Source organism: Rhinopithecus roxellana, chromosome 11, assembly GCF_007565055.1.
Source record: "Rhinopithecus roxellana isolate Shanxi Qingling chromosome 11, ASM756505v1, whole genome shotgun sequence".
Lineage (NCBI taxonomy): Eukaryota > Metazoa > Chordata > Mammalia > Primates > Cercopithecidae > Rhinopithecus > Rhinopithecus roxellana.
In genome coordinates this window covers 84,771,907-84,843,995 of record NC_044559.1, presented here as the reverse complement: position 1 = coordinate 84,843,995, position 72,089 = coordinate 84,771,907, and the positions used below count along the sequence as shown (strand labels likewise).

Below are 72,089 nucleotides of genomic sequence, written 5' to 3'. Positions count from 1 at the left end.
TCCACTGAAACCTATTCCATCTCATTAACAGGGCACTATCCATCCAGTTGCTTGAGCAAAATCTGGGAAATAATGTTGATTTCTCCTTTTGTCTTTTACCTATATTCCCCAATCCCTTCATCTACATCAGAGTTTATCCACAAAATGTACCCAAAAATCAAATTTCCTCTTCATCTAGTCAAAATCTATTTGGAATTTTCATCACCATCTTTCTTAGACTTCTACAATAACTTCCTTACTTGTCTCCCCCTAATGTTTCTATTACTTTCCTTGTTTTTACTTTTGACCTAGCAGAAAAAGTACACTTATTGAAACAGCAAAAAGATCATTTTAATCCCCTGTTAAAGTGAAAGAGAAAAGACCTACTTGGTGATGAAATTCAGTCACAGAAGAGGCAAATAGAGAAGAATGCCAAAAGGCCAGCATCATGTGTACCTGCAGGAGGTAACAAAAGAAGAGAGCCCTATTAGCATTTTCAGTTAAAAGTATTTGATAAGAAAAAGAGTTACAAACATTGAGCAGGATAAATAAACACTATGACTATTTTCAGAAATATACTATACCTGGAAAATTTAAGAGGAATAACTAAAAAGTAATTTCAGATAACATTGCGATTCAATAAACATAAGGCCATAAAATTAATATAGAAAAATCAGTAGTATTTCCTATCCCCTTTAAGAAAAGGCAAGAAACCAAACCAACCATCAGTTAGAAGGTTTTAAGGAAGCAATCATTAACTAAAGCAAAACATAAAATAAAACAAAACAAAATAAAATAAACCATGTTGGGGTGGGATACACAGAAATCTATTTGAAGGGAATGATTGGCCTTGAACAAATGAAAAGTGATACTATTCTTTTAGGGGGAGAAATTCAACATCCTAAAGATGGTTGGTTTCTTTAAGTCAATTCAACCTGCTTTTACTACAATACTAACTGCTTTTTAAATTGATTATGTGTCACATTTTTCTTCCTTATTCCTATGTCTAGTAACTTTTTGTTATATGCTTGCATTTGTGGATGATAAATTAGGGACGCTGGATTGTTATTTTCCCTAAAAGGTGGTAGGTTTTGATATGACAACAGTTAAATAACTGCTAGAATGTTTGGTCCTGTTAGATTTGATTTTATTATTTGCTAAGATGAATTAAATTTTGTTTAGTCCCTAGTCTTAATGAGGAACCCTCTCTAGAGTATGGTGCTGACCCATAAAGAATGGCTTCTCTGAGATCTCAACTGAATGTGAAATATCTAGTAAGTTAGCTCCTTTCCATCTGAACTCATCTCTAACCTCTCCCTGTATCATGCAATACCTCATACCTCAGTGAAGCTGAGGATCACAGTAGACATCCCTGCTTGGCCTCATGGGAATTACCTTACATTGAGCCCTCAGAGAAGAGCCTGTGGGGAACACTCACCCAGATTTCTCCCCCTACACACAGTTCCTCAACTAAGGGAGACCACTTCTCTGTTTGGACTCCACCTCCCTAGCTCAAAGTCTGCAGTGACTCTGGACTCATCTTAATATTTTCCTTCTCTCAAGGATCATAGTTCTGCTCAGCCTATTGTACAATCTTTAAAAAGAATTGCCTCCTATATTTCTTTGTTCTTTGTTGTTTATTGCAAAAATTCCAGTACAAGATGCGTTGCCATGGCCCATGGAGGTCACTACCTAAATATCTCTTTAATAGTATTTAAAAAAATGATAGTTATAGAATACCTTTTAAAATTTAAGCTGGAAACTATGTCTATGCAGTGCCATTTTAATTTTAAAAAGTACCTATTTTCTTCTCCCTTCATTTCATATATCAAAAATAAATCTATTATGCTTTCCCAAGGATAACAATAATTGCTTCTGAAATTTTCATAATAAGCAAGTATTACATAAAAACCTAACAATAAGTTCAAACCAATAAAAACAATAAAGAGTAAGCAAGACAAAAAGATAAGGGGAAATGTTCTTACATTTCAGTTTACATGACTGCCTCTTTCTAGGCTAAGGGTAGATAAACAAGCACTATTTTTTGTATTGCTAAATTCTTCTCAATGCCAAGTACAACTTCAACCTAATAAATAAAAATGGCAATTCCATGATATATCTGCACAAGGCCTCTAGTTGAAAAAAGAATATAACACAGAAGATATATTGAACTACTAAATGTCATGATTTGTAATATTTTTGTGGTATTTAATGTTGCCTGAACATATTTTTAAAATTAGACCTTTTAAGATAATTGTGGGTTCACATGCAATTGTAAGAAATAGCACAGAGAGAGTTCTTGTATACTCTAGCCAGGTCCCCAGCAATGTTAACATTGTCAGGTGTTTCTATTTAAACAAACATGTTACCAGCAACATTTATTTCTTTCTGACTTGTACGCATTTTAGTTTTTTTCTTGCCTTATTGCACTGGCTAGCACTTCTGTCACAATTTTGACTAAGAATGGTGGGAGCAAACATTCTTGTTTTGTTCCCAATCTTGAGAGAAGTCTTCAGTTTTTCACCATTATATATCATGTTTGCTGCAATTTTGTTTGTTTTTGCAATGTTTCTTACCAAGTTGAGGAAGTTTTCCTCTATTCCCATTTCTCTAGAAGTTTTAAAAATTATATATGGGTAAATTTCTGAGGCCAAACATGGTGGTTCACACCTGTATTCCCAGCACTGTAGGAGGCTGAAGTGGGAGAATTACTTGAGACCAGGAGTTCAAGACCAGCCTGGGCAACATGGTGTGATCCTGTCTCTACAAAAGATTAACAACAACACATTATCTGGGCATGGTGGCTTGCACCTGTGGTCTAAGCTACTATGGAGGCTGAGGTGGGAGGATTGCTTGAGCTTGGGAGGTCAAGGCTGCAATTGAGAATATCCTGTGATTTTATCTGTTTTAGCCTGTTAATAAGATTGATTAATTTTCAAATACTAATCTGGCCCTATATTCCTGGAATAAACCCCACTTGGTTATGGTGTAAATTATTTATATATATTGCTCAATTCTATCTGCTAATGATAAGGATGTTTGCATCTATGTTTGTGAGAGATATTTGTCTTTGATTTTCTTTTTATTTCTGTACTAGCTTTGTCTGGTTTTAGTATTGGGGGAACACAACTTCATAACATGAATGCCAATGTATTACCTTCTCCTCTCTATTTTCTGAAAGAGGTGTGAAAAATTAATATTAACTGCTTAATGTAATTATCCAATGTAACCATCTGGGAATTGAGATTTCCCTTTTAGGAGTTATGAATTACAAATTACTCATGCAAATTACAAATGCAAATTTCATGATAGTTATGAGGCATTTAATTGATATATTTTGTGTTTGATGAGTTGTAGTAGTTTATGTTTTATTGATGAATCAATCTATTTCATATAAGTTGTCAAGTTTATGTGTGCAAAATTGTTTTAGTATTTCCTCATGATTATTTTTATGTTTTCAGGGTCTGTAGTGATATCCTTGACTCATTCCAGGTATTAGAAATGTGTGTCTTTTCTCTCTTCTTTTCTCTGTCAGTCTTACTAAATTACAAAATTGGGGTTTGTCAATTGTATTGACATTTTTAAAAAACAAATATTTTTTCACCAATTTTCTCTATTGTTTTTGTGTTTTCAATTTCATTGAGTTTTGCTCTTCCTTTTATCATTCTTTTGGCTTGATTTGGGTTCAAGGTACTCTTCTTTTTTTTCTGTTTTCTTCAGATGAGAACTGTGATTATGGATTTGAGACTTTTCTTCTTTTCTAATACAGGCACTTAGTGATATAAGTTTTCTTCTCAGCACTGCTTGAGTTTTGTCCACAAATTTTGATATGTTGAACTGTAATTTTCATTCTTCTCTGTCTTTGTTTATCTTGAGGATTTCTTTTTGATCCATGGATTATTTAGAAATAGGATGTTTCATTTCCAAGGGTTTGGAGATTTTCCTGTAATTTTCTTGTCATTAATTTCTAGTTTAATTTGATCATGGTCAGAAAACATGCTTTGAATGATTTCAAATTTTAAATGACTTTCATTGAAAAGCCAAAAAAATAGCAGATAATGGTGTGAAGTTGCAAAGAAAAGTGAACACTTCTACATTGTTGCTTGGAATGTAAATTAATTCAACCACTGTGGAAAGCAGTTTGGAAATTTCTCAAAGAATGAAGAGTTGAAGTAGCATTTAAGCCGACAATCCTGTTATTAAATATGTAGCCAAACGAAAATAAATTGTTCTACCAAAAGGACACATACACTTGTATGCTCATTGCATCACTGTTCACAATAGCAAAGACATGGAATTAACCTAGGAGCCCATCAATTGTGGGTTAAATAAAGAAAATGTGGTACATACATGCCATGGAATAGTATGCAGCCATAAAAAAGAATAAAGTCATGTCATTTACAGCAACACAGATACAGTCGAGGCCATTATCCTAAGTGAACTAATACAGAAACAGGAAAGCAAATACTGCATGTTCTCACTTATAGATTGGAGCTAAACATTGGGTGTTCATGAATATAAAGATGGGAACAATAGGTACTGGAGACTAATAGAGGAAGGAGAGAGGGAGGGGTCAAGGACTGAAGAACTTCCTACTGAGTACTATGCTCACTATCTGGGTGACAGGTTCAGTCATACCCAAAACCTCAGCATCAAGTAATATAACTTTGTAACAAACCTGCACATGTACCCCTTGAATCTAAAATAAAAGCTGAAAAATAAAATAATAAAATAAAACAAAACAAAATTATTGAGGTTTATTCTACGGCAAGAATGTGGTCTATCTTGGTATACATTCCATGGTTGCTTAAAAAAAGTATATTCTGCTATTGTTGCACAGTGTTCTAAAAATGTTGATTATATCTGTTGTTGAATGGTATTATTGAGGTCCATATCCTCCTGAATTATTTGTCTAATTCCATCAATTTTTCAGAGAAGGATGTTGAAATCTCTAACTATGAATGTGGATGTGTCTATTTCTCATTTCATTTCTGTCAGTTTTTGCTTCACATATTTTGCTTGCCATATGTGTTGTTTGGTGCTTGTACATTTAGGATTGCTATATCTTATTGGTGGATTGGTCTGTTTTATCACAATGTCTGTCTCTGATAATACTCTTTGCTCTGAAGTTTATTGTATCTAATATTAATATAGCCATCCTTCTTTTATTTTATTAACGTGTGCATGATATATATTTTTCCATCCTTTACTTTTGACAAGCTCATATCATTATATACTAAGTGGGTTTCTAACATTCAGTATATAGTTGGATCATGTTTATTAATCCACTCTGCTGATCTCAGTCTTATTGGTCCATTTAGATTACTTACATTTAATATATTTGTTTCTATGATGGGGTTAAATTTGCATTTTATTTTTTGTCTGTTCTGGTTTTCTCATTTCTGCTTCATTTTTCCTGTCTTCCTATGACTTACTCAAACATTTTTAGTAGTTTTAAATTTATTTATAGTGTTTTTATGTATAGCATTATTATGTTACTTGTTCAAGTGAAGTATAGAACAAATGTCTCCCTTTATATGCCTTTATCTTACCCTGTTTATGATGTAATTGTCTTAGATATTTTCTCTAATTAATTTAGAATCACATCAGTATTATAATTTTTGCTTTAACTGTTAAACATAATTTAGAAGACTCAAAACGAGAAGAAAAATATCTTGTGTATTGTGTTTACTCATAATTTTGATTATCTTCTTTCTTCTTTCCTAATGTCACAAGATTCCTTCGTTTATCATTTTCTTTGTTAAGAGTACTGACTTTAGGCCAGGCATGGTGGCTCATGCCTGTAATCCCAGCACTTTGGTAGGCTGAGGTGGACAGATCACAAGGTCAGGAGATCAAGACCATCCTAGCTGACCAGGTGAAACTCCATCTGTACCAAAAATACAAAAAATTAGCCGGGTGTGGTGGCGGGCGCCTGTAGTCCCAGCTACTCGGGAGGCTGAGGCAGGAGAATGGTGTGAACCTGGGAGGCGGAGCTTGCAGTGAGCTGAGACCACGCCGCTGCACTCCAGCCTGGGCGACAGAGCAAGATTCCATCTCAAAAAAAAAAAAAAAAAAAAAAAGTACTGACTTTAGCAATTCTTTTAGGATAGATGACAAATTCTTTAGGTTTCTGGTTGCAAATTATCTTACTTTGTTTTCATCTGAGTCTTGATTTTGCATTCATCCCTGAAGGGTCTTTTCACTCAGATATACTGACTTAACAGTCCCTCTTTAGATACTTGAATTATGTTCTGTAACTTCCTTCTGGCTTCTATGGTTTTTTTAATGAGAAATCCATTGTCATTTAAATTGGTTTTCTCTATGTGCAATGTGTTGTTTCTCTCTTGCTGTTTTCAAAATTTTTTTCTTTGCAGTTAAAAATTTTTGACTATGATGTTTCTTGTGGTGGATTTCTTTGGGTTTATCTTGCTTGAGATACACCCAGCTTCTTCCTTTTGAATCTGTGAGTTTATGTTTCTTTACAAATTTGGGAAGATTTTAGTAACTCATTCTTGAAATACATGTTAATCCTTGCCCTTTATTCTCTCATTGCAGGTCTCCAATGAAATGAGTGGTAGAATTTTGTTATAAGCCCACAGATCCCTAAAGCTTTGTTAATTTTTTTCTCAGTCTATTTTCTCTCTGCTTTTCTGATTGGGTAAGTCCTCTTGTTCTATTTTCAAGTCCACTAATTCTTCATTCTGCTCCATCCATTCTGCTATTAAGCCCATCTACTGAATATTTCATTTTGGTCATTATATTTTTCAAAATGTTCCTTTGGTTCTTCTTTATATCTTCAATTTCATTTTCAGACTTTCTTTTTTAAAATCTTTTTCTTTTTGCTGAGACTCTCTCTTTTATTATTTATGTTGTATGTTTGTAATTTCTCATTAAAGAATTTTTATGATCATTGCTATAACATCCTTGCAAGTAATTCTAACATATCTTGTCATTTTGCTGTTGGTATTTAATGATTATCTTTTTTACTCTATTTGAAATTTTCTTGGTTCTTGATATGATGAATGGTTTTATATTGGAATCTGAGGATTTTGACTATCATGTTATGAGACTCTGGGTCTTATTTAAACCTTCTGTTTTTGCTCTCCTCCTTTCATAACTCCTCACCTGGATAAGGAGGACAGCATTTCATTATTACCAGCTGTAGGTATGAGTACAGGTCTCCTCACACCTTCTGCTGATGCCTTATTACCACCAGGCAGAGTAGAAGTTCTGGTTTCTCTAAATTCAGCTGAATCTGTAAACTTAAAATACTTATAATGCTGTTGACAATATATAATGAAATAATGCATGTAATATATCAATCCACTGTCTGATGTAGAATATCATTACTGACATTTATGATTTTGAAAATTAGTAACAAAGTTGGAAGAAATACACTACCAACTTCAAATGCTAATATGAAGTTAGAATGATCAAGATAGTGTAGCATCGGTGTAAAAATAGACATGCTTATCAATGGCACAGAATTAAAAGAGTAGAAATTAACTTCTGCTCTGATAGGCAATGGAGTTTCCAAAAAGCACTAACTAAATTCGTTGGGGGGAAAGATGGTTTTTTTTTGTTTTTTTTTTTTTTTTAACAAATAGTGTTAGAAGAATTGGATCTATAAAAAATAGACTTGAACCCTACCTCACACTACACACAAACATTGACTGGAAAATGGATCAGAGACTTAAATGTAAGAGCTAAAACTATAAAACTTTTAGAAGAAAATAAAATAGAAATCAAGCACACTATATACAAAAGAAAAAATGATAAGTTAAACTTCAAGGAAATTATAAACTCTTATGCTTTATTGATTTAATTTCTTTTTCCTGTTGCATGTCTGGAAAAACTCTTATGCTTTAAAAGACACTGATAAGGCAACGAAAAGGTAAGTCACAGACTGGGATTTAAAAAAAGTTTTTTTACATCTAATTTAAAAATAAATCAAAAAACAGCATCTAGAACATGTAGAGAAATTTTATGACTAACAAATAAGGCAAGTAACACCATTCAAAAATGACCAAAGGAGTTGTGTAGCCGTTTAGCCAAATAAGTTATGCAAATGGCTAATAAGCATGTGAAAAGATGCTCAACATCATTAGAAACTACAGGAGCACAAATTAAAATCACAAAGTACTAGCGTACATCCACTGAAATAACTATAATTAAAAAGTCTAATAATAGCAAGTACCTGTGGGTATGTGATGAAATGAATTCTCATACATTGTTGGTTGGATTGTAAAATCTTAAAAACAACATGACAATTTCTTTAAAATTTAGAAATGTAGTTACATACAATCTCAAAATTCTACTCCTGAAAATCAACTCAAGATAAATGAAGCATACACCTAAACTTTATTTGTGAGTATTCACCGCAGAATCATTGATTATGATCCCAAACTGAAAATAATCCAAATCTCAATCACTAATGAACAGACAAGATGTGGAATATTCGTAGTGTGGAATGATACTCATCAATAAAAAGGAACAAACTATTAAAACAGTCTACAACATGGATAATCCAGCCAAAAAATAATCCAGCCAAAAAGACTACATATTTTGTGATCCTATTTATTCCAAATTTCTAGGAAAGACATATCTATAGGGACAGAAAGCAGATCAATGGCTTCCAGGGGTGGAAGATGAGAGTGGGATAAACTAAAAGGCAGATGAACAGAAATTTGTGGAGTGATGGAAATCTTCCAAAATTGTATTGTGGGGATGGCTATGAAATGTAAATTTGCCAGAAATCATTGAACTGTATATAGTATTCCTTCCTTGTCTGTGGTTTTACTTTCCATGGTTTCAGTTACCCACGGTATATATCATAAGACATTTTGAGAGAGAAAGAGAGAGAGGCCACATTCACATAATTTTTTAAAAATAAGTTGTTATACATGTTCTATTTTACTAGTAGTTACTGTTAACTTCTTACTGCACTTAATGTACAAATAAATTTTTTTCATAAGTACATATGTATGGGAAAATCATAGTATACCTAGGGTTCAATACTATGCATGATTTCAGTCATCCTCCCCTGGGGTTCTTCAACTATATCCTTCCAGGATAAGGGGAAACTACCATCCTTATAAATGGATGAATTTTATACTATGTAAGTTTTATCTCAGTGAAGCCGTAAAAAGAAGCAAATTTCTGTAAGAAACAACAACAAAAAACAAGCTGGGCGCGGTAGCTCAGACCTGTAATCCCAGCACTTTGAGAGGCAGAGATGGGCAGATCACGAGGTCAGGAGATTGAGACCATCCTGGCCAACATGGTGAAATCCCGTCTCTACTAAAAATACAAAAGTTAGTAGCCGGGCATGGTGGTGCACGCCTGTAATACCAGCTACTTGGTAGGCTGAGGCAGGAGAATCACTTGAACCCGGGAGGCAGAGGTTGCAGTGAGCTGAGATCTCACCACTGCAATCCAGCCTGGGTGACAGAATGAGACTCTGGAAAAAAAAAAAAAGAAAGAAAGAAGGACAGAAAGAAAGACGGAATCAGTTTTGCTTTGACTGTCAGGGAGGAAACTGTAACGGCAGATATTTTTCAAAATTGTCTCTGGTGCTAGCTTTCATGCTTGTACTCCTACGGTGTGCAGTTTCTAATGAGATTCTCTAGAAACGATCAAAGTGTTTGTCACTATGGCATCCAACCATTTTGAACAAACTTTCACTGGACATGCAGCCACCTGCCCAGGAGAGGGGGAGCTAATCCTTACCGTTTTCTAATTTTGGGTGCCAGAGCCTTTTTCCAGAGGGCAATGGATCAATGAATTAATTTGGAAGAGCTTATCTCTAGTTTTTCTACACTAGAGCATAAGAAAAACCTACATTAAATATATAGACATATGCAAATGGAGTGTGGTGAGGATTCAATCATACAGTGACCTTCTAAATTTTAAAGCAGTATGAAAATATACAATGTTATTATTCTGGTATTTTCATTTATTTCTTACAGGCTTTCCAAGAAAAAAATACATAATGAAAAATATAATCATATATATAGACATATGTATATAGGTATACACATATATGTACACACATTTGCATGTATATGCATACATGCTCATACCCACATACATATCCATATACATAGGCCTACATAGATTTGTTTTTATTTTATTTTATTTTATTTTATTTTATGATGGAGTCTCGCTCTTGTCCTCCAGGCTGGAATGCAATGGCCCAATCTCAGCTCACTGCAACCTCCGCCTCCCGGTGTTCAAGTGATTCTCCTGCCTCAGGCTCCCAAGTAGCTGGGATTACAGGCACCTGCCACCATGCCTGGCTAATTTTTGTATTTTTAGTAGAGATGGGGTTTCACTATGTTGGCCAGACTGGTCTCAAACTCCTGAAGTCAACCGACCCAGCCACCTTGGCCTCCCAAAATGCTGGGATTACAGACTTGAGCCACCGTGCTTGTCCCCTGGATGTTATAAATTGAGTTGTATCTTCCTAAAACTTGTATGTTTAAGTCTTAATTTCCAGTACCTCAGAACATGACCTGATTTGGAGATAAGGTTTTTATGGATATGATCAAAATGGGGTCATCTGGCTTGACCCTAATCCAATGTGACTGGCACCCTCATTAAAAGGGAAATTTTGAATACTGAGACACATATGGGGGAAGACAATGTGGAAAGACACAGGGAGAAGACAGCTGACTACCAGCCATGGAAAGAGGCCTGGAACAGGCCCTACCTCACAGCCCTTGAAGGGAACCAATCCTTCCCTCACAAGGAATCAGGACCCTTTGATTTTGGACTTCTGACCTCCAGAACCATGAGACACAGTAAATTTCTATTGTTTAGCTCCTGTGTTGCTTAAGCTGATTTAGAAAACTAATACATTGGCTCATAAGTTCCTTACTATATTTTAAGATCCTGATACATTTAAATTACTTTGGACATACTAATAGATGAAACTACTATACTAGAATATCTAGCATCACACTTAAATCCAAAAGTTCAACTTGATTAGTCACCAATCTTCAAAATAGAGTTTCTGCATATATATGCACATATATGTGTATTGATCATCATCCTTTATGCACTCAATTCCTATTGAGTGTTGACTATATGAGTAAAAGTGCTGTGGCATTATAGATAAAACAGGTATAATGTTATCTATCTGCCTACCTACCTACCTACCTACCTATCTGCCTACCTAGCTATCTATCCATCTATCTAGCTGTCAGCTATCAGTCCTGCCTCCTTATTCTGTATGTAACCTGAATAAGTGGCCTCATGCTTGATTACTTTATTATCCTGACATATCGCAGCCTTCCTTATTTGAGAAAAGAGGTACTTTATGAACATTATTGAATTATTGATCCACCCTCATTTTGAGAAGATCCCATATTCGATGCTCTCTTGTCACATGAATATATCGTCTATCATGTCTTGGTATCTCTTACCAAAGTGTCTTTAAAGACCTCTTTTTAAAGGTCTCATAGATGCTTTAAAAAAAGCATATTGAAAGCGAGCTTATAGACACCTCCACATATCCCTATCTTATCACCATCCATCCAGCAGTTACCATCCATCCATCCATTTCTGAAGCAGAATCTGAAAGTTAAGCTTGGACCCCGTATCTAATGTGTTGTTACATCCAGCAGTTACCTTTCTAAGAAATTCATTTCTTTCTTTCTCTCCTACCAATCCCGACCTTCATTCGAATCCAAGTTAGGCATCACCTTCCCTTTGGACTATTGTGATTTTCTCCTAAATGACCTACTGATAGTCTTTCTCAATCCTTCCAATCTGTTCTTTACATTGCATTCGAAAGGATCTTCTCAAAATCTGATCATGAAACATCCCTGATGGAAACATTCAAAGCTTTCTCTTGCTTTTAGAATAAATATGTAAGTCCCATCACATCCTCTATAGCCTAGATATCTAGTCTGATATCTCTTCCACATCAGTGGACTCAGCTCTCACGAATTGCCCTTGCTCTTCTCAACCAAGTTACGTTGACTTTTCTTTATCTTTCTGTTCTCCGTCCTGTCTAATAAATTCCCACTCATCAGTAATCTTTGGGTCAATTGTCTTCTTTGGGATGTCTTTCCTGATGTTCTTAAATAGATCAAATTCTTCTATTTTAGGCTTTTATATTACCATGGATTTGTTTGTTATGCCACATAACAAATTTAATATTTCATATTTACTTATATAATTATTTTGTGAATATATGTCTCCCTACCAGCATCTAAGCTTCCAGATTTTAGAGATAGTGCATGTTCTCTGTTCAAAACTGATTTATCTGTATCCACTTTCAGTATAGTATGTATTTATATAATGAATAAATGAACACAACAGCTCTCACAATCTCAACCCTTGGAGATCATGACTTGCCAAATTTGAAAAGGAAGTATTCATGTCAGTTTTAATGAATGTCTTTTGCATTAAATTTGAATTGGGGAAAAACATAATCGCAAATGAGATGCCAGGGGTAAACACAGGTATAATACAAATAGACCTCTATGTTTACAAAAATTGGTCATATATTTGAAAAGAATAATTTATAGATCAGTTTATCTTTATTCACAGCTTTTTAAATTGAGAAAGGTCATTTTAGAAGGCAAACATCTTACAGATTTAATGATTTAAAATATGTTTTTATAGATATGATTCAGTCTGCACAAACCAAGCGAATTCCATGAGCTTTTCTCTATGAAATTGTTGCTGTTGATAGCTGTTTGCTTGAAGAAAAAAAATTAAAGAATTAAAACAAAAAGCAACGTATTTGAATTACCACTGTACATCCTTCTAATAAAGCTTCCCTCACTAGACTCAGAGCTTCTTACGAGAATGACTCTTTTCTGTTCATTGTGTTTTACTACTAGCACCATGTCAAAAACTCATCATTAGAGATGGGCGCTTTTTTTGTTTGTTTTGTTTTTTACGGGGTCTCCCTCCGTCTTCCAGGCTGGGGCGCGGTGGTGTGATCTCGGTTCGCTGCAAGCTCCGCCTCCCGGGTTCACGCCATTCTCCTGCCTCAGCCTCCCCAGTAGCTGGGACTACAGGTGCCCGCCACCACGCCCGGCTAATTTTCTGTATTTTTAGTAGAGACGAGGTTTCACCGTGTTAGCCAGGATGGTCTCGATCTCCTGACCTTGTGATCCGCCCACTTGAGATGGGTTTTTTAAGACATTATGTGTATTTAAAACCTCATCATACTCAGTCATAGTGAGAATATACAAGATATAGCTTTGTCGACTACTGCTAATAAAATATAAATGCACCTAATATTTTCGCAGAAAAATTGGCCAATATTTCAAAAACCTTTAAGGTTGGAGTATACTAAGACCCATGATTTCCACTTCTAGAAATAATTATTTGAAGATCTCAGAAAGTAAACAAAGCTACAAGTACATGAGATTACATTGTACCATATTTTATAAAAGCTTAGCATTTAAAATATTCCTGAGGCAAAGGGCTGTTAATACAAATTACATTACATCTATTTAACTGAATACTAATAAGCTCTTAAATAGGTTCAACTGTTAACTCTCAACTCTATATGGATATCTAACATGCATCACAAACCTCTTAGGATTAAAATAAAATTATTGATCCCAGCCTCTACAATTCTGTTCTTCTTCTACTTTTCTTCTATTTCAGGAACAGATATCACTGTTCTTCCAATCAATCATGAGACCAAATATCTACAGTGATGTTATTTAATATGATAACCACTAGGCACACGTGGCTCTTGAGCCCTTGAAATGTGTGTGGTTCACCCAAATTAAGATGTATTGTAAGTATAAAACACAAACCAGGTTTCAAAGGGTTAGCACAAAAAAATTTTAAATAATGTAGCATAGCTTATTAATTTTGTATTAATTACATATTGAAATAATATTTTGAGTACGATGAATAAAATGCATCATTAAAATTAATTTCTCTTGTTCCTTTTGCTTTTTTAAACCGGCTACTAGAAAACAAATTACATATGTGCCTTACACCTTTTTCGATTGGACTGTGTTGATCTAGAGCTGATATTAATTCTTCTTATTTCCTTGGATACCACCCCAATTCCCAGCCATTGGCAGACCCTGTTTCATCATTCTCCGACACCTACTGTAAGCCTCCCTGTCTCCCTGACAGTTTTCACAGTCCGGAAACCTATGATCTCTGCCCTGGCCACTGCGAGAGCCTGCTACCTGATCTCTGTGCTTCTCCTCCAGCCTCTGTCTGGTAAAATCTGCACCCAGAAGCCAGAATGATCTTTCTTTAAAAATATTAATCAAAACATAGCACTGTGGCTCATGTCTGTAATGCCAGCATTTCAGCTGAGGCTGAGGCAGGAGGATCACTTGAGGCCCAGAGTTTGAGACCCGCTTGAGTAACACAGCAAGACTTCAGCCTCTGCAATTTTCATTATTATTATTATTAGCCAGACGTGGTGGTACTTACCTGCAGGCCTAGCTACTTGGGAGGCTGAGGCGGGAGGATCATTTGAGCCCAGGAGTTCAAGGCTGTAGTGAGCCATGATCGTGCCACTGCACTCCAGCCTGGGCAACAGACAGAGATCCTGTCTCTAAATAAATAAATAAATAAATAAATAAATAAATAAATAAATAATTTAAACAAACAGGTAAAGGGCATGGCACTTGTATAACTTCCTATAATACTGAAGATAAACTCTGAATTTGTTTACTTGGGATTCAAAACCTTACAAATTTTGGCACCTAAAAATCTCTCATCCCTTTGTATGTAATACTCTCTCCACCCACCCCACACCCTTTTTCCTGTTACGCCAACATTCCAAGGCCTTGGGACATTTCACCTCAATGTTTTCTCTGTCTGGAATTCTATCTGCATTTCACAAATAGGATCTGCCAACATAACTCTTTCTTCTTGTCATTCAAAACTTACAATTCAAATATTATGGATTCAGATTTTTTTTTTTTTTGACAACTCAAACCAATCGTTCTCTATTCCATCACTGTAAATTATTTTTCTGCCTTACATGAATCAACATCTGATATTTTCTTATTTGTGCGTGTATTTATTGTGTTTAATTTATCACTAGAATGCAAGCTCCCTGGGAACAATTACCTGCTGCCTATCTAGGTATCTGCTGTGTCTAGAACAACACCCGACACACAACAGGAGTATTATAGACAGTGCTTGGGAAAGAAATGAATACACTAATTAGTTAAGAATATTGTGGCTAATTAATGTTTATTGGCACAAAGTTGACGTTAAATGTAAAAAGGTTTATAAAATCTATTGCACTGGGTTCCTTCATGTTTGAAAATAATACATACGTATGTGTGTGCATGTATGAGAAAAAAATAGGAAGAGAGGAAAGGAAGAAGAAATACAGGAAAATTATACATACATCAAAGTGGGGGCAAAAGTGGTTATCCCTGAATGGTGAGTTAACACGATCTTTATTTTCTTTTTTAAACGCTACTGGTCTTTCTCATTTCAGGAGGGTAGGAGCTTTTAAGAAAATGTATACATTGCTTTTATAGTTACAAGAACAAAATTTTAACAAAAAAAATACTTACAGATAAATTATCTCTAGTCTCAACTTCACAATTTCTTCCCAGAACTTAATAATATAATTACTCACTAGATCATAAGGCCTCTGTTTAGTAAACACACATGCACGTGCGCGCGCGCACGCACACACACACACACACACACACCCCCCAGAGTCTTACTTTTCAATAAAAATTTAGAAAAGTAAGTTGTAACATACCTTTTATTTCATTTGCACTGTATCAATTTAACATATTGTACAAAGGACTCCAAGAAATAGGGTAGGATCTCACAAAATAATCCCTGATCAGAGATAATTTAATTCTGATTTGATCTTTTCTCAATTAGCAACATACTCATTTTAGACATTTTAGATATTATCCATTAATCCAAATATTATTGTGTAGAAAAGCACCATATCTAATGGGTCAGATCAAGCTTGGCTTCCATCAGTCCTGGTGTTACATAATTTGTTATGATTATGAGAAACAGATAAATGGTTTTAAAAAGTTATGCTGTCATTGTTAAACAATGTATCATTCTATTATTATAGTCATAAGAAAAGCATGTGAAAGTCAACACAAAAATAATATAATAATGGAAAAAAGAACATAATATTAAACAGCAACTAGGATATTTTGAACTCAAAGTAAGCTAAAATTCTTTGCCTCACAAATAAGCTATTGGTCCAAAACTCATAACATGAAACAATTTTTCAAATGAGAAATAACAGTGAATATTCATTTGAAAATAAAGACAGAATTTAAGCAGGTAGGATTTAATTAACCAAACTGGAACATAGCCAGACCTCTTCAGCTAACATCTCTGCTCATTAATAGATAACATTATTCCTGCCCTGCTAAACCCAATGTCAGGAACAGAAAACATCCTTGCTTCTCTTCCTCATTGGTAAATATCCAAAATTAAATAGGATATTAAAATGCAAGCATTTCAATTAAAAAAATGTGTTTCCCTGTAAAAGGGGTATAGCCACTTTTCCACTATTAAACTGTTACAATTGGGAAGAATTTGTGTCTAGGCAATAATATCATCCTCCACCGTACTTTAAAATATAAAATTGGGCCGGGCGCGGTGGCTCAAACCTGTAATCCCAGCACTTTGGGAGGCCGAGACGGGCGGATCACGAGGTCAGGAGATGGAGACCATCCTGGCTAACACGGTGAAACCCCGTCTCTACTTAAAAATACAAAAAACTAGCGGGGCGAGGTGGCGGCGCCTGTAGTCCCAGCTACTCGGGAGGCTGAGGCAGGAGAATGGCGGGAACCCGGGAGGCGGAGCTTGCAGTGAGCTGAGATCCGGCCACTGCACTCCAGCCTGGGCGGCAGAGCAAGACTCCGTCTCAAAAAAAAAAAAAAAAAAAATTGAGTGATTAGATCTTTAATGCATGCTACAGTGGACTTGTCATGTTTTGGCTAACCGCCTCCTGTTCCTTTCCTTTCCCCAAGTTGCACTCCATATTTCAGGAACTACTTCAGCCCTGGTCCTTCGAATAAAGTGTTTATTGTGGGAATGGTGGTATCCTGGTCCACCATGATGATGCAGTGATAGATGCACAATTCAAGCCAGCTTATTTTCCAGGATTTTTCAAATTTCACGTAGAGGAGTGACCTTTTTCTCTCCAATAGGGAATCTGAAGCTATGGTCCCCATAGAATGCTGGCCCCTATTCTGGCCTCACCTAAGGGTGAGGCAAATTGAAATTCAGATTGTGAAATAGATGCCTTGGGCATCCATCAGAAATGTTTTTAAAGAGAAAGTGTGAATAAGGAAGACTTGAGACTAGAGGACGCTTCATTTGCGTCAGACTCCTTTGGCAAGAGGTGTTACATATTCCAAAAATCAAGTCATGGGAGTTGGCAGTGGTTTCTCATATAGAATAAAGTTTGGGAGATACAGTCCCCTCAGAAACAGGAAGAATATTTATAGACTTAATTAGAACTAATAGCTTGATCTGGGCTTGATAAATTACCTTTCGTCAAAGAGTTCAAATATCCATCATAATAATGATATTTTTTTACTCACAATATTCTTGGGAAGTAAAGGAAGACTCAATATTATTATATATAACAACAATATTGTTATACAGCAATATTATATACTAATATTATATTATATTATAATATCTTTATTACATAATGTTATATATTGTTAATAATAATAATGTTTCTGTGAAAGCAGAAACATCAGCTGGGACCAAGCTGGAGAGACAGGGCCAGGGTGGGTACTTGAAGGTGCAATTCTAATGCCTCTTCAGAGCCACATTTATATCCACCTGCCCAGATCCTGGTGGTTTAATCTATTCCTATAATGCCGTTAAGTGTTCCTGTATCTACTGCATCCCCTTCCTAAAAAGCTACTCTGGGTTTAAATTAACTTGATGTTGTTGATTGCAATAAAAAATTTGTATATCACCTACAAAGGACACAAGAGATGTATAAATAGGTAACAATACACTCATTTCTGTTTTTCAACATATATGGCATCGTGCCTCAGGAGGGAGGCTGGGCAATTGCACTACAGTATTTCATGGGGAAAACATGTGGTACACACAAATAACTGCTTGACTTTTACTTCACTGAAGTTTTGCCCCACGTAACCCTATTTGAGTTACATTAAAGGCCTTGCAAAGGATGCAAACATGTCTTTATTCAGCAATTTTCCCAAATGTAAACAAATCCAACCAAGACTTTTGAGAAATTTGTGCAAGTTTTACATGCACACATACTATGTGAACATGGAACTTACCTTAATATACTTCAGTGAAAGGGTGATTGGATGATCTTAAAATCTTTCTAAAAATTGGCCAGGCATGTTGACTCACGCCTGTAATCCCAGCACTTTGGGAGGCCAAGGTGGGTGGATCACCTGAGGTCAGGAGTTCGAGACTAGCCTGGCCAACATGGTGAAACCCTGTCTCTACTAAAAACACAGAAAATCAGCGGGGCATGGTGGTGTGCGCCTGTACTTCCAGCTACTTGAGAGGTGAGGCAGGAGAATTGCTTGAACCTGGGAGGCAGAGGTTGCAATGAACCAAGCTTGCGCCATTGCACTCCAGCCTGGGCAATAGAGCAAGACTCCATCTCAAATTTATTTTTAATTTAGCATTTGCAAATAGATTTATATCCTGGGAATTATCAAATAATCATGGATTATCTATGAGTAGACTCAATGTGTACGAACTCGTCACACAAAAGTATTTAAGAAGGTTAGGGAAACATTACTAATACGAGAAAAACCTAATTTGGAAGTAGACAAGCATTGTTCATTTATTCAACAAATGTTTATTTTGCCACTGCTAGGTACATACCCAAAAGAAAGGAAATCAGTACATCAAAGAGATATCTATACTCCCTAGTTTGTTGCAACACTATTCACAGTAGCCAAGATTTGGAAGCAAGCTAAGTGTCCATCAACAGAGGAATCGATTAAGAAAACATGGTACTTAGACACAGTGGAGTAGTGTTCAGCCATAAAAAAGAATAAAACCCTGTCATTTGCAACAACATGGATGAAAGTGGAGGTCATTATGTTACATAAAATAAGCCAGGCACAGAAAGACAAACTTTGCGTGTTCTCATGTATTTGTGGGAGCTAAAAGTTAAAAGAACTGGACTCATGGGGATAGAGAGTAGGATGACAGTTACGAGGGGCTGGAAAGGATAGTGGGGGTTGGAGGAGTGGGTATGGTTAGGATAAAAAATAATTTAGAAGAATGAATAAGATCTAGGATTTGGTAGCAAAGCAGGATATTCATAGTCAATGATAACTTAATTGTACATGTTTAACTAACTAAAAGAGTGTAATTGGATGATTTGTAAGACAAAGGATAAATGCTTGAGGGGATGGAGATCCCATTTACCCTGATTTGATCATTACACATTGTATGTCTGTATCAAAATATCTCATGCACCACATAAATATATATACCTAAAAAGTGTATATATGTATATATATTCTGCACCTTCTATATGGCAGATGCTTTCAGAGGCACTAAGTTTTTAGAGGCACAAAGTCTTGCTCTAATGCTATCGTTATCCTGAAGCAGTGCAATGGAAATAAAATGAGACCACACATGCAAGCCACGTTTGTAGTTTTAAATTTGCCTAGTGAGGACATTTCAAGGAGGAAAACGAAGGATTGTACTAAAATGCTGTATTTAACTTGCTATATTTAAGGTACTATAATTTTAATATGTAAACACAATTAAAAAATTTTAATGTAATATTTTACACTCTTTTTCTCACTAAGTATGTAAATTCATTGTATATTTTGTTTGTTCTCGTGTTTTTAAAAATATTTTACTTTTAATTTCTGTGGGTACATAGTAGCTGTATATATTGATGGGGTACATGAGATATTTTGATAGAGGCATACAATGTGTAATAATCATATCATGGAAAATGGAGTAATCATCCCTTTACATGTTTATCCTTGGTGTTACAAACCACCCAATTATATTCCTTTAGGTTATTTTAAGACATACAATTAAATTATTCTTAGTATAGTCACTCTATGATAATATCAAATACCAGGTATTGTTCATTCTTTCTAACAATATTTTGTACCCATTAACCATCCCCACCTTCCTGCCATCCCCTCCTACCCTTTCTAGCCCCTGGGAGCCCATCCTTCTACAATCTATCGTTGTGTATTTTATACTTATTGCACCCTCAGCTGAGACTAGCCACCTTTCATATGTCCACTAGCACAGGTGGCCAGTGGCTGCCATATTGAACAGTGCAGATCCACAGGGTAGTAAAAGCTAAGGCCTTATTAAAGTCCAGGCACCACAAGCCTAGGAGATATCGACTGTGCCCATCTTCTCAATAAAGTGAATTAGGTAAATGGAAATTAACTTCGTTACACTCACACAGTGTCTAAGTGTTCTAAGGGTCTATTCCTATCCAATAAATCACCCCCAAAATGTGATTACCTAAAACAAAAATTTACAATTCTCCCATGCAGTTGTGTGACTTGACCTGACCCGACTAAGAGGTGGATTGAACTCACCCGACTAAGAGGCTCTTTCCTGTGACTGTAGTCCTGTCACTCCAGAACTCGAGTCAGCTGAAGGCCTAATTGGGATGGACAGAGATGCTGGCTGCTTCCCTCCCGTGTCAGGGGTTTCCGCTGGGTCGGTTAGCACAGCTGGGGCCTTGGTAGACACATCTCTCTGTGTGGCTTTCCATTTGGCTAAGTCCAGGCTTCCACACAGCAAGGCAGTGTCATAGTGATTGACCATGTTAGAGATACCTGGATTTCCCAGAGAAAATGTCCCAAGAAGTCCCAGGTGGAACCTGCAAGACTTTTATGACCTAGCCCAAGAAGTCACTGTCATTTTTTATTGCCCAGAGCCAGTCTGCTTTGCTAACAAGACGGAGAATGTGTACTAAGAAGCATGGTTTGTTGAGAATCTGTCTTAGGAGATTAGTTTCCAAAATAAGCAGGAGAGTAAGAATTTAAAGCCAATTAGCCAGGCATCAGAAATTATATGCTTAATAACTGTGGTTATCAAATACTATACAATAACCACTGTATATGTAGAATTTACCATATGATACGGTTTGGCTGCATCCCCACCCAATCTCATCTTGAATTGTAGCTCCCATAATTCCCATGTGTTGTGGGAAGGACCCAGCGGGAGATCACTGAATCATGGAGGCGGTTTCCCCCATACTGTTCTCATAGTAGTGAACAAGTCTCGTGAGATCTGATGGTTTGATAAGAGGTTTCCCCTTTACTTGGTTCTCATTGTCTCTTGCCTGCCACCATGTAAGACATGCCTTTCACCTTCTGCCATGATTGTGAGGCCTCCCCAACCCCGTGGAACTATGAGTCCATTAAACCTCTTTTTCTTTATAAATTTCCCAGTCTCAGTTATGTCTTTATCAGCAGCATGAAAACAGACTAATGCACCACATATCCCACATACATTTTTATTCCCCAATACCTAGTATCGTAGCTGGAACGTGACATGGACTCAGAGGATACTGCCAAATGAATTAAATAGATGTTGATCTACATATTCTGTTTATCTAGCCTCTGGGAACCATCCTTCTACAATCCATCATTGTGTGTTTTATACTTATAGCACCGTCAGCCGAGACTAGCCACCTTTAATATGTCCACTAGCACAGGTGGCCAGTGGCTGCCATATTGAACAGTGCAGGTCTACAGGGTAGTAGAAGCTAGAGTTTATGGGATCATCATTGTGAGATCAGTGTAACAAGAATTCCTAAGGTTTTAATGCATTCAGATCATGACGTTATGTGCCATAAGGAGTATTATAAGGTTTTACGTCCCTTGAAATCAACAACTGGGTCTCATTCTTTTTTGATTTCCCCATACTGAATAGTGCAGTGCTAATCATTTAGTATGCACTTGATAATTATGTTGGATTTAAAAGAGTATAATAGGAAATCTAAACCAGAATCCTACAGGCAAGGAAAGCTGTGGAATATTGATTCAGGCTTCCAGACAAATATATAGGGAGAGCTTAGATTGACAGGAATGGCATTGAATAACAACAGATATTAGCACACCATGTCACCTTTTCTACTGTGTATACACGTTTCGAAATTCATTCTAGCTGCCTAGCTAGAACTAACTGGAAAGATGGTATGATTTACAAAGCTAATAACCTTTTTGCCACGTAGTGTGTGATATGGCACCAGGATTCTAAACACCTATATGATTTGTGCTGCCAAAGGTGACTCAGTGGCCGGGAACTTTTTATTCATTTTACAGTAAACAGGAGGAATTTGTAGATTTATTATTTTCTTCCAAAGATTGACTAAAAACTTACTGCCACTCATCTTAAATAATTATCACCATAAAATATTTATAGGCTAAGACATGTGGATATGCCTTGAGGACTTTCACATGAGGAAAACCTAATAATGTTTAATAGATGCAAATGGTAACATTATATCAACTGAGTATAGCAATAAGGAAAAACTTTAGTGAAAAATTCCCATTTTCCTAGTTATCATCATTATATACAGACTGGATGATTTTTAGACTAATTTCCCCTTTGGAGTTTCATGCTGGAGTGATACATGAAATCCTGATTTGCTTCCTCTTTCTTCCTAATATCTGGATGTTTTCATATTGATTTTCGGTAAAGCACTAGCTAATTCACACAGAAGTTTTTGTGTAGGACCTGAATAACCTTATGCATAGTGCAACGCTGTTACTCATCTTTCACAGACAACTTAATAAGCAACACATGAAAGCACAGAATCTATTCTCACAGAAAACTTTCAACAATTCAAAACAATCACAGCATCTATGCATATTAGGGTATTCCTCATGGTGTTGAGAAACACCGAGTTTACACTTCAAAACATCAGGAACATGCCTGGCATAGAAACCGTAACAAATGTTAGACGTTATTATCATTTTCACCTATATCATTATAATCATGTCTTTAACAAGGTTTCGATTTTTTTCAGTAAAACCGTCATTTGTTTTAATATAGGCATGTTAGTATTTATTACGCTTTCCTTCTTAAAGTACTGTCTGTAGGGTAACACTACTGAATTAGCAAGATGAAGATATCCTATAAGCTTTCATTTTCTAAAGTGTAAATAAGTATGGCTTCAATCATGGTCATTCTTAGTTTGCACTACTGTCTGGAAATGGGCTTTATAGCTAAAGCATATTGGCTCGACATAAGAAAAAAAATCGTAAATGGTTTTTGATGGCTCTTTGCAAAATATAACCAATTATTGATTTGAAATCCTGCTTAGCCACAACAGAATACTCTATAATCAATTACGTATGGGGGTTTAACCTATAGATAGAAGACATGAAAAAGCTGAGTTAATGATTTTTTCAACTGGCCCAATGATATCCCTGGGGGGCAAAATGTAATCTTCAGGACTGTCAGTAATTTCCAATTGTTGCTGCACACTTGCTGTTGGGGGCAGAGCTTCCCAAGGCTGCGCCAACAAGCTGCTCTAGACCGTCACTTATGTTTCTGCAATAAAAGACCAATGCAAGCCATTTTTTTCCTCTCTTTTCCAAATACTACTGATCTTCCTATTTCCATGGTAACCGACTCCTGCTGGCATGATCAAGAAAAAACTGATTTGGGATTTTAATTAATTGCTTAGAAATGGAAATGTAACAGGGACTGGCAGTTCAGCTAAGCACATTTTGCAAAGTGAATAAAAATAGAGTTTCTGAAATACTTGAAATTGTTTCAGTGGCTGTAGCACATCTTTTGCTAGACACCTTAATTTATTCCATTCTCCAAAATAAATCTGCCAAAAGTACTAAGCCATTTTGTCAACACAAATCATTTTGGCAAATGCTTTAATCCCTCTTCTAAACAAAATGCATTGTAATTTTAAAAATCTAACCCATCGGTGTGAACCCACTGGGTCCCATCTAAAAATACCCCTGAGACTTTAGTAGATCATGTTTAAAGGAGTTGTCATCTCCTATTTGTACGGGATAGTCCCTGTTCTTGTTGCCTGCTTAGGAATAAATTTCTTGAACCTCACCATAGCAGTGGCTCCTACCTATTAGAGAAATGAAAGCTTTAAGGTTACATTTTTTTTTTTTTTTTTTTTTTGCAGACGGATTAAGAGCATGGGCTCTGGAGCCAGACTGATAGGTTAAAATCTCGGTGCCTTTATTTACTAGTTGTATTACCTGGAGTAAGTTTCATAACCAATCAGAACTCAAGTTCCTCACAAGTAAAATGGGTCAGCATTTATAAGGTTGCAGTGAGGATTATACATGTTAATAGATGGAAAATCCTACAACAATGCCTAGTGATAGTAACAGATTTAGTAAATATGCTATTATTCTTAAATTTGGATCTTAGCCTATCCGTATGCATACTCTATTTTGAATTTCTTATAATGCTTGGTTTTAAATATTCCTTTTAAAACTACAACACATCAAGAATTTTTTAAAAATCGGTTTTCGTTATGAAGTGTGACCTGTCATTTCTTTAGAGAAATATTAGCTCTTGCTATAAGGTACATAAAACATTGCCATCTAGGGAAAAATAGATTTTTCTTTAATATTTAAAAGTAAAAATTTCTACAATAACAAGAAGAGGAGTGATGCAATTTCAAGGTGTTTCTGGAATAAGCAAAACCCTTGCTTGATTTGCAAGTATTTTAGTTATTCAAAGATAACAAATTCTCATAGGCACAAAGGACGATAATAGTAATTAAATATTATTTATTGATGTAGTTGAAATAATCTGATTCAGCATTCTTTACATACGGTGGCAGGCGCCCGTAATCTCAGCTACTTGGGAGGCTGAGGCATGAGAATCACTTCAACCCAGAAGGCGGAGGTTGCAGTGAGCCGAGATCACACTACCTCTTCCAGCCTGGGAGATAGAGCAAGGCTCTGTCTCAAAAAAAAGAAAAAAATTGCCATGGATTGTATGCATATATATATGTATATGTGTGTGTGTGTGTGTGTGTGTTTGTGTGTGTGTATAAACACATACATATTCTACCATAGGTTTAGATATTTACATAATAAGCCATAAAAGGAAAGATAATATATTCAAAATTACTTGGAAAAATAACTCTAATTAAATACAGCCTTTCTCACTTATTAACTGAGATCCTTGATCAACACTTTTGAGTATGAGTTATTTCACCTTTGCTATCATCACCATTGTTAAACAATAATAAGAACAAACTTATATGGAGCCAGATGCTATAAGGAATAAAACAGGAGAGTGAATATGATGTTGTGCTCACCATAGAAAGGAACCTGAGATCTCTTACTGTAGAAAATAACGTTCACAAACATTACAGGCAACGGAAGCAAGGGAAACAAGATCGGAAAGTATTCAGTGTGAGTCAGGTATGGAACTAACTATTGTTCAAGCATTGGTTTCATTTTTAAAGCCATTTCTCAGAGTAAATTCCCTTCACCAGTGAGCATATTTCTGACCTCAAAGATCAGGGAACTCCTCTGGCTGTACATTCCCACAGCATCCTGTCCTTGCAACTGTGGCGCATTCATCACACTTGTCATTGCCTGTCCAATGTGGCTTTCTCACTAAATTATCTCCACAAGGCTCAAGACAATCTTGTCTAGTTCATTTTGCAACCTGAACATAGTGTCTGGAAGAGAATAGAGATAGAATAAATGTTTATGTAAAATTGAAATTAAATGATTAACTGGTCTCCAAAATCTGTATTAGAGCATAGTCAATCATACAATGCCTCATGAGAAGACACTCTCCCTATAGACCAGCTTCTAGAATAGTGCCTGGTGCATAATAGGCCCTTAAAATACTTGGTGAATGAAGGAATAAATGAATGAACATGAGACATAGAAAAACGTTGTCAGTATTAGAAAACGTAATGCAGGCTATGAAGGGAGAAATAATACATGACAGCCTAGATAAAAAGTAAATTTCTTATTTTCTCCATCCTATCAGTATTGCACTTAATTCTTTTTACCTATAAACATGTGGATTGAGGACATATTCTCGGGCATTAATGGTGACTTGGAAACCATATCACTCTTACGATTGTCCCCTGAGCAATACTTCTTCCCATACACAAGATAACAATAGGGTCAAGAAATTCCATGATTGACTTGTCCTGCCACCTTTGTCTTCCACCACAGCAACTGAATTCGGACTTCTCCTTCACATTATTTATGGATGTCTGTTCCTTTTCTAAAACTATAAACTACTGCTTGAGATGCAACTGCCAACAGCCTCAGTCATGGCAATTTTTTGTTTTGTTTTATTCTTTAATTTTTTTTTTTTTTTTTTTTTTTTTTTTTTTTTTTTTTTTGAGACGGAGTCTTGCTCTGCCGCCCAGGCTGGAGTACAGTGGCCGGCTCTCAGCTCACTGCAAGCTCCGCCTCCCGAGTTCACGCCATTCTCCTGCCTCAGCCTCCCGAGTAGCTGGGACTACAGGCGCCTGCCACCTTGCCCGGCTTAGTTTTTTGTATTTTTTAGTAGAGACGGGGTTTCACCGTATTAGCCAGGATGGTCTCGATCTCCTGACCTCATGATCCGCCCGTCTCGGCCTCCCAAAGTGCTGGGATTACAGGCTTGATGCCCAAGTCTGTGACTAGAGCAGGCATGAAATATGTCATGGGAACAAAGAACAATTTATCTTTATCATAGTAGTAATAATAATGACTAGTGTCTACTCAATGTTACTATGCATTCTCTTATTTAATTCCTAAGACCTTATTCATTCTATTATTCTTTTACACATGAAGTAACTAAGACTTAACAGAGTAATGAGATTCTCCCAACGTCCATAACTAACAAACTGCAGATCTGGAAATTAAACACAACGAAACTGGGTTCAGTCAGGCTCATTGGCTCATACTTGTAATCCCAGCCCTTTGGGAGACCAAGGCAGGCAGGTTGCTCGAGCCCAGGAGTTCAAGACCAGCCCGGGCAACATGGCGAAACCCTGTCTCTATAAAAAGCACAAAAACTAGCCAGGAGTGGTGGCACAGTTTTGTAGCCCTAGCTACTTGGGAGGCTGAGGTGGGATAATTGCTTGACCCCAGGAGGTTGAGGCTGCAGTGAGCCATGATCATGCCACTGCACTCCAGTCTGGGTGACAGAGTCAGACCCTGTCTCAAAAAACAAAACAAAATGAAACAAACAAAACAAAATACACACACAGAGAGAGAGACTTGCTTCAAAGTCCACTCATAACTAATAGACTATGTATTAGTCTGTCCTCATGCTACTGATAAAGATGTACCTGAGACTGTGTAATTTATAAAAGAAAGAGGTTAAATGGACTCATAGTTCCACATGGCTAAAGAGGCCTCACAATCATGGCAAAAGGTGAACGAGAAGCAAAGTTACATCCTATACGGCAGCAGGCAGGGAAGAACTTGTGTAGGGGACTCCCATTTATGAAACCATCAGATCTCATGATACTTATTCACTACCACAAGAACAGTACAGGGGAAAGTGCCCCCATGGTTCAATTATCTCCACCTGGCCCCACCCTTGACATGTAGGGATTATTACAATTTAAGGTGAGATTTGCGTAGGGACACAGCCAAACCATATCAGGCTACATTGCCAGATACAAATGGTAGTTTCCTCTACCTCTCTGCATTTGATTTTCTGTATTTAAGCAGACAATGATGCTAAGTAATAATAATATGCTATGTTATCTTGTATATCATGGAGAAGATGCAGTACATGCATTTTATATAAAAATATAACTGACGCTTCCTGAGCTCCCCATCCTGACTGGTTCTGAGTTCTTCCTAACTAGGTAAAATCACTAAATATAGGCGTTCACATCATACTGAAGCTCTCCTGAATAACTTTTGTTACAATTGTAACCATGAATTCATTTGAGCACTTGATAATATCTTTCTCCCCTATCTATAATATAAGTGCCATGAGGAAGGCATCTGTTTTCGTTTCATTTCCAGCCCTAATGAGAATACAATATTTGGCCCACCGTTGGCACCTGACAAACACTTGGTTGCATGAATGAGTAAACAAGTGAATGGTTGAACCCACAAGATCAACACAAGTGGAATTTTGGATCTTATCCGTATTTTCCCCTATAAGAGTATTTCTCAGAATTTGAGTGCCTTTGCCCTCCCCGCACGTGATGAAGGAAGGGTTGCAATGAGAAATCTTCAGACAATTTTGGCATTAAAGAAGGCATCAACTCTCCCATTTCACAGTCATGATGGGTCTTCTCATCTCAATTTCTCCCACACTTGCTTATTGATACAAGGATATAGGTGGTATATAGTGTTCTTTCTGTTTACCTTATAAAATCTGTATAAGTTTAGGGGTGCAAGTGCAGTTTTGTTACATGGATATATTGCTGGTGAAGTCGGGGCGTCTACTGTATCCATCACTTGAATAACATACGCAACACCTGTTTTGCGGTTATCCCTCATACTGCTCCTACTCTCCCACTCATCTGAGTCTTCTAAGTCCACTCTCTGTGTCCGTGTGTAGGCATTATTTAGCTCTCACTGATAAGTGAGAATATGGAGTGTTTGACTTTCTGTTTCTGAGTTATTTTACTTAAGATAATGGCCTATGGTTCCATCCATGTTGCTGCAAAAGACATCATTTCATTCTTTTTTATGGCTAAAATTATTCCGTGGTGTGTATATACATTTTCTTTATCCAATCACCTGTTAATGGACACTTAGGTTGATTCTGCATCTTTGCCATTGTGAATTGTGCTGCAATACATGTCTAAATGCAGGTATCTTTTTTATATAATTATTTCCTTTAGGTAGAAACCCATTGTTTACCTTTTAAAACTAACTTTATTAAAGTAAAATTAACATGCAAAAAGCTGTCAATGTGTAAAGCATACAATTAGATGTTTTGAAATATGTATACATCCATATAACTGTCACCAAAATTATGTATTGAATGTGTGCATCACCCCAAAATTTCCTCCTGCCCATTTGTAAACTCTCTTCCCACTACTTCCTACCCCACCCCCAGGCAACCACCGATCTGCTTCCCATCATTCAAATTAGTTTGCATTTTCTTTCACTCAATATAATCATTTTGAGATTCTTCAGTGTTGTATATAATAATAATTCATTCTTTTTATCACTAAACAGTATTCAACTGTTTGTGCATTCATCTGTTGATGGACGTTTAGTTTGTTTCCAGTTTCAGCTATTACAAATAAAACTTCCATAAATATTTATGCACAAGTCTTTGTTTGGAAATATACTTTCATTTCTTTTGAGTAAATATCTAGGAATTACAGGGCTAGTATAGACTGTAAGTCTATTTAAGAAATTTCTAAGCTGCTTTCTAATGTGGTTGGACCATTGTTTAAAATCTTAGCATTTTAAAATCTTACTATATTTTACTTTAAATGGTGTTTTTCCAAGATTTACTGTACCCAACTTCTAATATTACTTAGTCTATCATACACTAAAGAAAAATAAAAATGTGTTTTATTTAACCATATAATTAAGTAGTTTTAAATTCCCCAACAGAAGTTTGATGGAACAGATTCAAATTATTGTGGAACAGGTGTTTTAATGCCTTTGGCTTGTCCGATCACCATGATTATCCACTTTACCGTCCACGTTGAAGCACCCTTCAATATTAAATGATATAGAAGCACTCTGCCTGAATTTGGCAGCAAACAAATATAACACATCTCAGTGAGATCATTTATTTAATTTGGTAAATCGGCAATGTATGAGGATTATCAGATGAATTTAATTGCAGTACATAGAGTAAAATTGAGTAAGAGCCTTAAAGAATCAAAATTATTGGATACATTTAATGACTTGCAATTTAGCTGTTTCACTTCTATGGTCAGGAGGTAGAAAACGTACCTCAAGAAGAATTTTAAAGCAAACTCTAAAAACATACTGTGAAGACACATGTAGATGATAAAGCTACTGAAATTCAGAAAGAATCAAATCAGACCTCATCGCTGTCCCCAACTGATAGAAAATATAAAATTAAAAAATACTCTATCAGCCTAGGCAATATGGTGAGACTCTATGTGTACAAAAAAAATTTTTTTTTAAGATATTAAGCAGGGTGTAGTGGTGGCACCTGTGGTCCCAGCTACATGGGAGACTGAGGTGAGAGGATCACTTGGGCTCGGGAGGCTGAGGTGAGTTATGATTGCATCACTGCACTCCACCTGGGTGACAGAGCAAGACCCTGTCTCAAAATATAAAAAATAAAGAAACTCTAAGGTCAATAGTCTGCTATGCTTCTGGCGATGAGTCATCATCTCACTTGCAAAATCGGTTTGTGAACTTGGCAGGAGTCCAGTTCAGGTTGTTCATCTTCATCTTTTTTCTTGTTTTGGGGGGGTCACTGCCAAAAAGTGAGTAATGAAAAGAGTTAACGTCGAAAGAGTTGCATCTTCAAAGCAAGGAAACTACTCTTCAGAGAATAATTTTCTGGAAAATTGAAAAAAAATGCCTAAAGATACACAAGATTTTAGTGTTTTTATTCCCTGTGAGAGAAGTTATTGAGAGCAAACCAAATTGAAACAGAGCCTTTGCCTCTTGAGGTGAAAGAAGACAGTTTCTGGAAAGAAGAGGCAGTGTAATTCCCAGCAACACCTCCAGTTTGGTCACCGTTTAATGAAGAATGCAGAGCCTGTTGACTACAGACACCAGGCATAAACCGTGTTCATTTTCAGCTTTGTTAGCGCCTTTGGCAAGAGTACATGCGTATAACGACATTACCAGATAATGCAATTAAACAAGAAACTAGTGGTGGAAAAAAATAACTGGACAAGGTGAACGCGACTTGTCCACGTGTAAATGATTCTGGGAAATAACATTAACAGCTTCGTATTTTTAATAGCAGTGACTTTAATATTTTTAAAGTCTATGATAAATATCACATCTGTAATTGCAGCACTTCGGGAGGCTCAGGTGGGCTGATTGCTTGAACCCAGGCGTTTGAGACAAGCCTGGGCAACATGGGGAAACCCCATCTCTACAAAAAATACAGAAGAAATTATTGGGATTTGGTGGGATGTGCCTGTAGTCTCAGCTACTCAGGGGGCTAAGCTGGGAGGCTCACTTGAGCCCAGTAGGCCGAGGTTGCAGTGATCCAAGAATGCACCACTGCACTCCAGCCTGGGTGACAAAGTGAGACCCTGTCTCAAAAATAATTAAATAAATAAATAAACTGTATTTATTAACCATACACCTTATTTTATTTTAAAGCGTATGGTTAAACTTTAAAATAAAATAAGGTATATGGTTAATAAATCAATTTTGTGAGGACACCCATCATTTGAAAAAGTAAACTACTATACATACACAGCCTTAATTGAAATTTTCATAAAATACATCCTTTGAATAACAGCATCAATTTTGGTAAGTGGCAAATATTAAAGAAATAGAAGTTAGCCAATAAGCTTATAGTTACCAAAAAAGGGAAAGACATGAGTGATGCCTGGAAATGACAACAAAAAACTGTAGAAAATATAAAATGTTTTTAATGCATAATCTTAGTTTTTATGCATAAGCTATACATAAAAGCTCATACAAGACTAAAAGTGCAACAGTATATTTGTTCATATGTGTGTGTGCGCATATATACGCATATATGCATCCATGCTACACACATATAATTCCAACCTCAGTTTCACCAAACTGTTTGCCCTCATCCATGATGAGCAGCAAACTATAAAATGAAGTTGTAATCATGGAGATTAACAGTATGTTTTCACCCTGTTTTTACCTCCCCTTAATATCCTGACATAGCTTTTGGTTTCACTCTACTCTTTGACCTTTGGATTTCTGAACTTTATTTTACCTTTTTTGTTTGTTTGTTTTCTTGGAGGGGTTTTAACCTACTGGGGCCATTGTCATTTACAGGAAGCTACAGGAAGCATGTGTGTCTGTCTCTGTGGGTGGGAGAAGGGGACAAGCTGCCGCGTTAGAACAGAGAGGAGGAGGCAAGGGAATGGGTATTTTGGATGTTGCCTGCATGCTAAGCCCAGGGGCAGAATGGATTTAATTACTCAAATATCTGTCTCTAAAATTCTACTTAAAACATTTAAAAGCACAAACGTTGTTTCTTCCTAGAAGTACCATTTGACCTGAACTTTTTCTGTGCCTAGTAAAATAGAAAAAGCCTAAATGTAACTTTAGGATTCAAATAGTAAGGATATTCTTCTCTAATGTTTTACTTCTCCCAAAAATGACGCATTTTCTACCAAAAGTAGCTTCTTGCCTGGAATGAAAAAATTTTCTTCACTATGTTTGTGTGTGTGTGTGTGTGTGTGCGTATGTGTGTGTGTGTGTTTATTCCACTTTTTTTCCTCAAACAAATATTTTGCAAGTCAAAGAGAGGGGTTTTCATTTTAGATGATGATTAACCCATTGTAAGAGAAGGCTTGACAGTTCAAAGCTAATTTGTCAGCAAGGGTTGAGATTGGCATGTGTTACGGATTCTCTAGGCCCCAATTCGCATCCTTGATCTATCTCATCTGTTTCCTCTCTTTGCCTTGACTCACCATAAAACGAGTCCTTGATAAATGTGGGGTCAATAAAGGCGACTGCTTAGTTATGTGTCAAGAGAAATTCCTGGTTTCCATTCCAGACCACTTGTGGAGCTGTTGCCTCTTCTCTTGCAGTGTAACTTTCCAACTTAAACAAAAGTGGCTATCAGGCTACGGATTGCTGACTTTACAATATAGCATTAATTTTAAAGTGGAATATCCTATGACACTGCTTTCAATGGTCAGTATTATTTGATGTTATCTTTTAGTCTTCCAGTATAAAAAGACAGTAAGAACCTGGCTGTACCTGGAGTTAATAACTAAAAATTCAACATACTCCTGCAAGATATAAATGTGTTAGTCTTTCTGAGAAAGATCAAACTAATTTAAGAACTCCCCTCATATTGAGAACAGTTCACAGAAATTTATAGCTGCTTCTTTCCATGAGATAGGATCTTCTGCTTCAGTGTATGTGCTGAAAGCCAATTAAAACATTACATACCTTGAGGATATTAATATGAAGCAAAACAAAATGACTGATGGGAAGGTCAAAGTAGACTCAGCAAAGCAAAACCAATGTCCAATAAAGAATAACCTGTAGATTTCCTACAACTCACCAACTTCCTAAAATTTATTATATAAATGTGGATAGTGGTAGTTGGGTTCTTTTCCAACTCTTAAGTTTCTGGCTAGTCAGTTCCTTTTACGTGAGCAAAATTCTTGTGAGACAAACTTTATTCTATATTCCCATTAGGACAATGACTATAGGTATCTTGCTTCCGTAAGGAAGCCAGCCAGACTCAGAGCCTGTTGGAATGGCCAGCATGGCAGGGCGAAGAGTGTTCTATCACCAACTGGAGTAGAATGAATTCAGATTCTAGGTAAGAGTTTTTGGTAGCCACAGAAGGGATTGTCATTCTTAAACAAATTAAATGTGTCGACATTCAGTCTTCTTTGAAATAACTGAAAATTTACATGATCCATGATTTTTTTTTTTAATGAAGTCCACCACATTAGCACACGAACCTTTGGAAAATAACCACCTAGATTTAAGCAATCAGTGCTTTGTTAACACAGCTGAGAACGGTGGGTGGGCCATTTTTTTTCAGGTGAGAAAAAGCAGGCTGAGAAGTGAACAACAGCTCCAGTCGCTTCTGTTTGTTTGAGGATCTTATCCCCAGGGCTGTGTTCTCTTGGCTGGGAATACCTGTTGATCACGCTGCTTAACTGTAATTATTCCAGACAGCTTTTTGGCTCACATTGTTGTTTCATAGGCTTCATAAATCATACAAATTATTACCGCAATAGAAAACTATAATTACCCACAAACCCTGACATGCCAAAATGTGTATTAATTAGATAAGGTAATAAATACTTTACTGCACATGGCTATAATCATTACTTCAAAAGTGACATCTGTACATATGCCATCTTGATATTCTGCAGCAAATGATTCAATACAATGTTCAGTTCATAACAGAATTGTTATCTAATTTGATTAATTAGTTAATGCTTTTCCAAGGTGTTTTAAGTATGAAAAATGATGTAGAATTGTTAGGTTTCAAGCTTAATGTTATGATCATATGAGATGCAAACTATAATTTGTAGAGAAATTTCTTATGGGGATAAGCTATTAAAGTGTATATTTCTTAGTTCTAAAATTGCGTTAACATAGGAAGTTTCAAGAATAATGATCAATTTTAAAATTTTGCTCATCCCATTTCTCTAAGAGTTTAAAATAAGTAATTCTTTATTTCAAAAAATAATGAAACTTTATATTTGGTAGAAATAAGCATAACGTTCCTAGATGTATACTTTCTATGCACTAATCAAGCCTTAAATTTCAATGTAGAAAGAAATTCCAAGAGTAGACTTTAAAGAACATACTAAGTTAATATGCTGTCATATAAATATTCAGTACATACTACATTGTTCTTACATCTTGAGAAAGATGTGTAACTTCAGAATTATAAGATAATATGGAGTAGAGCACTACAGCTACATTCAAGACCCTATTATGTCCCCATATATTCAACCAAACCTATTGATTTTCAAATCAGTTTTTTTCAACATACCCAGAAGAACTGGATCTCATTTTTGATGCTATAAATGTCATATATAGCAACAGCTCTATTTGTATTTCAACTGATACACCTGAAACAATGCATTCAAGTAAAAGTTTTGTCCTAAAGAATAAGAAAAAACGTTGAATTTCATAGAGATGAGAGATAAGTCAACTAAACTACTACTGGATTAAATATGTTCCAGAAAACATTAACACTGGTGCATTTTATTTAAGTAGAGGTATTCTTAAGGGGTCTCTAATATGAAGAAATAAAATATAAGTGCTTCATATTTTCCTGTTGAGATGATTATCTCCATGAATCATTTAAAAATGAATTCAAAGACAATTGACTCACATGTCCTCACATTATCAATATTGGGAAATGATTAGGGAGTGTCATGAAAAGGAAATCATGCTGAAGATAACACATTAGCTATTCCACTGCAAAGTTCTTTCAAAAATAATGAAAAAGATTCTCTAACGGAGACAGTAGAAATGGAACAACTGTGCAACAATTTTTCTGCAACTAATCTACTTCTCAATGTCTAACATTGTGCCTGGCATATACTAGGCATCCACTAAGTATGGGTTGAATAAATACATGGGATCGCATAAAATTTTTCCAGGAGGTGAAGAGTTAATTAAATGACATTGTACTTTATCAAGTAATAATCTCATTATAACAGATGACTTCGGTGAAATGAGAATAATTCAAAGATGCTGCTAATTCAGAAAGAAAAATAGTACCATAAAATATGGAAAGAATGAGGAAGGCAGCAGTTAAAGAAGATTTTGCTTTAAACACTCAAAATCTACCTGATATCATGGGGGTTCGTTTGTCCAAAATCTTTTAGTACATCTCAGAAAAGGCAGAACTCTGGTAATAAAAGATTCAAAACTGTGTAAATGTTATATCCCAATATCTTAGCATATTCCATATATGGAATTATCCATAAATATAGAAAGAAAATGTGCAAATCTATAGTTTATTGGGCATTTTGTAAAAGGTGAGGATATAGGAATTTTAGAACATGAGCCAATTCTAAGGCAGCATTTTTCTACTTAGAGTATCTTGTGGTCATTATCATGCTGGCTGTTGTAGAATGGTACAATCCAAAAGAAATCCATTAATTAAAAAAAACACTAGTGATAATTCCACCTTCTGTTTCTGTAAATAAGTCAGTTTAGGTTATTTACAATAACCTTCCTACTGAAAACTAAAAAGGATACTAGATAATTTTTTAATTTAATTTAATTTTAATTTTAATTTCTGGGATAGAAGTGCAGGTTTGTTACATAAGGAAATGTGTGCCCTGGTGGTTTGCTGCACCTATCAACCCATCACCCAGGTACTAAGCCCAGCATGCATCGGCTGTTCATCCTAATGCTCTCCCTCCCCCTGCGCCCCAACAGGCCCCAATGTGTGTTGTTTCCCTCCGTGTGTCCATGTGTTCTCATTGTTCAGCTCCCACTTGTGAGAACATACAGTGTTTGGATTTCTGTTCCTGTGTTAGTTTGCTGAGGATAATGGCATAAATGTTCTTCAGAAGCATCATAGAGCCATAAGATTAGTTAAGAAATAACCAGGCCAGAATCTTAGAGCAGTAACCAGAGGAGTAAGTGGCATTCTGAGGACTTAGGTTAATTCAGAAAAACTTGAACTTTAGGGCAAGAGAGACAGAGACCAAGTCTCTACACCTATCCATTATGTACCATCCACTGGGAGGCATCCATCCTACCTTAAGTAGGGCTCTGAAAGAACTGCAACCTCAGGGAAAAACTAAAGGTGCACAGAAGTAAGCAAGCCTCGTCATGCTTGGAGAACTACAAGTTTTCTTGCAGCTGAGTTGAACAGGAGAAAAGGAGAGACTCATCGTATATTGATTCTATCTAAGACAGACTCATCTTTTCTTGTCACGTTAAAGTTACGACATTGCAAATCACATCTGGAAACCTCAACATAGAACTGATTTTACACTTTTCAGTACTCCTATTTACTTTCCCAGGAAAAAATAATTGATTCAACCTGTCAATCAACTACTTGTTCCGTAGATAGCCATAAAATGCCTTTTCTGCAAAGTACTATGGGACACAAAAAATTGGAGAGTACCTATTCATCTTCTCACATTGATCTCTCATTTTCCAGCATTTAAGCCCAATTGTTTCAGGGTATGACAAGACTTCAAATAACATCTAAATTAAGCAAATTTTCCTAGTTTCATGGGATTAATATTATTTACTAGGAATCACCTGGATTCTGAGGTCCCAATTTCACAAATGCCATACCTTCTGCCCATTAGGTTAGGCATTTGTAGGGATTTATGGAGAATCCAGATATAATAAAATCCATATAACTTAGGCAGCCCAAGAAATAATGACGTATTTATTGTGAAGAAGTAGTTTAGGTACTGGCCAGAATTTGGGTTTACAATGAAATAAAGACCTTTATTACAAGCCCAATATGAGACTCAAGAAACTGTAATAAGTGGAATTTCAAAATCTAAAAGATCAAAGATTTTATATTAATATAAACATAAATTTCATCATTAAACATGTATTAGTTGAGCACCTAATTTGCATCAAACACAATGCTTGACAACTCAGTAATAAATAGAGGAGACAAGGAGTTTTTTTCCCAAACATAATTGCCTATTCAAAAAAGGTTTATGTGATAGACATCTGTCATTCAGCCTCATAGTTAATTATTGAGACAATTGTATGTTTAAATTAAACAATTATAAATCATGTGTCATTTGTTCATCATTATATCCTCTATACTTACATAATATTTGGTGCTTAGATGATAATCAATGTTTGATGAATGAGTGAATGCATTAAATAATAAAGGAATAAAAAGAAAGCCTCTTTCAGATAATGGCACCCACCTATAAACTTTTAGAAACCCTTATATTCTATTGGAGGATTAATGAAAAAGAATGCTGTAATTACTTAAATTCCATCTGATGATATTCCATCAACTGATATTGCAGTTCTTTATGTTTATTATGTTAACTCTAACTGATTATCTATTTCATAATGCCATACCTGGTAATTGCTGAAATGATTTGTGATTTCTGATTAAGCTTATCTATTTGGAGGGGTTAAAAGAAAAACAGCATGAGACTATGAAAATAAAATAGAAGAAAGACATAGGTTGTCATTCAGTTTTATGTAAGCTGAAAGGTTTATAGTGAGAAACTGTTGGATGCAATTTCAGTAAGCAAGGATTTTGTGGAGAGATTAGATCAGTTACAAATTGCTAAATCTGATGGCTTAGATAAAAGTTTTACCAGAGGCTTTAAAAGAAGTAGAACATGTTTTGGGGAGAAGCAATGGCTTTCTGGAGAATGTACTTATATCTATCTATCTGTATAGCTATCTCTATATATAGATGTATATATATAATTTTCATTATACTTTATTTTATTATAATTTTTATTATACTTTAAGTTCTGGGATACATGTGCAGAATGTGCAGATTTGTTACATAGGTATTCTTGGGCCATGGTGGTATACCGTACTCGTCATCCCGTAATCTACATTAGGTATTTCTCCTAATGCTATCCCTCCCCAGCCCCTACCCCCTGACAGGCCCAGGTGTGTGACACAAGCCCTCCCTCTTTCCATGAGTTCTCATTGTTCAACTCCCACTTATGAGTAAGAACATGCGGTGTTCAGATTTCTGTTCCTGTGTCAGTTTGCTGAGGATGATGGTTTCCAGCTTCATCCATGTCCCTGCAAAGGACATGAACTCATTCTTTTTTATGGCTGCATAGTATTCCATGGTGTATATGTGCCACATTTTCTTTATCCAGTCTATCACTGATGGGCATTTAGGTTGCCATAGTATATATCTTAACAGCAAATTAAATGTAGAGAGATTGTGTAACAAGATCCTCAATTAGAATAAAATGATTGCATTTTCAGCTAGGACAGACAAATCATCTTTATATGTGTATATGCATAAATACATAGATAGATATAAGTAAATATCCTGTGTGTTCCTTTTTAAAAGGATCTCCCTGCTATGCTAGATCACTAAAATACAAAATCTCTAGCATATTAAAGACCTAACATTTTTGTTTGATTTTGCTTTTCTTCATCTTTTCTGTTCTTGGCTTGAAAATAATCTTGAGACCATCTCTCGCCTCACTCATTAAACCATGTGGGGATGACAGGAAGAAATACATGTCTTTAAATCTCTCTGAACACTTCAAGCATTCAACTGCATTGAGTCCAGTTTGAAAATTTTTCAAAATGTTAAATGCAGTCATGTTGTGAAAAGACAACCTCTGATTGACTCCTTATTGATTTGTGGGTGTGTATGTCTGTATGTCTGCGTGTATGTGTGTTATCTGATGATTGGAGAAGCAGGAAGAAGATGGCAAGAAAAGGCTCTAAAACCCATTTTTTTCCTGAAGATCGGCCAAATAAAACGTCATTAAAGTTGGGCAGTTGATCCTCAACTCCTAAGAATGCCCAAATCTTCCTAAAATTGTGCACAACTGTACATTGCACTCTTGAGCTTCGGTTTTGGCAGTTAAAATGCATTTATTATCATGAAAAATACCATTAATCTTTACTTTTAGAAAGCTTTTTAAAAACTATATTGTTACAAGAAATGCTTTGAGACTTTTAATCTATTGAACTAAAAAGATCAAAGATAACTAATTCAGACTTTCAGAGAATTTCAACTGTGATTAAAATTCAAGAAAATATATTAAATATATAGTATTAAATGTCAAAGAAGACTTGAGATCATTTTCCGGCTGAAGCCCTTGGGCCAATTCCTAAAGCCCTGTTGTGCCATGTTTGATTTTATGATATGTACATAGCCTAGTATGCAGCTTACACACACTCAAAATCAACATCAACCATGTCTGTGCATATAGTCAAATTCAAAGTACTACTGGGAAATGTAGACATTCCTAAAGAAAAAGAACACAAATTTTGTCTTTAGAAAAACACTAAAGGAGTTCCACTGTATCTTCCAAGTCTTCTGAGTCAAAGACAAACAAGGTTAAGTGACATATTTGTATCACTGAGTACAGGATTTAATTGCAGTGGTAATACTGATAGTAATGATATTAAAATCAAGTACATTTTTCCCAAGGATTTTTTCTTTTCTTTCTTATTCGTCAGTTTTTAAAGTTATTAAAAGGTAAAACTAAGGTGCAGAAAACCAAAACTTTAAGTCCAGATGGTCTGTTTCATTTTGGAATGAGTTATCCAATCCTCAGGCATAATTTTTCTCAGGTGAAAAATCTCTTCTTAGGCTAAGATATGATGTCACTACCTCAGTTTGAATTTTTCACAGAATTAAATTAGAAATGGAAGGAACTAATTTATTTAAGTCATCAGTTAGTTCTGTAGACCACTGGTATTAGCTATGTCAAAATAGCAAAATATGCTATTTTGATTCACAACATGCCTGTTTTACAGGAGTGGCTGAATGTCCCAGAGATGTCCAATGAGCTCTTTGGTGGAAACGGATGTGGCACTCACCCAGACAGGAATCAGAGTGGTTTTAATGCTTCAATTTCCACTTTCTTTCAACATATGATGCATTCCCACTCTTGCTGCACCGGGACTATTGGCCACAACAAATAAGCATGAGAAGCCAGAGCTCGGATTGCCAAGGAAAAGTTGAGACAAATAAAGTTCATTGAGACAGAGTGTGTCTATAGTTACAGCAACAAGGCCTGGACTTGGGAGGGAGTCAGGAAACCCAGGTAAATACAAACAAACCGGAATCAAACCAGGCCATTCAGTTACATCATACCAATGAGCTGCCAGAGCATATAAGACAATTTCTGGCTTAGCCATGAAGCTTCTTATATGCTTCCTGCTGAGACAAGAAGCAATGCAAGAACTGTTCTGCAATTGAGAGCAGGCAGTCCTCATTGCAGAGGTGTTAAGAGGATCAATCTAGTTTGAGTAAATGATGTGGGTTTATATCCAGGTGAGAGAATGACAATGTGTCACTCCTCTTGTGTGTTTTACAAAGGATGATCAGAAACAAGCTGGTCTCACAAGTTGAGTCTGTGGGGCTAAAGGACTGTCTTAGAAAGTACTTTGCAGCATGGCTATTTCTCCCATTACATTCAAAGGGTGTTCCAGGACAGCTCCACACTGATCTGTACCTATGCTCTATGTATCTTCTCAAAAGAGAAATCAGCTAAGAGAATCCCCACCTGCAGATGACGTTTCTGCTCCCTGTGTTGGTGGTGAGCCTTCCTTAGAACCGGGAGGCTGAGCTGAGTTATTCCCAGTGGGAAGTCACTTTGCCAGTTACACTGTCTCAGTCTCTCACCATTTCCAATCTAGGTAGTTGCAAATAGAAAAAGTTGAACTTTTGCAAAATCAGCAGGAGAGAGTCCCACCTAAGGGTGAGGCAAATTGAAATTCAGATTGTGAAATAGATGCCTTGGGCGTCCATCAGAAATGTTTTTAAAGAGAAAGTGTGAATAAGGAAGACTTGAGGCTAGAGGATGCTTCATTTGCGTCAGACTCCTTTGGCAAGAGCTGTTACGTGTTCCAAAAATCAGGTCATGGGAGTTGGCAGTGGTTTCTCATATAGAATACAGTTAGGGAGATATAGTGCCTTAGAAACCGGAAGAATATTTATAGACATGATAAGAACTAATAATTTGATCTGAGTTTGATAAATTACATTTCATCAGAGACTTCAAATATCCATCACAGTAATGATTATTTTTTTACTCATTCTTGGGAAGTAAAGGCAGACCCAATATTATTATACATAATAATGACATTATTGTTATACAGCAATATTATATATTAATAATATATAAGATTATAAAAACTTTATTATATAATATTACATATTGTTAATAATAATAATGTTTCTAAGGAGAAATAAATCAAGTTCAATGTGATTTAGTGATTTACTCACACTTACACAATGAGTCAAGGGCTAACCAGTCTCAGTCAGTTCATAGTTTGGTGCTGTGGCTAAAGAGAAAGAATCTCAATGCTGGAAAGAAAAAGTCCCCCAGAGTTAAAATGATGTTCATTTTTCTAATATCTGTAGTTCTAATCTATGCATCCACTTATCTTTAATATGGCTTTTTAAAATTTTCATTATACATAGTTGAAACTATCTTGAAAATATCTCTTTAAAACTCTGCTTATAATCAATAATCTGGGAAATAGTAATAGAGTTAGAAAATCATAAATGAATATGCTAAAACCAGTAGTTCAAAGTTTAGTGAATAGTCTTTAGTGAAGACTATTTGCATAGTCTCAGAGCATCTCCTCACAGTCTCTGCTCATAGTCTCTGAGTATCCCCTCACAAATACATACAAAGAGGAAACTGGAGACTCTTTAGTTGAGAAACCAAGTGGACAGCATATTTATCAAGCAACTACAACTAAAGTCATCAGCAATAGCAAACCAAATTCAACTGCTTCCTGAAATAACATACCGAGAAGGACACCACATCGCATTTGTGGTACTCCTGTCCTCTTCCCAGAAACTGCATAATTTGAATCATATCATGAAGAAACATCAGACAAACTCAAATCGAAGTGCCTTATACAAAAATAATTGACCAATCTCCAAAAATGCCAAGGCCCAGAAAGACAAAGACTGAGAAACTGCTCAAGACTACATGAGTCTAATGTCTCGTGAAACTAAATGCAATGTGTGATTCTGGACTGGACCTTATTAAAACTATTTTTGGCCAGGCATGGCAGGTCGTGCCTGTAATCTTAGCACTTTGGGAGGCCAAGATGAGTTGAATGCTTGAGCCCAGGAGTTCCAGACCAGCCTGGGGAACATGGTGAAACCTCACGTCTCCAAAAACTGCAAAAATCAGCCAGGTGTGCTGGCATGTGCCTGTAGTTCCAGCTACTTGAAAGACTGAGGTGGGAGGATGGCTTGAGCCCAGGAGTTTGAGGCTGCAGTGAGCTACAGCATACCATGGCTAACTGGATGTCACTCCAGCCTGGGTGACAAAATGAGACTCTGTCTCAAAAAAAAGAAAAAAGAAAGAAAAGAATATTATTAGGACAATTCCAGAATTTGAATATTGACTGTGCATTAGACAATGTGTTATATTTACCATTAGTAATGTTAAATTTCCTAATTTCTATAATGGCTATATTGGAGAGTGCTCTTATTTTTAATAATACACACTGAAATATTTAGGGATAGAAAGTCATCAACACACTTTCATCTAAACTCTTAAAAGGATTCTGAGAAATAAAAAGATCAGTAGAGAGAGGATTCTACAACAATGAGGCAAACTGTAAATAATCGGTCAATCAATTTATTTATTTATTGGATATCTAAAGTCTAGGATATTTTCATAAGAAAGACTTGAGACATTCAACAAATTATTACCAATTCCCCAATTAGGTGTCAAAAACCGCACTAGAATAGAGGACATATTGGTGAGAAAAACACAGAGTTACTCTTAGGGGCTTAACCATATTTACCTGTTTTCCAAAGCATTTCCTTAAGATGAACTTCTCCATTTAAACTAAAATATAAAGTGGGATGGAGACCAGAGTCCTTTTTCCTGAGGTCAATACCCTTATTTCTCAAATTCTAAAAGTAACTGAATCAATGGAACAAGTCTTTACGGCCTGTTCACCTCCTAGCCCAGGCTCTCTGTCAAGCAGCAGTTCATGTTTTATATTTTCTCCCCTTGCTAAGAGGGATTAGTTTGATTGTTAAAGTTTGTAAGTGTTATTTGGCCATGGTTCCTATCACATCCTCGATCTTGAAGCTATGTTGTACTCAAGTGGAGGGAAAGGACCCCATCAATTTATGTGCCTCTTCCTCCACTAGCTCAACTGTCTGTACATAATCAGAAGTAATTTAGAGCAGTGGGGATTCAAGGATTTAAAAAAAATTAAATCATTTCTTACCACAAATAAAAGATGCCACATCAGCATTATTCTCTGTAAAGTTCACACTCTGGACTGGTCATAAATGGTCTTTATTCAAAGCCCAATTTGGAAACTGTTTCCTAGGATCAATGATCATTTGTTATAAGACGACAAGATAGAAAATTTTAATTAATTGGTCACAAGTAAGTAAACACATGAACCTGATATTATTATTTTAAAATTATCTATTCATTGTTGGGTAAGCTTTTAAACTAATTTGTGGACGTGTACAGGTGTAAATATGTAGGTGCCATGGTTTACCAAATGTCAGTAAAATTAAAAATGAATTTAGTGTCATGAGAGGCCATGACTTTTTAACTTTCTCATAGAACACGCTCACAAAACAAGGCTTGTAAATGTAGACAATTTAGGCAGAGTATCATTCTGGCCACACTTGTAACATTTATGCACACCTCTGTCAGAAGAGTTACAATAATTAGAGCCCAAAATAAGATGCATAATAATTACTATTATTATTCAACAAGTATTTATTGTCTTGAAAGTGCCGTGACCTTTTTTAAATTCAGGAGATATAGCAAAATATATGTGGTAAGTCACTCTCGTGGAACTTAGAATTCAGTCAAATGATAGCTATCTGCTTTATTTTGTTATTTAATAACAAATTTTAAATGATTCATAACAGCAAAGTAATAATCTAAATATTGATCAAGTTTAAAATTACAATATTCATAAAAATTCTAGGAGGTACGAGATATAGCTATTTTATTTTACAGATGTGTAAATTGAGTACAAAGATGTCAAGTAACTTATGCAAGGTCATATAACAAGAAAGTAGCAGAATCAGGCCGGGCATGGTGGCTCACACCTGTAATCCCAGCACTTTGGGAGGCCAAGGCAGGTGGATCATAAGGTCAGGAGTTCGAGACCAGCCTGGCCAACATAGTGAAATCCTGTCTCTACTAAAAATGCTAGCCGGGCTTGCTGGCATGAGCCTGTAGTCCCAGCTACTCCAGAGGCTAAGGCAGGAGAATCGCTTCAACCTGGGAGGCGGTTTCAGTGAGCCGAGACCATGCCATTGTACTCCAACCTGTGTGACAGTGTGAGACTCTATCTCAAAAAAAAAAAAAAAAAAAAAAAGTAGCAGAAACAGAATGTGCAACAAGCCAGTCAGGTCCAAATTTCATTATCTAATCACTGCACAATGTTACCTCTCATAATCATCATTTTCTTCTTTTTCGTTATCATCATAATCACTGTCATTTATTAAAAGCCGGTTTCCAGACACTATGCTCACCACTTCACGTACCTTATATCTTTAGTTCTTACAAGAAATTTGTGATGCAAGTTTACAAAAGCTGAAACTGCATCACAGAAACCTTAATAATGGGTCCAGAAACACACAGCTTGTCAATGGTGGGACTGGGATTGAAATCTTGGTCTGTTTTCTACATGATCTTAAACAAAACACCATACTTCATGTCTAAAACACCAAAAGCAATGGCAACAAAAGCCAAAATTGACAAATGGGATCTAATTAAACTAAAGAGCTTCTGCATAGCAAAGAAACTACCATCAAAGTGAACAGGCAGCCTACAGAATGGGAGAAAATTTTTGCAATCTACTCATCTGACAAAGGGCTAATGTCCAGAATCTACAAAGAACTCAAACAAATTTACAAGAAAAAAATAAACAACCTCATCAAAATGTGGGTGAAGGATATGAACAGACATTTCTCAAAAGAAGATATTTATGCAACCAACAGACACATGAAAAAAGGCTCATCATCACTGGCCACCAGAGAAATGCAAATCAAAACCACAATGAGATACCATCTCACACCAGTTAGAATGGCGATCATTAAAAAGTCAGGAAACAAAAAGTGCTGGAGAGGATGTGGAGAAATAGGAACACTTTTACACTATTGGTGGGACTGTAAACTAGTTCAACCATTGTGGAAGACAGTGTGGCGATTCCTCAAGGATCTAGAACTAGAGATACCATTTGATCCAACCATCCCATTACTGGATATATGCCCAAAGGATTATAAATCATGCTGCTATAAAGACACATGCAAATGTATGTTTATTGTGGCACTATTCACAATAGCAAAGACTTGGAACCAACCCAAATGTCCATCAATGATAGACTGGATTAAGAAAATGTGGCACATATACACCATGGAATATTATGCAGCCATAAAAAAGGATGAGTTCATGTCCTTTGTAGGGACATGGATGAAGCTGGAAACCATTATTCTCAGCAAACTATCGCAAGGACAAAAAACCAAACACTGCATGTTCTCACTCATAGGTGGAAATTGAACAATGAGATCACTTGGACACAGGAAGGGGAACATCACACACCAGGGCCTGTTGTGGGGTGGGGGGCAGGGAGAGGGATAGCATTAGGAGATATACCTAACGTAAATGATGAGAGTTAATGGGTGCAGCACACACCAACATGGCACATGTATACATATGTAACAAACCTGCACTTTGTGCACATGTACCCTAGAACTTAAAGTATAATAAAAAAAACACCATAAACAAAGGTAAAAGAGAACCCCTGTAGTAAGAATAAAGCATGTGACACCGTGCCTTGCATATACTAGGTACTCAATAAACAGTTGTTTCATGAATGGATGAAAACAATGTTTTGGAATTCCAGTGCCTACTCTTTGGTGGTTCTAACTCATGCACTAGCCTTCCTCTTCTTTTGTTGACTTTTGAAGACATTCACTATATATGCCATATAATATAGCACTCCTTACTGTAATTTCTCATTCTTTAATTGTTTAATGGTAATGTTACCGAACTAGTATGATTTCAGGTTAGTTAAGAGTCATGGTTGTCTTACGTCTATTTTTATTTCATGAATGTATATTATGGCATTACAATTTATGCAGAATTTATTCTAAATTAGACAAATGCTTGTGGACTGATGGAACTGTAGTTTCTGGATCATAATAGATTCTTAATTTTTTGAATTCTTGAATCCCTCCTAAAAAGTGAAAGCAGAGACATTGTCTTGCTAATGTGGAATCAGTTAACTGGCCTCTAGGAGGAAACACTGAGCTACCAACAGCATTTTATTCATCTTGACTCACCACTGAGTCAAATAATCAATCTTACTCGATACCTGTTTCAGATTCTTATCACAGATAGCCTCTCTCTCTCTCTCTCTCTCTCTCTCTCTCTCTCTCTCTCTCTCTCTCCTCTCTCATTCTCTCTTTCTCCTTTCCTCCCTCCTTCATACTTCTAAGTTTTGCATTTTGTTCTTTCTATTTTTTAATGGACTGGAAAAAACCTCCAGTTGTGATAATCACAGACAGGTTGTATAAAGGCAAATGCCTTTAATCCTAATTTCAGAAAGAACTTGGTCCAGATATGGATTCCAAAGAAGGAATGTAATATTCCAGGGGACAAATCAGAGAAAGTGGAGTAAAACTAAGAGACAAATGTAACAGTTTTGCAACAACTTAAAGTTATATTCACTATTAGTCAGAAAAAGAGGTGGAGGAGAAAAATATTCTACAAAGGCACCATAGTTATCAAGCTGGAGAAAGAATACGTCCCTTTCTTGTCTAATCCTCATCTCTCAGTCTCTCACCTAATCCAAGAGATCCATCATTTGGCTTTCTATTTCCAAAACATTACACAGACATCAAAACATTTCAGAAAGCTAAGCAGTACATGAGTGGCTCCAGGGAGTTAAACAAAAGATAAGGAACAACATTTCTGATAATTGGGCTGTCGAGTTCTCTAATTCCACAGGTAAGAGAGGGTGGAAGTAGAAAGAGCTGAATTTTTCCTTCGTAGAAATGTGATTTAGAAAAAAACAGGAAAATATAACCACTTAGCTGGCATTGGACATAAAATGTGTATTAGCGTTAAGAAATCAAATTGTTTGGCTCTGCAGTGCTGTTGGTATTTTGGACTAGATTGCAATACTATAAATGCTTAATGTAATCATTGTAATAGCTAAATAGTATTTTAAAGTTATGTCTAATCTTTACAATACAATACGAGGTAGGTACAGTATCAGTCGTACTTTACAGATAAGAAATCTTAGGCACAGGGAGTTAAAGTGATTTTCCCAAAGTTCCAACTAGTAAGTGGGAGAATTGAAACCGGAATCCTTCAAGCTTAATGCATAAGCCTCCTAAAACACATACAGGCCAACTGCATGAATAATAATCATCCATCATATGCCATCATTATTGCTGATAGGAGGGCTCAGGGGCTTTTGTCATTAATTCTTATCAGTTTATGGCAGTTTTAGTCTAAGTTAGATTGTAACCAGTTTAATTTCATCTACTTTAATAAAAAAGAGAAGATATTAGAGTTTCACTTAAGTTAAGCCTTCTCTCTTTGCCTCCAGCTGCCTTGTAATTCAGCATGCAAGAATCACTGAGAAATTCTAGACTATCATCCTACTTTCAAGGGTAGCACAGAGCCGGCAATTCAGTGAATGATGAAAGCAACTAGGAAAATTTTCTAGAGAGATCAGGACCTTCGGCAGGTTTTATTTTAGGAGTGAAATAACAAAGGTGCATATAAGAAAGCTGAATAATATCCAGATGCCAAAACTTCACTGGGTTCTTGAAGAATAAATATCTCGTAAGCATATTGCCAGACATTAATATAACTATATTACTTTCTAGAAATAAGAACTCAGTATATCACACATATTTATTCATCTGTACAATAAACACTTCACCTACTTTTTGGGAGATGCTAAAGCTACAATTATACACAGGTCTAAGGTCCTACCAAGAGAGGTCCATGGTCTTGTTGAGGATGGCGGGGAGGAGTTACTTTGCGGGGAGGAAGACACAGGAAAATAAACAGTAACAATACAATTAAACTAAGGCTATAAGAGATAAATTCTGGGATATTATGGGATTAGAAGAGGAAGCTCTTAAATATACCAAGGGCCAGGAATGGCAGAGCAACATTGGAAGAAACTTCATACAGGTATACATCCTGTGTAAACACGTAAAAGACGCAGTAGGAGGAATTAACCAGATGAATAAAAGTAAGAAGCTGGGAGATGGCTTTTAGTTGCTCAACAAATGAATTGAAAATTCAATTCACATTGTATTGTATGTGTTAAGTTAATATCTACAGAATGCTTACTTTTGATAGTATTTGTTGAACACTACTGGTAATGTTAGTTGGATAAATACTTATTGACAGTTTATTGTTTCTGCCTGGAATGTGTCACTTTTCATCATGTCAGCTTTTGCAATTGGCCTTCTCAAAGTAAACAAGACTAACTACCTTCAGAAAAAAGGAATGTTGTAAGTACTTGCTTATAATTGGAATCTATATCCATTGAAATTCCCATCATGATAAACGTAGGTTATATGACTCATACATTATTGGTTAATGGTTGTGTAATAAATCTTATCTATAATATACAACATTATAAAGGGCTTATAAGATTTAACTTACAATGTCAAATCTGTACAGTCTGTCTCATTAATTGTCTGTATCTCACCACATGTATGAGACATAGACCAAGGAGGTCGACTGCAACTGGATAACACAAAATTTTAACTCTCAGAAGATACCCAGTCTAAATAAGGATAGGAAGGATAGAAAAATAAAGTATGGTCATAAATGGACTTAATTTGCAAATAATAATCATCATTTTTTTCAACCCCTGCCCTCTTGAACCTTCTACTCTAATGAGAGACATGAGAAGAAAGACAGTCAGGTGATAAAATAAACAAGTATTATTTAGTATGTAAGAAAACAATAAGTTTCATAGAAGAAAATACAGATAGAAGAGTAATGGTGAGTAGGAGTAGCAGAATAGGAAGAGAGGATACAGTTCTTAAATATAATGGGGCCAGGATAAGTCTCATGGAGACTTGAGGTGCAAAGGGTTTATCTCTGGGGACAGACATCTGGAGTAAGAGTGGTCTCAGCAGTAGCAGGAATTAGTATCATTGTCTATCTAATTGAGTGAACTGAGGCAGCACACATTCATTTCAGCAATTACAATCATATTGACTCTGACAATACATAGTAGTAGTATGTATTACAGTTACATAATCATGACAGTGTTCCCAATGATCAGATGATCAAATTAGCAATTAAATCATGCAACTAGTTATGCTTATCCCTTCTAGTTAGCTGCTTTTTTTTTTTTTTTTTTTTTTTTTTTTTTTTTTTTTTTTTTGAGACGTAGTCTCCCTTTTGTCCCCTAGGCTGGAGTGCAGTGGTGCGATCTCAGCTCACTGCAGCCTCTGCCTCCTGGGTCCTGCCTCAGCTCCCCGAGTAGCTGGGATTACAGGTGCCTGTCACCATGCACAGCTAATTTTTGCATTTTTTTTGTTTGTTTTTTGGTTTTTTGTTTTTTTTTTTTAGTAGAGACAGGGTTTTACCATGTTGGGCCAGCCTGGTCTAGAACTCCTGACCTCAGGTGATCCATCTGCCTCAGCCTCCCAGTGTGCTGGGATTACAAGCATGAGCCACCACACCCGGCCTCTAGTTAGCTGCCTTGATGTTGATTTGCTTTTTAAAATTTTTTTGTACTTTGATGTGCCCTAAAAGCACCCTCAGTGTTGTCAGTTAGACTCTATGGAGTATGACTCAGAGGTATTATCTATGCAAGGAACAGGGAAATGACAGATTGAGACTATTATCTGATTCAAAGAATCCACTACCGTAAGTGACATAGCCTAAATGAACTGAATGGTACCTGTAAATTGGCTTGAAAGATAATGTTCTCTGTACTCTATATTGTTTTGTTATATTCTTTATAGGTTATTCCAGTTTTTTTTTTTTTTCTTCTCCTTCCCAAGTTTATGTTTCTCTTCTGCCAGGCACTGATTCTTCTATTTAAGAGTAGACACAGTAAAACAATAAAAATGGGTCAGCATTGAAATGTCTAAATAAATCTGGGGAAGGGAGTTGTAGAAGAGTTTCATATGTGAACTTGATGCACATTGTCCAGCACAAGGCGGGTATCAAGGGAAGGTGAGTTTGCTGAAGTTAGTGACGTGTTATAGTAGAAAACATGATGCAGATGATGGTAACATTAGCCATGTCTGGAATAACTTTCTACATAGATGGGATTGGAGAAGTCCCACAGAGTTCCAGAGACTAGGAAAACCCCTCAGATAAATGGCCCATCTGCTTACTGATGTCTGAAATTATATAGGAAGAGTTTCATTTCTTAGCCCAAAGCATTTGATTCCTGTTAAAATGCAACTCTCTTGGTTATGGCAATACTTTACGTTGTTGCTCTACCCACGGGGGTGGGGGGTAGGGGCGGTGGGGAAGATTATCAGAGGCTTTCTTTAAAGCAGATCTTGACAAGGAGAGGGATATAGCCACTGGACCCTGGTGGAAAGCAGTGGAACAGTATAACCTTAATTGATAGAGGCCTAGGAGGGGTGGGAAAGGAAATAGAATGGATAAGAATGCACAATGCAACGGAAAGCATGTGAAAAGATCTTACTTTCTCCTCTGGTTCTGAGAATTGATATTACAGGCTGAGATTGTCCTTTCCTTAGCAATTTGTATCCTTTGTTTAAGGTGTAGCAGAATTCGGTGCATGTATATCTCTGCCAATGTGTAACTTGGGTGGAAATAGACACTCTTCTAACGTCTTAAGATGATTAACTGTGATGTACCTTTGCCAGTTTGGGGTGTGGTGTATGGAAATTACCATAACCCACACCACCTTTTTTGCTGACTTACAGTATTTCTCTTTTAAACCTAGCTGTGCAAATCTAGTAATTTACTCGGAAAATATAAGCATAAATTTTTCAGTCGGGCACATTATATGCAGAACGTATTATATTCACCAGTTTTTTTTGTTTTTTTGTTTTTTGTTTTGTTTTGTTTTTCTTTTTTACCATTTTCTGGAATAGAACCACTAGTTTACTCAAAATGAAGCAGATCATTAACATGATATTCACTTAACTATTGAAGATTGTTCTTACTTAACCTATACAGATTGTTAATGCAAAAGACGTCAGAGACACTTCCCAAAAGAAGACATACAAGCGGCCAACGAACATTAAAAAAAAAAGCTCAACGTCACTGATCATCAGAGAAATGGAAATCAACACCACAATGAGACGTCATGTCACATTAGTCAGAATGGCTACTGCTAAAAAGTAAAAAAGTCACAGATACTGGCAAGGCTGTGGAGAAAAGGGGACACTTACACACTCTTATACACTGTTAGTAGAAATGTAAATTAGCTCAGCCCACTGTGAAAAGCAGTTTGGAGATTTCTCAAAGAGCTAAAATTCAAACCACCATTTGACCTAGCCGTCTCATTCCTGGGTGTATACCAAAGAAATATAAATCATTCTACCAAAAAGATACATTCATGCATATGTTCATTGCCACACTAGTCACAATAGCAAAGTCATGGAATCAACCTAGGTGACTCTCAGTGCTGGAATGAACAAAGAAAATGTGGTGTGGTATATATACACCATGGAATATGACACAACCCTACAAAAGAGTGAAATCATGTTTTACAGTAACATGGATGCAGCCAGAGGCCATTGTCCTAAGCAAATTAATGCAGGAACAGAAAACCAAATACAACATACTCTCACTTTTACTTTTACATGGGAGCTAAACATTGGGTACACACGGATGTAGAGATGGGAACAATGTCCACTGAGGACTAATAGCTTGGGAGGGAGGGAAAAGGAAAGGGATATAAAACTACTTGTTGAATACTATGGTCTACCTTGATGATAGGATCAATCATACTCCAAACGTCAGCATCACACAATATACTCAGGTAAAAAACCTGTACATGTTCCACCTAAATCTAAAACACAAATAGAACTTTTTTTTTAAGTCATGAACAAATTCTCTGGTGACCTTTGAGTTTGTGGAAAAATGCTTAATTTTGAAAGAGAATTTGTTTAGATTAAAATCAATGAAAAAAATATCTACAAGATGCTGGATGGGCCTCAGCCTGATTTTTAGACAATTATAGTCACGTTTCAGTTGTAGTTTTACGTTTTGCTACTTCCCAAAACTCTCTGACAAAATAAGAAAACACTTGTATAACAACTGACTCCAAGAAAATGCTCTTTTATGTGAGAAAATTTTTTCCATAATTATGTTTGCTCACTTTGAATTTTCATAGTTAAAGTTACTTAAATATACTAATATCTGTATGCTTTTGTTATCTATCTAGATATAATTCAGGAAAATCATGAGAATTAATTGAGAAAACAGCAAAAATATTTACATTTCATTCCACATTCCTGCTAAATTCTCAACTAATTGTCTCAAATTTTTAAAAAGTGACTTTGCTTCTACTTTTAAATTTTAATTTGATTTAGCTTTAATTTGATTTAGCTTCTGGGTTATATGTGCAGGACGTGTGGGTTTGTTACGTAGGTAAACATGTGTCATGGTGGTTTGCTGCACCTATCAACCCATTGCCTAGGTATGAAGCCCAGCATGCATTACTGTTTATCCTGATGTTCTCCCTCCCCCGATTCCCACCCATGACAGGCTTCAGTGTGTGTTGTTCTCCTCCCTATGTTCATGTGTTTCAAAAAAACATTTTTATGAAAGAAGGTTTATATTTTTTAAAATAGAAACACGTGATTCATTCGGATAGGAGCTGTTAAATTATCTTGTTGATTTCAACAAGCTAACTTGATATTATATCTCAAAGCACTGAATTCTGAACATTCAGAGAACCTCCAGTTTACTCTTTATTTCAAATGATGAAAATTGAGCCAAAGAGGTTGAATAATGCATCTAAAGACTTTACCAAAACAAGTAAATGATGCGGTTTCCTAATTCCCTGCATCATGAATACTTTCCTGTAGAATTCTCCCATTAAAAATAGTCAATATGCTTAAGATCTTAGGTTTTGGTGAGTTTCAATGTTTATTGCTATGTATTTAAATTTTTATAAAACACAGAAAAAAACTAGTCAAAATTCCTAAGTGGAACAATCCAGAACAAAGAATGGAGTTTCTGCTTTTATTAATTGCTTCGGAAATTGAGGCTGAAAGAGGTCAACCGTCCAAAGTTCACACAACTAGTCAATGGTAAAGTTGGAACAAGTGCCATAAACTTTTGTTTAGTCAGCTTTGCAGTGCAGCCTCTTTAGATGCAGCATATACAGAGAGAAATGTGTTGAGAGTTCTGATGACAGGAAATCTTGGCTGGAGTTCATAGGTAAAGAGATCTTATGAAGAAGTGGTTGACCATACCAAAATGTTCTCTGATATTACTGGATTTATGTTGTTAAGATTTCAAATGTCTGAGAAGTAAATATAGTGGTTGAATGTGAACAAAGAGTAAATCCAAAAATAAAAGTGAGGAGGTGAAGAAAAAGCAGTGAAAACACTTAACATGCCTTAAGCATAAAATCAATCAGACTTTCATACAAATGCCCAAAATTTCAGAAAACCAAATACCACATGTTCTCACTTATACGTGGAAACGAAGTAACGAGAACACATGGACACATAGACGGTAACAACACATGTTGGGGCAAATGCGGGGGCGTGGAGGGTGGGAGGAGAGAGAAGATCAAGAAAAATAACTAATGGATACTAGCCTTAATACATGGGAGACAAAACAACCTGTACAACAAACCCCTATGACATAAGTTTACCTATGTAACAAACCTACACATGTACCCCTGAACTTCCAATAGAAGTTTTAAAAATATGCATTCCTAGGCAACTCATTATCTTACCATAGTCACAAGATGCAAAACCAACACTTTTGTGACTGTGGTTGCATTATAAGGGCATATAACTCTTTCTCCTTTAAGTATATGATGATCTTTTCTCCAAATCAAAACCCCAGAGATTCCGTCATGGATGAATAATCAAGTCGCAATCATCTTTATATCCTCTCCCTTATTCCCAGCACCAAGCAAGTGCTTGGATGGTTACCCACCGTAGGTTCTTAAAAAGTATAATTGTTAAATAAATGAAGAAATGGCTGATGAACGTGAATAAGCCAGCCCAACCCATTACTTGAAAAAAAAAATGAAAATGTCTGAGCAGTTTTTTTAGAAATAATGACTGCGAAAGAAGACAATGACAAAAAGAGAAAGAATATTGGTGTGTATAGGATGGCATCCCAGTGTTCAACACAATTAGTAGAATATTTCTCAAATTTGACCAAGAGCAATGTATACTCAAAGAAATCACCCACATCAGACATTTCTCCATAGCGATACATCAAGTGTCTACTATGTGAAGGACAGATGTCAAATGGCGTCACTCACGGAATCTCAGTGAAGAGGCAGTATGATAAGATGGTGACAAAGCGATTAGAGAAACAGTAAGCTTAAAATATCAGAAAAATCTATATGAAAATCTTGTCTTTTCTATTCACTACCTGCTTAACCTTAAGTCAGTTATTTAAATCTGCTAAGGATCAGTTGCTGTTGTGATGTTTAAAAAGCGAGGATAGTGCTTAAGTCCAACATGGTTGTGAGAGTTGAATGAAATGATGGAAGTGTAGCACCGAGAAAATGCCTCATGTATAGTGAATACTTAAACACTGCTCCCCTTCCTTCATTCTCCTCATCCGGAGTTATGCAGACAATGATAAACAATGCATGGCAATTCTGTGCCATGAATAGAAGAGTGGAAGGTTCTATTAGTTGGGCTTGGATGCACTGTCTGTGTCTCCATCTCAGCAATTTTTTAGCCCATAGAAGATAGTGGGTTAACTTCAATGAAAGTGAATACTTCCAGGAAAGCATAAACCCTTTGTGAGGTGTAATCTTGCTACCCCCACAGGAGGCGACACCACAAGCAGTCAGACGTGCTGAGGGGCAGTAGGTACTCAGCAGATTCCTGGAACCTGATGTTCACTTCACTCCCACCCAACGGCTGATAGAAAAATAAGAAGCACAGCAGAGATCAATTCCTGTTGCTCTTTTTCTTAGGCATAAACTGGACTACATTGCACAGCCTCTCCTGTAGCTCTTGTGGCTAGACAAATTAGTTCTGACCTGTTTCCAACCAGCAGAATATGAGCAGAAGTGCTTCTAGCCCCATAAAGACTTTTCTCAATCTCTACGATTTTTCTTCTTCAGCCCACCAGTGCCTGAGTCCTGAATTATTGATGAAAAGACAGCTGCCCAATAACCTAGGCATGAGAAAGAAATAAGAGCTTGTTGTGACTCTATGCAAATTTAGGAGGGAACTCTATTTCCTTTAGGGGGGAAATATTTTCACCACATAGATACCAGTGTGACTGAAAAGCTATTTTAGCAGACAACAGTTGCCTACTCTAAGGAATTTGAGAAGGAAGATGAAGAAAAACTGACTTAGTTTTGGTTCTCTCATCAGTGTTCACATAAACAGGATAAGCAACAGGCAACACGAAACCAGAATGATTTGTAGATGCCAAAAGCACTTCCAGCAGCTAAATATCTCTTTAATTCCCACCCAGTAGACTTTTTAACTTCCTGTGTTGAGCTTATAGGAGAAGGAAGGAAGTGTCTCAAGGAAAAGACTCTTGCATTTAGTTTCCTGCACTTGGTAGGCACAAAATATATACCTATTGAATAAAAAGATGTATGTAATGACTCTATCCCAAAGCTGCCTCTATGTTTATCCTCTGAAACATAAAGAAAAACTATTTTTATTCACAGATGAATACAGAGTTGCTGATACTGTGACACTCCAGGAAAAAAGTAGTGTGTGATGAGTGCCTGGGTGCACCCTGCAGAGCTCAATGGACAGCTCCAGTGGGGGTCTCTCCCTATTTAAGGGGCATTTATCAGGGACGAAAAGGGCAGATCTCAGAAGAAAAGACCCTTAAGAAATGAAAGACCCTTAAGAAACAGTTACTAAGAGTCAAGGTGAATTTCTCCTATAAAACTTAGTCTCCACACCAGGTATGCTGGCTCACGCCAGCACTTTGGGAGGCCGAGGCGGGTGGATCACCAGAGGTCAGGAGTTCAAGACCAGCCTGGCCAATATGGCCAAACCCCCTACACAGTAAAAATACAGAAGTTAGCCGGGCGCCCTGGTGCACGCCTGTGATCCCAGCTACTTGGGAGGCTGAGGCAAGTGAATCACTCGAACGCCAAAGGCAAAGGTTGCAGTGAGCCAAGATTACCCCATTTCACTCCAGCCTGGGCGACAAAATGAGATTCCATCTCAACAACAACAACAACGACAATAACAAATCTCAACTTTTGCATGGCTCTGCCAGCAGAGCGTGGAAAACAGCAAACAAATGGAAATAAACTGAAGCAAATGAGCATTGAGTTAGGGTAGCACAACATTGACTTTGAACCCTCATATAGCAATTAATGCCCTTATTAAAAACACTGCTCTGAACTTGTGCTGGAAGTGAAAAAGCAGTAGAGAAATTACCTTAAGAATGCATGTTAGACACAACTCTTTTTTGGTCTTACATTCTAAATCCAGGGCTTCAGAATTTAATTCTAATATTTACTTTTCTAGTCTATAACATGGCAATGAATAACCCACCAACAAATAATAATGTGTGGTTGGTTGAACGTGCAAATATCAGGTGTTTCAGTCTATGTGCCACCAAGATAGTGCAAATGCAAATCTATTGAAATCCAAAGGAAATGATGGGTGCTTTACTTCCAGATACTTTTCTGCAGACAGGAAACGTCAGTTGCTCTTTTTTTCCCTACATTATTTGCAGTTAGAGGAAGTTATCAACACACCAGATGCAATGGGTCATTCTTCAAACTTGACTTGTTTCTACTTTAGCAGTAAGTCCTTGAACTATGGAAATTCTACAAGCCAGTCAATTTGTTCTCAGAACCAATTCTAAAATGAATCGGTTGGAGGCACAGATGTAAAAGATTTAAACTCTGTACTGAATCCAAAAATATTGCAACAATCACTTTCATTTTGCCAGATTCAGCTGACTGCTTTTGATGACTTTATGCTTCTCCCTGGAACTTCTGATCAGCTGTGACTCTAATACATAATGATGAGAGCCAGTAATTAGCTCTTTGATACCAAATTACATCAATGCCTTGAATTTTTATTATTAATTACCGTGGACAAAGGTTGATAACTGCCATGGCACTCAAGAATCAGCAGGACCTGACCCTGGCTGCATCCTGCATCTCTAGTTGTATCTTCCTCCCTTCCTTCTCAGTACCCTGTCCTTCATTCATTCTCTAAGCATCATGGCGTAGTTTCCAAAGATGTCCTGTTCTCTCTGCTTTCTCTTCTATGCTTTTGTATCTGCTATTGAAGTAGGAGGCAGGACTCAACTCCAGAGGTTGGATTCAGCTCTGGACCAGATTGAAGACTAGCTGAAACAGGGAAGAGGCAAAAGAACCCCTCCATAAGACACATGCTCACCAGTGCCGGGATGGTTTACCATTGACATGGCAACCCTCAGAAGTTGCCGCCCCCTTCCACGGCAATTACCCAAAAATTGCCACCCGTTGTCCAGAAATTTCCATATAATCAGTCCCTTAATTTGCATGTGATTAAAAGTAGGTGCAAAGATTTGTAAGGTGTGTATTTACCAAAGAGAAAATTCTAATTTTCTTTTTAAATATTGAATACACTTTTTTATTTTAAGGTAATTTTACATTTACAGAAAACCTATAAAGATAGTACAGAGAGTTCCTATATACCACACACCACGTTTCTGCCATCATTATCTTACACTAATATATTTATCACATGTAATGACCTAATATCAATAGCATACTTTAATAAAAAGCCATAGTTGATTTCAATTTCTTTAGTTTTTATCTAATGCTCTCTTTTTCTCTTTTTGATCCCATCTTAGATACGTCATAACATTTGATCATTATTTTTCCATAAACCCTCTGTGTATTACAGTTTCTCAAGCTTTTCTTATTTTTGATGACCTAGACAATTTGAGAAGTATTGAACAAGTGTTTTGTAGAAAGTTTCTCAGTTTTCTTTCTCTGGGTGAGTAAAATTTAAAAAAATTTTTAAAAGTGTTTTTTAAAAACAAAGTCCCTCAACTGGGATTCATCTGACCTTTTTTCCAAAATTAAATTCAAGTTATGATTTTGGGAAGAAGACCACAGAGGGAAAATGCCACTCTCATCAAATCATCTCAAGGGAATATATTATGAACATGACCTGTCACTGTGGATGTTAAAGACGATCACTTGGCTGAAATAGTGTTGTCAGGTTTCTCTACTTAAAATTTCTCTTCTTCTTCCCTTTCCGTACTTCACTCTTTGGAAGAAGTCACTATAGGCAGCCCACACTTAAGGAATACAGAGCTATCTAGGGCAAATCATCCACATAAACTCTTCTGCACAGATTTTTGTATTCTCCCCCATTTATTTGTCAGTTGATTACTTATATCAATATAGATTAACGGCTTTTCATTTTATACTCTGGGTCATATCCGTACTAGTTTATTTTGTCATTCAAATTGTTCCAGCTTTGACCATTGGGGGTTCTTTCAATTAGCTCTAGTGTCCCTTTGAAACATTTTCAACATGGTTGTTCTTTCTCTTTTTCTTTTCTTTTTTTGTGAGCATTTTCTTATTTTCTGTCACTACAAGATGTTCTAGGTTCACCTTGTGTATATCATGTTCCAGTCTTAGACTCAGTTATTTCTTCAATAAGCCCTAGTTACTTTTATTTGAGAATATAATTTGAAACCAAGATCTAGGCACTAGGTATGCTTGTTGCTACCAGGGTACTGGGGAATCATCGCTCCTAGGCCCTCTGAGGATCTAAGCTGAGAGAACAAGGAAATGTGTGTGTATGCTCACCTATGTATATACATGTATCTTATATGTAAATTTTTCTGTATGTAACCTTCTGTGTCTATATTAAGCTAAACATATATTCAAACTAATGCCCACAACTTTAATTGATCACCACATGGATCGTTACCTTCCTTACTTGTAGCCTCCCATTCCAACAGTGAGAAAGTTGACTTTCACTACTCACCATTCATGTACCTAATTGTTCAATAGCACTATGCATATATAGTGCTTTCAGAATTGTGAATCCATATACCATTGTGAAAAAAACTTTACCAACAAAAGTGCAATTCTTCTGCACAATTCCTTTGGCCACGTACTCCAGACTCCACATATTTCCAACATTACATAGATCCCACCTTCTCCCTCTCCATGAAGTATGGTTGTTTTATACATTTCTAACACATTTGTAGTCTTTTGCAACATTCTACATTTTATCCTGAGATCCACTGGCCAGTTAGATAATTTTTTTAATTGGCAAACATTAAGGCTGACTCTTTTTGTTATAAAGTTTTGTGAGTTTTGACAAATACATAATGTCATATATTGTCCATGACACTATCAAACAAAATAGTTTCCCCACCCTAAAATATCCCCTGCTCATCATCTGTTTAACTCACCTCCTCCAAAGCTCCAACAACCATTGATGTATTTCTTGTCTTTATAGTTTCCTCTTTTCCAGAATATTCTATAAAGGGAATCACAAGCTTTTTAAGACTGGCTTCTTCTACTTAGCAATATGCATTTACTAGTCACTCATGTTTCTGCATGGCTTCGTAGCTCATTACCTCTTATTAATGATAGTACTCGATTGCGTAGTTGTACTTCAGTTTGTTTATCTATTCACATATTAAAGGACATCTTGGTTGCTTCCAGTTTTTGGCAATTATGAACAACAGTGTTATAAGCCTTCACATGCATGTTGTGGACATAAGTTTTCACATCAGTTGGGTAAATACCTAGGAGTGGGATTACTGAATTGTATGTTATGACAATGTTTAGCTTTGTTAAAAACTGCCAAACTCTCTTCCAACGTGGTTGTATTCTTGCATTTCCACCAGCAACAAAAGAAACTTCTTCTTGCTCTGCATCCCTGCCAGCAATTGGTATTTTCAATTGGAAAAGGATGACAGGGCGGGCCACCATAATAGGTATGCCATGGTGTCTCATTGTTGTGATAATATGCAATTATCTAATGGCTAATGATGTTGAGCATCATTTCATGTTTATTTTTCATCTGCATATCTTATCTGGTGAGATGTTTATTCAGATCTTTTACTTTTTTTTTTTAATTGGGTTGTCTTCTTATTGTTGGATTTAAAGAGTGCTTTGTATATTTTGGATACAAGTTCTTTATCAGATATAAATTTTACAAACTTTTTTCCCAGTTTATGACTTAGATTTTCATTCTCTTAGTTTTTTTGCAATGCAGAAGATTTTAATTTTAATAAAATCAAATGTATCAATTGTTTTCATGAGGTGTGCTTTTTGTATTTTATCTAAAATCACATTGCCAAACTCCAGATCACACAGATTTTCTCCTGTTTTCTTCTGGGAATGTTATGGTTTGGCATTTACACTTACGTTTATGACCCATATCGATTCAAATTTTTGGGAAATGTAAAGTTTGTGTCTGGATTTTTTATTTTTATATGGGCATTTAATTGTTCCAGCTCCATTTGCTGAAAATATTATCCTTTCTCTGGTGACAGGTTGCTTTTATTCCTTTGTCAAAGATCACTTGGCTGTGCAAGTGTTGGTCTATTTATTGGTTCTTTATCTTGTCCCATTGATCCATGTGTCCGTTCTTTCACTAACACCACATTGTCTTTATCAATTTACCTTCATAGTGAGTCTTTAAATTTTAAATTGGGTAGTGTGAGTCCTCCAACTTTATTTTTATTTTTTCAGATTACATTGGCTATTCTTAGTCTTCTGCCTTTCAATATATATAAAATAGAGTCAACTTGTTAGTTGATATCAAAAAATAGTTTGCTAGGGTTTTTATTGGAATTGTATTGAATGTATAAATCAAACTGGGAAGAATTGACATCTTAACAATAATGACTGTTCTGATTCATGAATATGGAACATTTCTATGTATCTTCTTTACTTCCTTTTTCAGTGTTTTATAGTTTCCTATATGTAGATCCTATACATATCTTCTCAGATCCATAGCAAAATATTCCATTTTTTCTACTATCATAAGTGGTATATTTTAAATTTTTTCATTTCATTCACTCATTGCTGATACATGGAAAATTGGTTGACTATGTATATTAATCTTTTATCCTGCCACTTTGCTCATTAGTTCTAGGAATATTTTGTAGATTATTTGGGATTCTTTTGTGTGTAGATAATTATGTAATCTGAATAAAAATAATTCAATTTATTCCTTTCCATTGTATACATTTTTAATTGTTTTTTCTTGTCTTACTGTATTAACTTAGACTTCCAGTACAATGTTGTTTAGGAGCAGTTAGAGAGGACAATCTTGCCTTTTTCTCTATCTTAGAGAAAATGTATCTCTCCATTAAGTATAATGTGAGCTGCAGGTTATTGTAGATGCCTTTTTCAAGCTCAGAAAATTTTACTCTATTTGTATTTTGCTGAAAGTTTTATCATGAATGTGGATTTTGTCAAAAGCTTTTTCCGCAGTAATTGATATAATCATATAATTTTTCTTCTTTAGCATGGTGATATGGTAGATTATATTGGTTGATTTTCAAGTGTGAAACCAATCACTTATAACTGGAATAAATATCAGTTGGTCATAGTTTATAATTCTTTTTATATATTGCTGGATTCAATTTGTTAATATTTCATTGAGAACTTGTGCATCCATGTTTATGAGAAATATTAATCTATTTTCTTGGTTTGCCCAGCTAGAGATTTATCAAGGTTTTTTGAAAAACCTTCTCAAAAAAACAATTTCTGGTTTCTGAGATTATTTTTCTATTATATTTGTGAAATTTATGGTTCCAGTTTCATTGATTTCAGCTCAAATTTTGTTATATCTTTTCCCCTGTTTACATTAAGCCTAAATTGTTCTTCTTTCTCTAGTTCTCTCGGGTGGAGGCTAAAGTGATTGATTTTTAAATCTTTCTTCTTTTCTTATATAAATATTTCAAGCCATAAATTTCCCTCTAAGCACTACTGTTGCTGCATCCCCAAAATTTTCATAAGTTCTGTTTTCATTTTTCTTTAGTTCAAAATTATTTTTCAGTTTCTCTTGATACTACTTCCTTGATACCTGGTTTATATATAAGCATGTTTTACATTTTCTATTTATTTAGAAATTTCCAGCAATTTTTCTGTTATTAATTTCTAGTTGAGTTCCATTGTAGTCTTTCATTATTATTTTATTTTTTATTTTTTTATTTAGTCTTTTATTATTGTTTACTCTACGTCTTTATCCCTGCTCGTCTTCTTTGTTCTGAGATATGCATTTTCTGCAGCTAATGTTGCTACTCCAGCTTGCTTTTTTTTTTTTTTTTTTTTGAGACAGAGTCTCCCTCTGTCACCCAGGCTCGGGAGTGCAGCGGTGCTATCTTGGCTCACTGCAAGCTCCGCCTCCCTGGTTCACACCATTCTCCTGCCTCAGCCTCCAGAGTAGCTGGGATTACAGGTGCGTGCCACCACGCCCGGCTCATTTCTTGTATTTTTAGTAGAGACGGGATTTCGCCATGTTAACCAGGATAGTCTCAATCTACTGACCTCGTGATCCGCCCACCTCAGCCTCCCAAAGTGCTGGGATAACAGGGGTGAGTCACTGTGCCCGACCCTCCAGCTTGCTTTTGACTGGAGTGGCATGATACATCATTCTTCTTCTTCCTTTTATGTTTAACTGAGTCTTTTATTTAAATCCAGTAGGTTTTTATTTTTTTCCACTCTGGCAATCTCTGTCTTGTAATTGGCATATTTAGACCATTCACATTTAAAGTAATTATTAATACAGTTGGATTTATATCATGCTTGTACCTGTTTTCTATATGTTGCATTTATTTCTTCTTCCCACCATTTTTGTCTTCCTTCTCTTGTCCTTGGACAACAATGCTCCTGGTTTTGAGGCCTTTGGACTCCTACTGAAAAAAACCACTAGCTTTCTTGGTTCTATAACTTGCAGATAGCAGATCATGGAACTTCTCAGCCTACTTTATTGTATGAGCCAATTCTTATAACAGGTATATAGACATATATGTACATATTCATATTATTGTTTCTTTTTCTCCAGGGAACTCTAATACAACCTCTTGTTCCCAAATCAAGGTGATAACTTAGGTTCTTGCTCTGTGTCTCTCATATTTTCTTTTAGAGAGGGAGGCACATAACATAAAAATTGGAACATGACATTTACTTGCCTAATATTTGTAAATGGCTTCCTGAAACTCTAACATTTATTGCACTGCTGTGATCCCCTTGCACATCTAGTTCTCCGAGATCAGAGACCCTGACTCTTACATTCAATGTTATAACTCTATAGAGCCGGTTAGGAGAACTGGCATTTTTGTTAGGGCTGAATAATTATTTTGTGATTCATGAGTGAAACTGTTAAATGAGAAAACCATGTTATCACATCACATCGTTATTACCTAATTACAACCTTCATTATCTGTCTACCCTCAACACACTGTAATCTCCACAAATACAAGGACCATCTACTTTTTTTTTTTTTTTACACAAAGATACAATTCTTCTTTATTTTAACTATGAACATAAAAAATAATTCATTCATAATTGTTTGAATATTCTCTTGAAACAAAGGATTTTAAAATATATCATAAACATTGAGTTAAATGGTGCAGCTGGATACTTGGATATGTACCAAATTCTGTCAATTTTCCCTAATGAGTGTGTCATTACTTTCTGTTTATTATAATAATCTCCTTTCAATACACCATAGAATATACAATAGAGCCAAAATTTTTAACATATGAAAATGCCTAACCTTATCTTTCTGTCCCTTCTAACTTTTATTGCTCCGTATGCTTTAATAATTTATTATTTTCATCACTGCAACATTTTATTCCTTACAGTAAATAAAAATTTATTTACAAAAATATTATTTTCTCTGGTTTTTATTATGTTGCTCTCCGTAAGTTTTTTTTTTTTTTTTTTATTGAGGACCATCTACTTTTATAGCTAAGTCACAACGTCAAGCACGATGTCTGACGCAACTCAGCAAATATCTGTTGAACTGAATTGATCCTGTAATGTAAATATTGACAAGTGTATATGAAATCAAGTTTCTTAATAGTATATATCCATTTCATTATTACTAAGTACCTCATTATCACATTACCACATTAATATATCATTAATATTATTTAAATTTGCTGAGTTTCCCTCATGGAAAATAAGAGCCTGGGGAACTTGCTCCAGTTGGAAGCTTGGGCTGGGAGCTAAGAATTGGCATGACATGTAATAACTTTTTACATTTGCATATTATTTGCAATTTTCTGAATAACTTCACATACATTACCTCATCAAGATCCCATGGGAGACATTTGTTTTTTCTCTCCTATAAGCATATTTTATTTGCTGATGTACTTCTTTTCCTCTATATGTTTCAGCCTCTGTTGCCACATGGAAAAAGAGGAATATAACAAATGAAGCCTGCAGAGTAGGTCTCATAATATATAAGTAGCAGAAAATTCTTGTTACAACAGGGGAACATTATTAGCCCTATGTCAAACTATCAGTCTAACTATTAGAAATGATATGTATACTGATTGCATAAATTTCATGGATTCAAATTTAATATTGCAATTGAATTATAGAATTTGGATTCAAAGTTATGATCTCTTCAGTGAAAATGTTGGGTGGGATTTGGTATTTTCTTCATGGTTTATGTACCTCTTACTTTTCTAGGGAGCAAAGACATCCAACACTATCAAATTTAATAATCCATGATAGATACGCAACTAAATAGTTAGCGTTAAAATATATTGTGTAGCAATTTTTAACAAATGACCTAGAAACAATAATTGCCCTTTGAATGCCTCAAAAAAAGATATCCTTCTCAAGATGAATTGGTTCTAAGGCACTGATTTTAGTTTTTAACTTTAGAAACTCAATAGTCAAAGTCCAACGTTTCTTGAAGGCTGAAGATCGTGCTTCTCTGGATGGCAGGGTCATCTCATGGGATCCTGTCAAACTTAGGCAGAATTAATCACCTTCTTTCTGAAATACAAATAAGCAAGAAGATTTTCACTTTCTATAGCCATGAAGCATATCAATGATGCTTCAAGGCTGAAAATAACGAATACCGATTATAATAGTCAAGAATAACCCAAAAATTAAGGGGAGATTTCAAAAGGTAACTAATCCTATGGTCAATATGCTTCTAATATGTTAACTTGAAGAGAAGTTTGAAAAAAATAACTTGAGTAAACCCTAGAGATGATTGCAAATGAGGAGATTACACACTTAAGACTGGAAAGTTACAAACGGAGAAACTGCAGATGGATCTTGAGAGTTTAAGATGTAAAAGAAAATCAAGTGAGTAAGATTTAATTTAGATAGACAAAATGCCTTTATAATAAGAATAATGCCAATGGGATTTATAAATCAAGTGAATACCAATTATAAGGCAAAATAAAAGACAAGAACCACAGACAAGTGAAGTTTTAATGTCAGAGGATATAGCTAAAGATTTATATTTGGTTCAAATTTCACTATTTTGGAATAACAGGGTACATTATTTTTAAGTAGATTTTTATTGCTTATATAAAAGTGAAACTATTATGTTTGAAAGGTGGGGGGAGTACAGTAACCCAATATATTCACCCAAGACCCAAAATAATTCAGTTTAGCTAATAAACAGGCATAAAAGTGTTATTAGCCAGGCTCACGCCTGTAATCCCAACACTTTGGGAGGCCGAGGCAGGTGGATCGTTGAGGTCAGGAGTTCCAGACCAGCCTGGCCAACATGGTGAAACCCCATCTCTACTAAAAATACAAAACATTAGCTGAGCGTGGTGGCTCATGTCTGTAATCCCAACTACTGAAGAGACTGAGGAGGAGAATTGCTTAAACCCTTTAAGAGATGGAGGTTGCAGTGAGCCAAGATTGTGCCACTGCTCTCCAGCCTGAGTGACAGACAGAGACTCCATATTAAAAAAAAAAAAAAGCTTATTATATGCAGGGTTGGAGAGGCAGAAATTGGGCTAGATACCAGAGGTTAAAAGAGGAATAAAATACGGTCACCACCTTTCATGAGTTTACAGTGTATTGAGGGAAACTGTTACATAATTAGATAATCTCAATATATTCTCATAAATGTTAAGTAAATTATATATGCTTAAGTGACATCAGAGTGCAGAGGAGGCTATAAGATGGAAAAACAGGGATTATAAACGTTAGATTGACTTATCTGAATCAAATGCACCTTGTAAACCTTTTCAAGGGTATTCATAATTCCAGGCTTTATGGAATGAAGATTTGTTGAAAGAAGCAAAAACAAACAACAAACAAAAAACTGTAAAAGAAACATAACCAATGACAAACCATTGACACAAGTGTGACTAGGAATATGCACCATATTTTACAGATTGTTTTCTCTTGTATTAGTACAACGTCTTTTGTAAATTGCAAGGCACAGATACATATAAAGTCACAGCTGAAGGAGATTCCTCAGTTTGTCTCTTCGAATGTAAAATTGGGACTTCTGCACGTGATCAAGATGGAGTAGCCAGGACCAGATTTACCCTTGACCTAAAACAACCTGAAATCAGGATAGATGTGTGAAATAATGGTGTTCAAGGCACTGGACCTCAGGCAGTGAAGGACCATGATCCATGAGAGGTTGAAAACACACACACTAAGCACAGTAGCTGCTCCACTTACCGTCTTGATAGAGTTTCTTGGCTAAGCAGGAGACCCAGGAGGAACCGAGTGGTCTCCCTGAATTATGGAGAACATGTTAGGCACACTTGCTGTGGTTCCTCTTCTATTCCACTGCTAGAGTCATGAACAAGCATAGATAATGGAACTTTACCATGAAAACAAGGGTCCTAGGACCCCAGAGGTAAAAGTTGTGAAAGTGTGGCTCTCTACTTCAACATTGCATCTTCATAGAGTGTCTCACTCTCAAGCTAATTCACACTCAATCTCTAGCAATTTGTCAAATTCTCATTTGCTTCTACAGTATATAGTTGCAGTGTCTTCAGCTCCAGGTAAGGAGAGCATGGCTGTAATACTCTGGCTTCATCTGTCACTCCAATTTCAGCGCAGAAATTTGCTCTGAGACCTCAGTTCTCTAATGGGTTCAAGAAATGCCCTTGACTTTCAGTGTGTTCAGTTTTTTCTTGTAAGGATGGGAATTGAACAACTTCCTAGCTTTTTAGTTATCAAAGCTAAACACACAGAAGTCAAAAGTTGACATTTTTAATGGTACAATCTAAAAAATAATTAGAAATGTAAAATAATTGGGAATCTGAAAAATGATGTGCAATGGCTATATACTAAAAAATAAATACTCTGAAAAATTGAAGAACATCAAGATATTAGAAGAGATACACCATATTCTTATTCACACATCCAAAGACTCAATCTTGTTTAGATTTCACTTTTCAACAAATTGATCTACATTGATCTATAAATTCAACGCAATCTCAATAAAAATCCCAAAAGGTGGTGTTTTTTTTTCCAATAGAAATTAACGAGCTAATTCTAAAAGTCATATGGAAATGTAAATGACTTATAACAGCCAAAACAACTTTGACAATGTGTCAAGTTAAAGGAATAACGCTAGTTCATTTTTAACTTTTTAAAAGTGACACTAATCAAGATATTATGGTATTAGTGTCAAAACAACAGACTACTAGATCATGGAACAGAATGGATTATGAAACAGAGCCCAGAAATTTACTCACCCATATAGAGACAACTGATTTTTTACAACCATGTAAAGTGAAGAAACAACAGTCGTTCAGTAAATGGCTACAACAATTGGATATCTACATGCAAAAAAAAAAACCTTGTAGCATATATAAAAATTAGCTCAAAATAAATCACAGACCTAGATGTAAAGGCAAAAACTAAAACTTTACTAGAAAATTTTTGTGACATCAAGTTAAGCACCAATATCATAAATAAGACACTAAAACATTTTATTTCATCCCATTTAAAACTGCAAGTCTTTAAAATACACTGTGAATAGAACAAAAAGATAAACCATGTACTGGGAGAAAATGTTTGCAAATCTTATATACCCGATAAAGGCTATATATGCGGTCTATGTAAAAAGTTGTCAAACACAATGACAAGAATACAAACCCCCCATTAAATAACAGGTCAAACATTTGGACAAGAATTTCTTCAAAGAAAATATATGAATGGTAAAAAAGAACATGAAAGTCTGCCCAATGTTATTAGCTATTAGAAAAATGAAAATTAAAACTGCTGTGTGATACTTCTGCATACTATAAGAAAGATTAAAATTAAAAAGCCATCAGACCATGGCAAGATTTAACAATTCTGTGGAGAGCTGGAATACTTATGCATTGATGTAGGAAAATAAAAAAGTTCAACCACTATGGAAAACAGTTTGGCAGTTTCTAAAAAGATAGACGTACGCTTTGCCTGTGATCCAGACATTTCACTTCGAGGTATTTACCCAAGAGAAATCAAAGCATATGCCCATACAAATACTTGTACACAATGTTCATAAGAGTCTTTTTGCAGTAACTGCAAACTGGAAATGCCTCAAATGTTGATCAACTGGTAAATGGATAAATAAACTGTGGTATTTCCATGCAACAGAATACTATTAAGCAATTAAAAAGTATGAGCTGCTGATACACAAAATAACGTAGAAGAATTGAAAAAACAATTATACTGAATGAAATAAGCCAGAAAAAAAGGTGTATACAAGCTATATTCTATATATATGAAATTTGTGAACATTTATGCTAATCTATACTGACAAGAAATCAGTAGTTGCCAAGGGATAGGGAGAAAACGGTGAGGAGAAATTACAACTGGTGAGCATCTCTTTTTGAGATTGTGGACATGTTGACTCCTTTAACCATGGGTATATACATATGTTTAAACTTAGTTTAAAGATATGCACCTAATTGTATGCCAAGTATCTCTAAGCAAAGCTCTTAATTTTCAAAAATGTATTAAGGAGTAATAAATTATAAGATTTTTACAAACATGTCTATGTAAGTTTGAAACATGCTTTGGAAGTTGTTTCATCTTTTATTGGCTTAGTTGGGGGAAATGATCTCCTGAACTTAGTGCCGTCAGGAATTTTTTATTTTTATTTTTATTTTTTTGAGATCCAGAATGGTCTCACTGGGCTGCCCAGGCTGGATCGAAGTGGCCTAATCATAGCTCACTGTGGCCTTGAACACCTGGGCTCAAGCAATCCTCCCACCTTAGGAGCTGGGACTACAGGCATGAGCCACTGTGCCTGGCCAGAAAATGTTTTAATATAATGTGAAAGGCACAGAAGCCATCCCTGGTTTCAGATATTTCACAACTTAGAAAAATACCACCACAGATATGTGAACACAAACTCTTCTCACACACAAACAAGAGTAGCTTAGAGGAAGACACAATAAACTAGATCAGTTGGCCATTTAAAAGCATACTAAGTATGATTTTTATAAAATTTATGGATAATGAATTTATTTTACCTTTATTTGAGTTCTCTAACATTCAAATAAAAAGAGACAGAGACAGAAACAAGACTCACCAGGTTTTTTTGTTGTATCTTTCTTGTATATTTCCTTAGGTGACATCCATATGCTTTTAGATATGAGGTGTGATGGTCTTTTTATTTTTTGGCTGCTACAGACCTTAGTTATTAAATCAAATACTAATCTGAGTGTTGCTGTAAAGATATGCAGTAAAACTCAAAGTCTATGATCAGTTGACTTTAAATGAGAGATATTAACCTAATAGACAATCTGGGTTGGGCTGATTCAGTCAAATGGAAGCAACATGAGCTGAGCTAAGGTTGCCCTGAAGAAGAGTTCACCTGTGGACAGGAGCTTCAGCCCACACAGAAGCGTTTCAGCCTGTCTTTCCAGATGACCTCCTCTATGGATTTTGAACTTACCTAGCCAACCCCACAATTGACTTGTCAGTTCCTTGCAATAAATCTCTTAATCTATATCACCTATCGCTTTTGCCTCTCTGGTTGGATACTGACTGATACTTACAGAACTCATAAATAAATTAATTTTAAACACAGCTTTCCCAACCTGCCCTTCTCACACCAGTCTCTCTAGGCAGAATCAGTGCCTCCTCCCTATGCCGCCCCGTGTTCTTCATGCATTGTCCAATTGTCCATCGAGCATGGAACACATATTCTGTTATAGATGCTGTCGGTTCCCATATCCCTCTTCCCTACTTGATTGTGAGTTTTTTAATATTATTCATCCTTTCTCTGCTAGTACCTAACAAATTCTTGCTGAAAATCTATTGATAACTTAACACAAATTTATGTATTGAATAAGTGACTCAATGCATTTGTAAGACAGGTTTGTCCTGTCTCCCAGGGAGGTGGGCTTTTACTTTTTGCACCAATAGCTATCTTTGTATATAGGCTGTGAGGTTATTGTTCTTTCCCATTTTTGACAACCATAATCTAAATTTTAAAAGATGACTTGAAATTCAAATCACCTATGCTGTCAAGCTACAGTTACTTAACAATTTTAAGTTAAAGCACATGGAATTCTCAAAACACCCGCCTTAGCATTCATTCCATAAACACGCACAATACAACACATTGCCAAGGGCTTGCTATAACACAAATTATTGAACATTCCTGTTCTGATTCCAGGTAACTCTGTGATTCTGATTTTGGTAATGGTCTCCTTTGTCTTTGAACTTTGCCACAGCAATGCAACCTGAAGTTTTCAAAACCATTTAAACAGCAGTTGAGAAAACTGGGAGTATCCCAGCAGCATTTTGTACCATCAAATAAATATGTTTCTTAGGAGATTTTAAAAACTCTGTTGGAGATGGAAAATGAGACACAGTACAGTAATAACTTTTGAGCTAAACAGCCTCTTTTGATTGTTGGAATTGTGATGGTTCATCAGTAAATGTTTGTCCTCCTTAGACCAATCGCTTCTGGACTATTTCAGCTTGTTTATTTATTTAAACTAGAATACTTTTGACATAAAGGATAGAAGATCTTCCTTGTTAATTAATACTAGAGAGTACTAGGAGGAAAACTTTATTTGTAATGGATTTGCCTTTCTGTGCCTCTTATTATGAACCAACAATGAGGAAAATCTGAGTCTTTAATGCATGACCTTCATGGCATTAAAAAAAAAAAAGTAACAATGAAAACCTTTTATATTTTATTTCCATTTATCTTTCATACAGGTCCATTTCTTCCCATGTGTTTGTGTCCGTGTGTGTGTGTGTGTGGTTGTTGAGGTGTTTGCTGGACTGAGACACTTTCACAAATTCTCTGAGGTAAGTAGATAGCCACATGGAAATCAATAGGAATTTTCTTCGTTGTATATTGAAAAGTAAAAATCCAGTACAGTATATTTCTTACAGAGCTTATCTAAGAAAAGTTGGTCGAATCTCTCTTTGTCATCAGTGTCACATCTGAAAATCTCTACATTACTGTAATTGCCTCAACAGTGCTTAACATCAAAAATATCCAAAGAGCAGTAAGCACTGAGTATCTCCAAAGGACATCCACATAGATTGTATTCCATTTTATCATTGCAGTTTCCTCTGTGGTCTTTCAAAATAGCTTAGAATTTCATTTCTTTAAACTTGTCCTAGCACATTGTTAGAAAATGCTGTCATTTTCACTTATTCCTGCCATAGTGATGACAATTGTTCCATGGAGGCTCATCTGGTTTCTAAGCTTTATTTGTGTTTCATCCATGAATGTCTACAAACAACTCATGTTAATTTTTTGTATTACAATGGGGATTTATTTATGTTAAC

General features: G+C 36.0%; 1 long non-coding RNA gene across 1 annotated transcript; it reads right to left on the bottom strand.

Annotated features, from left to right (window-relative positions):
- Positions 1-30,242: 30,242 nt before the first annotated feature.
- On the bottom strand, positions 30,243-50,982 carry LOC115900358. Its single transcript, XR_004059995.1, has 3 exons — positions 50,892-50,982; positions 41,455-41,535; positions 30,243-30,324 (listed from the first exon to the last, which is right to left on the bottom strand). It is a non-coding gene; the product is annotated as an uncharacterized LOC115900358 (long non-coding RNA).
- Positions 50,983-72,089: the final 21,107 nt, after the last annotated feature.